The 53,920-nt window shown below is 54.5% G+C and overlaps 1 protein-coding gene across 9 annotated transcripts; it reads left to right on the top strand.

The window, feature by feature from the left end:
* The first annotated feature begins 2,391 nt into the window (after positions 1 to 2,391).
* Positions 2,392 to 53,534, top strand: CELF5 (CUGBP Elav-like family member 5). Of its 9 annotated transcripts, none has more exons than XM_082456986.1 (13): positions 2,392 to 2,658; positions 21,091 to 21,173; positions 34,347 to 34,398; positions 36,266 to 36,394; positions 37,869 to 37,948; positions 39,612 to 39,758; positions 40,514 to 40,655; positions 40,740 to 40,886; positions 42,369 to 42,431; positions 43,084 to 43,167; positions 45,737 to 45,880; positions 48,283 to 48,448; positions 53,103 to 53,534. In XM_082456986.1, exons 1-12 carry the CDS (start codon positions 2,400 to 2,402, stop codon positions 48,408 to 48,410), a joined length of 1,458 nt encoding a protein of 485 aa, XP_082313112.1. In that variant the 5' UTR covers positions 2,392 to 2,399; the 3' UTR covers positions 48,411 to 48,448; positions 53,103 to 53,534. The 9 variants fall into 9 exon arrangements, with proteins under 9 accessions (XP_082313112.1, XP_082313111.1, XP_082313116.1 ...); XM_082456985.1 differs by lacking the exon at positions 53,103 to 53,534 and adding an exon at positions 49,826 to 51,719; XM_082456990.1 differs by lacking the exon at positions 53,103 to 53,534 and having other exon boundaries at positions 34,347 to 34,395; positions 48,283 to 51,719.
* The last annotated feature ends 386 nt before the right edge of the window (positions 53,535 to 53,920 follow it).

Genomic DNA, 53,920 nt, shown 5'->3' with positions numbered 1-53,920 from the left:
ACTATGGAGGAAAAAGGAAGCCTGAGAAAGGAAGTAATGGTAGCTGAACGATTTTCAATCAGGTGGACAGAAAAAGTGATGGGAGATTGAAAGAGTGGGCCATGCATCATTTGGGGGAAGGGAATTTCAGGCACAGCCTGTGCAAAGGCCCTGGGGCAGGACCATGCCTGGTGTGTTGGAGGAACAGCCAGGAAGCCCGTGTGTCTGGAGCAGAGGGAGTGAGGGGGAGAGAGGGAGGAGGGCAGGGCAGGGAAGGGACAGGACAGGTTGTGCATGGCCTTGTGGGCTGCAGGAAGGACTGGGGTTTTAATTTTGGGACATCTTTGGAGAGTTTTTTTTTTTTTTTGAAGTATAGTTGATTTACAGTATTGTGTTAGTTTCAAGTGTACAGTGAAGTGATTTGGTTTTATATATATATGTATTCTTTTTCAGATTCTTTTTTTTAATATCTTTTCTTAAAATTAATTAATTAATTATATTATTTATTTATTTATGGCTGCGTTGGGTATTCGTTGCTGTGCGCAGGTTTTTCTCTAGTTGTGGCGAGCGGGGGCTAATCTTTGTTGTGGTGCACGTGCTTCTCATTTCGGGGGCTTCTCTTGTTGCGGAGCACGGACTCTAGGCACGTGGGCTTCAGTAGTTGTGGCACGTGGGCTTCAGTAGTTGTGGCACGCGGGCTTCAGTAGTTGTGGCTCGAGGCTCTGTTGCTCTGCCGCATGTGGGATCTTCCTGTACCAGGGCTCGAACCCGTGTCCCCTGCATTGGCAGGCGGCTTCTTTACTAGTGCGCCACGAGGGAAGTCCCTTTTTTCAGATTCTTTTGCATTATGGGTTATTACAAGATATTGAATATAGTTTCCTGTGCTCTACAGTGGATCCTTGTTGTTTATCTCTTTTATATATGGTAGTGTGTATCTGTTAATCCGAAACTCCTAATTTATACCACCCCCTTCCCCTTTGGTAACCATAAGTTTGTTTCCTATGTGTGTGAGTCTATTTCTGTTTTGTAAATAAGTTCATTTGTATCATTTATTTTAGATTCCACATGTAAGTGGTATCATACGATATTTGTTTTTCTCTGTCTGACTCACTTCACTTAGTATGATAATCTCTAGGTCCATCCATGTTGCTGCAAATGGCATTATTTCATTCTGTTTTTTATGGCTGAGTAGTGTTCTGTTTTGTGTGTGTATACACACACACACAAACAGAATATATATATACAGGATATATATATATATATATACCACATCTTTATCCATTCAGCTGTTGATGGACATTTAGGTTGCTTCCATGTCCTGGCTATTGTAAATGGTGCTTCTATGAACATTGGGGTGTATGTATCTTTTCGAATTAGAGTTTTCACCGGATATATGCCCAGTAGTGGGATTGCTGGATCATAAGGTAGCTCTATTTTTAGTTTTTTGAGGAGCCTCCATACTGTTCTCCATAGTGGCTGCACCAATTTACATTCCCACCGACAGTGTAGGAGGGTTCCCTTCTCTTCACACCGTCTCCAGCATTTATTGTTTGTAGGCTTTTTGATGATGGCCATTCCGACCTGTGTGAGGTGATACCTCCTTGTGGTTTTGATGGAGAGTTTTAAGCAGGGTTGACATGATGCCCATAGAGCACTCGGCCCAAATGCGTCCATATCCTTCGAAATATTTTGGACAGTATGTGTACATGGCAAGCGTGACAGAAAGTGTTGCTGTTGATATAACACAATGATTGCTATTTCTATTTCATAAGTTACAAACTTGAAACTGCTGAGCGCAGTGCCTAGCACATAGTATTATCAAAGTGTTCTTTCTTGTTGCTGTTATTATTATTATTCATGATTGTATACTTAAACATTCCAAGGACAGCCCTGTAAATGCCAAGTAAGCACCGTATAGAACTGTGCGCTACTTTTAGTGTTTTTCCTGCTGTTATCAGTGGGAGGAGCCCGTGCCACCTGGGGGCCTGGTCTGTCCTGCCTAAAGCTTCGCCGTCACCTACCCAGAAAGCAGGGGCTACGGGCCCGGTGGACTCAGTTTACCGGCCCGGACTGGGCGCCGGGATGCGGGATGTGAGATTCAGGATGTTCCAAGTGCGATGTGGGATGCGCGATTTGGGGTGCGCGATGAGCGCGGAGGCGGGATGCGGGATGCGGGATGGGCGATGCGCGCGGGGGGCGCCGCCTCGGCGAGGCGCGCTCTGGCCGCCAGGGGCCGCTGCGGAGCCGCCCTTTTGTGGTCCTGATGCTGGAGCGAGCGGGCGCGCGGAGGAGGGAGGAGGGCGCGGGGACGGGGCGGGAGAGAGGCGGGAGGCGGCGTCCGTCGCTCCAGCTGCGAGTCCGCCCGCCGCCCGCCGCCGCCGCCGGCTCGGTCCCGCGCCCGCCGCCCGCCTTCGCCCGCCATGGCCCGCCTAACGGAGAGCGAGGCGCGCCGGCAGCAGCAGCAGCTCCTGCAGCCGCGGCCCTCGCCAGTGGGCAGCAGCGGGCCCGAGCCCCCCGGGGGGCAGCCCGACGGCATGAAGGACCTGGACGCCATCAAGCTCTTCGTGGGCCAGATCCCGCGCAACCTGGACGAGAAGGACCTCAAGCCGCTCTTCGAGCAGTTCGGCCGCATCTATGAGCTCACGGTGCTCAAAGACCCCTACACGGGCATGCACAAAGGTGGGCACCCGGCCCCCTCCCTCCCCTCCCCTCTCCTCCCTCGGCCTCCCCACCCCACCTTCCGGCATCTTCTCCCCCCCACCCCACCAACCCTCCTCTCCTCACCTCCTCCCTCTGCTTGCCTCTGCCACGGCATCATTTCTCCCCCCCACCAACCCTGTTCCACCCACCCCCTCCTCCCCCCTCTGGGGGTGCAGCTGACAGATCCGAGCTGGCCCCCTCCCCTCCTCCGCCCCCTCTCCCTCCCTCCCCACCTTCCGGCATTCTCTCTCCCTCTCCCTCTCTCTCTCTCTCTCTCCCTCTCTCTCTTCTCTTTCCTTTTCTCTCCTCTCCCATCTCCCTCTACCTCCCATCCTCCCCCCCCACCAGCATCCTTCTCCTTCTCTCTCTTGCTCTCTCTCTCCCTCCCTCTCCCTCTCATTCCCTCTAGACCCCCACCCCTTCCTCCCTCCCTCACCCACTCTTTCCTGCCCTTTTGCTTGGGGAGCTGCCTGAACACTGCCACCCCTCCCTGCCGCCCCCCTCCCCATTCATTCGGCCTCTCCAGGCCCCGTCGGGGAAGTTTGCACCTCTGGACTCCATTGCTTTGGTCATTTTCACAAAGCCAGGCCGGTGGGGCAGGTCCAGCCGGCCACGGGGGACACGGATGCCCAGGATCCCGGGCTAATCGGTAACTACAAAGAAAGCGGGGTGGGGGGCTGGGGTGCAGGCAGCTAAGCCAGTCAGGGGGAGCACCAGCCTCGGGTGGCTAAAAGGCTGCCGTTTGCCCTCCCCCCTGCCCACCCTGTCCGGAGCAGCAGCCCCCTCCATTTCTCTATGGCCCCCCACCCTGAATGCCGCCTCCACCTTTGGCTCAAGTTAAAACTGGCCAAGCCTGTTAGCAGTGTGTTGAAGGCTGAGGCCAAAGACGATGAGCCTGGACCGTCCATCTGGCAGAGCCCAGATCCTGGGGTGGATGAAGGGGCGTGGGCGACCTGTGAGCCCAGCGGGGGAGGCAGGTGGGGTGTGGAGGCCTGCCCGCCTCCCTGCCACCTGATTCTCTGGTGGCATGCTGGGAGGGGGTGCCAGGGACTGTGGCCCCAGCCCTGGGCTCTGATCATGGCCCAGTATCCGAATGGGGGTGGCCCTGACAGTTCTTCCGGCAGGGGCTGGGGACTGCGGATGGGGATGGTAGAGGCTTTGTGCTGACACCCCAGGTGAGACCCTGGAGGGGTCTTGGGGATGGATCAGGTCCCATGACCTATTTCAGGCCCCATTCATGCCTGTCCTCCCTTCAGTGTGGCAGGCATGGTAAGCATGAATACGTGTTTGTTGAATGAATGGATGAATGAATGAGTGAATGAATCAATGAATGATGGGTCAGGGCAGGCCATAGGGAGGGTCTGGTGGGTTGGAGCCCAGGCCTGCCACTTCAGCTAGACCCTTCAGCCGGTACCCTGGGGGAGGAAAGCAACTCTTCCCATCCCCCACCTCTTTTCAAATCCAACCATCACCAAAAAAAAAAAAAGGGCCTGGAAAATCTAACTTCTCCCTGTGGCCTAGGAGGGCAGAGGGCTTGCACTCATCCACGAGTCAGGCTAAGGGGTCCACGGCTGTACGGAGGGCTCTTTCCACAGCCCTCACCTCCTGGTGTGTCTGAAGGGCCATTTTCTAGAAAGATTCTGGTGGGGTGGGGGAGTGTCCACGTGGCCCCCCACAAATGTTGAATTGAAAGGCTGTCGGTCAGCTCTGGGTCAGGGAGACAGATGGGGTACGGGGAGAAGGAGACACCCGGTGGCCCTCCCCTCGTTTCTCATTTTTAAATCTCCCCTGGAGACCCCTGCCGCCCCCGCAGCGTGGGAAGGTGAGGGAGAAACTGTGGCTGGATTTTCACCTGGTCAGAGCCTCAGTTTACCTTCTGTTAACAGAGCAGGGTCTCATGAATGTGGGTGGGGTTATTTTTTTCTGGCTGGAGAATGTTGGGATGGGGGGCATCTCAGGGTGTTTCCCATTTGCGATCTTTCCTTGGAGGGTGAAAATTAGGAAGCTGGATGTCCATGACACCTGGCTCTCAACCTCCACTTTGCAGGAGACTTGCGTCGGGCTGAGCCCTGGATGCAGGGCCTGGGGGTATGGGGGGTGGGGGTCTTCCCCTTCTATTCCCCCTCCCAGTACCATCAGGACCCAAATGGTTCCCCCTCCTGATCCCACCTATGCTGGGCCTGGCAGGACCTTACCTGTGGATGGGAGCTGGGGGGAGCTGAAGGCCAGCAGCTGGGATCGAGGCCTGTTTGTGGGGCTCAGCTGTGTGACCTCTGGCCAGTGGCTGCCCCTCTCTGGGCCTCAGCCAAAGGGAAGTGGAAGGATGCCTGGGAGGTTGTGGTGTGGGGACGAGCTCCAGGCCCCTCCTGGCAACACGTCTCTAGTTTCGTTTCTGGGGAGCCTACAGGGTGCAGGGTGCCTGCTGGGGGTGCTGGCTGAGAACCATGGGGTGGGAGTGTGGACCCCGGGTTGTGGACAGAAATCCCCTGAGAGCTTTCTGGGCCACCGGAGGCAGGGCACCAGGGGAGCTGAAAGGGCCGGAGTGGGGTGAAGTGAAAACACCCATTGTGGTCCCCATGACCCCAGCACCCAGTGGGAGAAGGACCATCCAGTATCCCATTATTCTTATGATCACCATCGCACCCTTAATTTTCACATTTGGGGGCCTGTTTGATCCTCAGTGAAGGTATCGTCACTCCCATGAGCTTGTGAGCACCTGTGCATTTCATCCAGAAGGGAAACTGAGGCTGGAAGGGCAAACACTGGGTCCCAAGGACCGACCAGAGCTGCCCCCCAGCTGTCACCCACCTGTCTCCCTCCCAGGCCAGAAGAAGCAGAAGTATATCTGTGTGATGAAGGGGCGACAGTGTCCCCCAAGCTGAGGATGAGGACCCCCCCTCACCGCGGTGGTGTTGGGGGGGGAGGGGAGGGGGCGGGGCTGTGACATCTGACAGCCGTGGCCAAGGGTGGGGGGTAGGGGCACCCCATTTCCTATGGGCCGTGCTGGGACCAGGAGAAAGGCAGGGAGTCCAGCTGGGTCCTTGGGCTCTGGGGATGGGGCAGCGTTGCAGGGAGAAGGCAGGGCGGGAAGTGAAGATTCCTCAGGAACAGGGCAGGCCCCTGGGTGCTGGCTTTTTTTGTTTTTAAGAGAGAGAGATGGAGACAGAGGTGGAGAGACACAGCAAGAGCAGAGAAGGAGAGAGATACACAGAGACGGAGGGAGGGAGAGACCCAGGGAGCCGCCCCCAGACCCCCCCCCCCACCCCCCGCACAGGAAGAGGCAGAGAGAGGGCGGGAGTGGGGCAGAGCTGGAGAAGGGGGGGCAGGGAGGCCACGAGACCTTCCCCCCGCCCAGATCGGCGCCCCATCCAGAGAAAGGAGGCCTCCCCCGCCGCTCCCAGCCCAGCTCGGGGCTCAGGCCAGGCACTGGGGGGGGTCTCCCACTGGCCAGTGTCCAGTCATCACTCCCTCCAGTCACCTTCTGGGGGACAGGCCCCCTCTGGGACCCTCCCTCCGAAGGCGCTGGGTGCACGTGGGGTCCCCGGAGGTGCCTGGTGTGGCTCGGGCCGTCCCTCTCCCGATCGGGCTGAATATTAATACCCAACCTGCCCGGGGCAGGCGCCTGCCAGAGGGCTCGTCCGCTGCCGCGCGGCCCCCATTTATGGTAATCACATATATATTTGCATGTTAATGACAATATTTGTCTTAAAGCGGAGGTTGTGAGGGGGGCCTGTGCAGGTGGAGGGGGCGGGTCGGGGGCCTACGGTTTCCATGGGAGCACCAGCTGCTCGGCTGGCGGCAGGGGGGGAGGCTGTAGCACGCCGCGATTGAGGCGTGAGATTCCGAGTGTGACGTGCCAGCCCCAGGGAGACGGCGGGCTGGGCGGCCGGCAGGCGCTGCCTGGCGGGGGGGACAGAGGGAGGGGACAGCGGCGGGGGGCTGGGGAGAGCCACCAGGGCTGGCTGTGCGGCTTCGAGCCAGGCACACCCCTCTCAGTGCCTCAGTTTCCCATGATGATGGGTTTAACAGGCTTTTCTGAGGGTGACTGTGACATCGTTTCTGCCTTCCTTCAGGCTGAGGAAGGCTTGAGCGCCTACTGTGTGCCGGTGTTGGTGCGGGGCTGAGATTCTGAACAAATAGGAATCCCTATGTGGCACGATGGAGTCAACAAGCCGTAAATCCATTTACCCCTATGACCAACATTTATTGAGCACCTGCTGTGTCCCAGGCCCCGTCCTAGACCCGGGATACAGTGTTGGGCAAACAGATAAAAATCCTCTCCCAGACTCGTCCCACCCCCAGATCCCATATGGTGGGGGACACAGTGAGGAACCAGGAGGTTACAAGGCACTGATGTCAGGGCTGCGATGGTGGAAACACATGAGCGGGGACAACCCAGAGCAGGCCCCAGCCTCCTCAGTGCTGTTATCTATAGAGTTGGGAGGCCAGCGGGACCTCCCATCTCGGAGAGGGTTGGGGGATGTAAGGACCGGAATGGTGGTTAAAGCTCTTGACACAGGGCTGGGCACAGAGCCATGCTTATTATGCGAGTAAGCTGAGACCTGCAGGGTGGGAAAGCTCTGTTGACTGGGAAGGGTGTTCCTGGCAGAGTATGTGCAAAGGCCCAGAGCAATGCTGATGCTGACTCTGGGAAAGTTCAAGCAGGGGAAAGACAGAGTTTTTGCCCTGGTGGGAAAACAGCAAAGAGTCCTGGGAGCCCCAGGGTCCCCTTCTGATGTGGGGCATATCTGGCAGGGCTCCTCTGAGAAGTTCTGGCATGGGGGGTGGACCCACGAGCTATCTCTGAAATAGGCCCGTGACTCTCTCTTTCACCCCTGATGTTGGCAGATGAGACCCTCGCCATTAGGAGCACTCAGTAGGACCACACTCACTAATTTAGCCAACACTTCCTGAAAGCCTTTTGGGGCCTTGCCTTGTACTAGGCAAGAGAGATGTGAGACCCCTCTGATCGGTAGACAGAGCTAGACATTGGCGCCTATAGCTGGAATGGTCAGGGTTGTATGAAAGGGAAGGGATGCAGGGTTGAGGGAACTGGATAGGACGTTGAAGGCTCTGCCTGGGGACTCTGGCTGCATGGCAGAGGGGCATTAGAAGTGGGGTTTTGAAGGATGAATAGGAGCTTGCCAGGTGGAGAAAGCGTTTCATGTATTTATTCACAGAGCACTTTTTTTGTTCTGGACCATTTTATGGGTGTGAAAAAAAGCAGTGAGTCAGCTAGGTGGATGTCTCTGTCCTCATGGATGTGGACAGAGGGAACTGGGTTTGCAAAGGCCTGGAGGAGTGAAGGAGCACAGATGGAGTAGAGGAGGAATTAGGTGAGGCATGGGAGGTGAGGCCAGAGAGTTGGCATGGGCTGGACCCTGAAGAGCCTCTTATGCTGGACTGAGCTTGGACTCTTTCCTGAGGACACTGGGGAGCCATGGAAGAATATGGAGCAGGGGAGGATCTCAGACCTGCATGAAAAGGGAGCTTCATGTCCTGTTAACTGTCATGGCCACCATTGGCCTCTTTCCAGCCTCCCAGCCTTGTTCAGCATATGCACATTTCCTACACACCTGGATGGGTACAACAGAAGCTTCCCCTTTGGGGCGAGGCTCACAGTGTGGGACAAGAGGGTCACAAAGAAGCAGACATGTGCTCAGGTCGCAGTGGTTCTTAGAAAACCAGGTTCCCCTCCCCCACATGGATAGGCGAGGAATTGGGGCTCAGAGACGGGCAACACCCAGACTCAAGTCACACAGCAGTGTAGCTAGGTGTCACACCTCCCAACCTGAGACTTGACCCACTTTGGAAGAGAAATAAAGGAGTCAGAGAAAGAGATGTGATTGTGGAGACATAGACTCAGGATGAAAGCCATCCAGGGAGGCTGGCTGTCCTTGTCCAGGGCCAGAGGGAGGGGCTGCTAGGTTTGGAAGACACTGACCTAGCAATAGCCCCGTTGGTCTGGGGTCATGGTCATCATCACTGACACGTAAGCTCTGTGAGGGCAGGGACTGTGTCTTGTTCACCATTTTGAAGTGGATCATGTGGATGAACAAGGGCCTGAGGGAATGAGGATGGGAAGGTGAGGGAGTGGTTGGATGTAGGGGGTGGGGCTGGTCAACAGGTGGATAGATGGATACATGAGTAGACGGCTCTAGGTATGAGTGGACGGATGGGTGACAGTGACTTGGCTGTATGAGTGCACTGCTGGATGAAAGAGTGGGTAGACAGATGAAAGGCTGAATGGATTGATGGATGGATGGATGGGTGGGTGGGTGGGTAAATGGATGGATGAATAGATGGATGGATGGATGGATGGATGAATGGATGGAGGAATACATGGGTAGAGGGGTGGATGGATGGGTGAGTGGACGGATAGAGGGACGGATGGCTGGCTGGCTGGCTGGATGGATGGGCTGGTGGACACTCCTCCATTTACCACCTTCCTCCCCACCTGAATGGGAATGACCATCAGCTTTGCAGCCGGGCAGGCTTGGTTCCTATTCCTGGCTCTGCTTTTTATTTCTGTGTGATCTTGGACAAACCACCTTATCTTTTTTCTGAGCCTTAGCGTCCTCATTTGTAAAAGAGAAAGAATATCCGTAGTTGTCTTACAGAGTAGTTGTAAAAATTAGAATTAATTTATAGAATGTGGTTAATGCAATCACTGTCAGTAGTGTCTTGTGTATACTTGGTGTCAGTAAATGGTTGGGTAGCCAGATAGTCAACAACTGTCTGTCAAGTCTCTGGGATGTGCCAGCGCTAGGCTCTGGGGGACACAAAGCAATCTGAGGGGAGGAGGGATTGACAATAAATGAGCAAACAGTTGAATAAGATTTGGGTAGGAGAGAGTTGCTCTGGAGGAAGTAAAATGAGATGTGTGTTGAAGGGTGACAGCTGACCTTGGGTGACTGAAGATGTCAGGATGTGACATTTGGGATGAGACCTGCAATACAGATGAGAAAGATGTTGTTCTAAAGCCAAGGGAAAGGCATTCCAGGAAGAGGACATGGCATGTGCAAAGGCCCTGAGGTCAGAATTAGTTTGCTGTGTTGGGAGAACAGTGGCCTGTGCGTCTCAGGGCCCAAAAATCTGGAGGTAGAGAGCACAGCATGTGCAAAGGCCCTGGGGCAGGATAGGGCCTGGTGTATCAGAGGAATAGCAGAGATTTCTGCCACCACGGTTGAGCCCAGCTCCTCTGAGGGGCTCCTGAGAGATGGCGGGTTGCCTGCAGATGTCATGTAGGGTAGATTGTGACCTCCCCTAACTGTCCTCCTACTTCTCCCAGCAGCCTTTAAGGGTGGAGTCTTCACTTCTGAGAGGTGGGAAGGGGGCCACTCATTATGTCCTTGTCCCTGACCCTCTGCTAGGAGGAGGGACCCAAGGAAGCATTCCCACCACAACTAGGGGTCTCCCGAGCAACCTTATGGGAAAAGGCAGGCTCAGAGAGGGGAGGGCACCTCCCCAAGGACACACAGCATGTTCATCATAGCAGTGTCTACGTTGGAAGGTTTTGGTGTCATCTAGAGCTACCCCAAGTGGGTGGGCAGAGCTGCAAGGTCATTTCTTCACCTACCTACCCACCCCCTCTCTCAACTGTTTTTTTTTTTTTGTCCCTATTATGTGCCACCTTTGAGTGAACCAGACCTACTGTGCCCACGAGGAGCACAATGTGCTGTGAGAAAGTTGTCAGAACAGCTGAGTGGTCCTAAGGGTGGTGATTTGTGGTGATTTAAAAAGTCAAATCATCATCTCTCAGTGGGGGGAGATGAGGAGGAGGACGGGGTCCAGTGAGGTGGGTCTCACCCAGAGCGATCCTGCCCCCTGGGGGACACTGGGCGTTGTCTGGGGACATCTGCGGTTGTCATGAGTGGGGGGGTCCTGGCTTTGGCTGGGGACCAGGGAAGCTGCTCCACACCCTACAGCACCCAGGATGGCCCCCACAGAGGATGACCCGGCCCCGATGGCAGCAGTGCCGAGGGGGGGACCCCGATCTAGGATCACACCAACACTCTGGCCTGAGCGGTTGGTGGTCAGTGTGGTGTCATGTAGACAAGCCCTCAGGCTGCTCAGGATAGAACCATGGAGTCACCCTCACTCCCCCCCCCACCTCTGCTCCCCATCCCTCCCTCCTGATGGCTCTGCCTGCTAACCTTCTCCACATCCACTCACTTCTCCCCCCAACTCTGTCCACCCCATCATTGCCCACCTGGACCGGCTTCGTCTCCTCCACCCCGGTCCCTCGTCTCCCATACTCACCCCCCACTGTCTGTCCTCCCCACAGCAAGCTGAAGGTGCCTGTGAGCACCTGAGCCAGACCCCACCCCCTCCTCTGCCCACAGCCCTCCAGGGTCCCACCTACCTCCCTTGGGGTAACAGCCCAAGTCCTCCACAAGGCCCTGCACGACCTGCCCCGTCCCCTCCCCTCCTCCCTCTCCCCCCCTCCCTCACTCTGCTCCAGACACACGGGCCTCCTCGCTGTTCCTCCAACACACCAAGTCCGGTCCTTCCCCAGGGTCTTTGCACGGGCTGTGCCCTCTGCCTGGACCACACTTCCCCCAAATAATCACATGCCTCCTCCTTCATCCTCTGTAAACTTCACCTTCTCAGTGAAGCCATCCTGCAGACATGATTTATAATCTCAGCCACTCTCCAGCACTCCAAACGCCTCTTCCCTGCTTTCCCCCTTTTTTTTCTGTGAAAATGAGAACTTCTGATGTACCATAGATTTTACTTTGTATTTTATTGGTTTTTCTCTCCTCCCAATAGACTAGAAACCCTATTAAGATGGGATATTTCTGCCTTTTGTGTTCACTGATAGGTCTCGAGTGCCTAGAAAAGTATCTGAAACACAGCAGGTGGGTGGGTGGATGCACAGATGTATGTATGGATGGATAGATAGCTCGATGTGTGGATGGATGAATGGGTAAATGAATGAATGATGGATGGATGAATAAAGTAATGGATGATAAATGGATAACGGATGGATGGATGGATGGATGGATGGATGGATGGATGGATGGATATGAGGATGGACAGGTGGTTGAGAGGATAAATGAATGGATAATGGATGGATGGATGGATGGATAGGTGGATGGATGGATGGATGGATATGAGGATGGACAGGTGGTTGAGAGGATAAATGAATGGATAACGGATGGATGGATGGGTGGATGGATGGACGGATGGATGGATGGATGGATGGACAGACGGATGGATGGATGGATGGATGGACAGGTGGGTGGATGGATGGATGGATGGATGGACAGGTGGATGGATGGATGGATGGACAGGTGGATGGATGGATGGATGGGTGAGTGCACGGATGGGGGAATCACTGGTGCAGCGATGGTGACTAAATCCGTGGGAGGAGTCAACATGGCCGCAGGCAGGAAGTCGGGGGTCCAGATGAGCCCTGAGAAGCCCCAGTGTGTAAGGTGGGGGCAGAGGAGGAGAGAGCAACAGAGGCTAAGGAGCAGCAGCCCAGAGACGGTGTGCCTGAGGGAGTGTGAGCCCTGGGTCCTAGGTCTTGCCCTCTTGGACAGGAAGCAATGAGTTTATAAGCAGAGGGAGGGGCCCATCCGCCCCACTATTCTCAGCAAAGTGGGGGATGGCTTCAGGATGAGAGGTTGGACGAGGAGGTGGAGAGGGTGACCAGGGACAGGGGGTGGTGGAGAGGTGGCGCCACAGCAGAAGGGAATGTCTCCTATAATCCTTAGTGGACGGTATTATTATTTTATGGATGAGAAAGTGGAGGCTCAGAGAGGTTAAGTGGCTGGCCCTAGGTCACACAGCAGAAGGGCATCGGGCAGGGTTAATTCCCCGTCTTTAGTCCCTAGATGAGTGCTGAATAGAAAGACCTTGAACCTGGGGTGCCAGTCTGCGGTGGGTGGGGATCAGAGGGGTTTGAGACGAGGGCTTTGCACAATCGGTCATGGTGGGAGTCCTGGCTGGGGAGGGGAGATGTTGGTGGTCAGAGAGAAATGAACAAGGCTGTCTCTCCTGCTTTTGTTTCCCCAGCACAGCTGGCACATGACAGGTGCTCAGGAAATATTGACTGACCCGATGCTGGGCATGGGGGGCGGTGGAGGGAGGGAGAACAATGAATCAAATGTAGTCGCCGCCCTCCAGGAGGTGGTCTTGATATTAGCAGGTCAGTTTGGAAACAAAGTCATTCATTCAGTCAGTATTTATTGAGCACCTACTCTGTTCCTGGCACTATTTAAGTTCTGGGGACCCAAAACTGAACAAAATACAAACCTCCCCCCATCCTCTTGGAAGTGGCATTTCAGTGGGGGAGACAGAAAAAAAAAATTATGTGCCATTTGAGATGGTGACAAAGGCACTGGAAAAAATAGAACAGGGTGGGGGGTGGCTGAGGACTGTTTTTGGTTGCACTGGGTCTTCGTTGCTGCGCGCGGGCTTTCTCTAGTTCCGTCCAGCCAGGGCTACTCATTGCGGTGGCTTCTCTTGTTGCAGAGCACGGGCTCTAGGCGCGTGGGCTCAGTAGTTGTGGCTCGCGGGCTCTAGAGCACAGGCTCGGTAGTTGTGGTGTATGGGCTTAGTTGCTCCGCGGCATGTGGGATCTTCCCAGACCAGGGAATGGAACGAATGTCCCCTGCACTGGCAGGCGGATTCTTAACCACTGCCACCAGGGAAGCCCCAGGACTGTCGTTTTAAACAGGGTGCTCCATGGAGGTTTCACTGAGGGGGTGACATTTGAGCCAAGACCTGAAGGAAGTGAGAGGGTGAACCGTGCAGAGATCTGGGGGAACTACATCCCAGAACAGCTTGTGCAAAGGCCCTGGGGCAGGACGGGGCCTGGCGTGTTGGAGGAACAGCCGGGAGGCCCGTGTGTCTGGAGCGGAGTGAGTGAGGCGGAGAGAGGGAGGGGGGAGGGCAGGGAGGGGACGGGGCAGGTCGTGCAGGGCCTTGTGGGCCACGGGGAGGACTTGGGCTTTTACCCCAGCGAGGTGGGAGCCCTGGAGGGTTGTGGGCAGAGGAGGGACGGGGCCTGACTCAGGTGCTCACGGGCGCCCCCTGGTGGCGGCTCTGGGGAGGACAGAATGTGGGCGCCAGGGCATAGCTGGGGACCAGGGCGGAGGGGACTGAGTTGGTCCAGGTGGGGCTGGACCAGGATGGTGACCAGGAACAGTGGCCAAATTCTTACTGAGCACGTGCTGTGTGCTGGGCCCAATGCTGGACACTGGGAACACATCAGTGACTGGGACACTACCTGTCTCCACCCCCCGACCCAGCATCAGTTGGGGATGGGGAGGCTTCCCCGAGGAGCAGTGACTCAGTTGGGACCTTCAGGCTGAGGAGAAATGAGCCAGGCAAAGATGAGGGTGAGGGTGTGTGAACCAAGGAAATGGCAAGTTCAAAGGTAGTCAGCGAGGGACTTCCCTGGCGGTCCAATGGTTAAGACTCCACGCTCCCAATGCAGGGGGACCAGGTTCGATCCCTGGTCAGGGAACTAGATCCCGCATGCCGCAACTAAAAGATCCCACATGCCGCAACTAAGACCCGACACAGCCAAATAAATAAATATTAAAACAAAAACAAAAACAAAGGCAGTCAGTGAGAGGCCAGGCGTGGGGTGCGTCCAGAGTCAGGGTGCAGCCAGGGACACGACCAGTGTCAATTAGGGTCAGTCCCCAGACCTACCAAGCTGCCTGGGAAGTGACAAAAATCCCAGACTTATGCATGAACATAAGGGCTATGAATAGTAAAAAGGAAAAAAATTGTTTTTCTTTTCATTTTTAAAACAGTTTTTTTAGTTCATTAGATCAATGTAACAAGCTCCAGCGACTTAAGTCGTCCCCAACACTCCGGAATTTTCTGGAACTCAGAAGCCCTTTACCCACCCCCAGTTTGGGTTTAGCACCAGGGGTTGTTTCTGACTTGCTGTGTGACCTCAGGAAAGCTGCTCAGCATCTCTGAGCCTGGGTTAACTCATCTGTAACATGGGGATAAAAATAGTGTGAGAATCCAGGGATGGCAGGGAGAGCAGCTGCATGAGGGCTTGGCTCCGTGCACATGGCTGGTACCACTTGGGGGATTTTTAGTCAGTCCTGCGGGGGTCCTTCCTATGAAGACCCCCAAACCCTCAGATCCAGCAGGGCCCAAACCGGGTTCCACCTCTTCCTTCCAAACTGCTCCTCCTCCTGGGTCCCCATCTGTACTAGTTTCCTGGGGTAGCCGTTACAAACGATCACAGATTCTCTCTCAGTCCTGGAGGCCAGAAGTCTGAGATCAAAGCTGTGCTCCCTCTGGAGGCTCCAGGGGAGGGTCCCTCCTGCCTCTTCCAGCTTCTGGGGGCTCCAGGCGTCCCTTGGCTTGTGGCTGCATCCGTCCAGTGTCTGCCTCCATATTCCCCTGTCTTCTGTCTGTGTCTCCTCTTCTGTCTCGTATAAGGACACTTGGCATTGGATTTGGGACCCACGTGGTTGTCCAGGATGATCTCATGTCAAGATCCTTACTTATATCTGCAAAAACCCTTTTTCCAAATAAGGTCCCGTTTCCAGGTTCCTGGAGTGGATGGATCTTTTCTGGGAAGACCACCATTCAGTGCCCAGAGATGCTTCTCATCTTCTGGGCTTCCTTAGCCCTGTGTCCCCACCTCTGCCCCAGGCTGACAACACACAGGGGTGTGTCTGTCTCTGCCTCTACCCAGCCTGGAGGCTTAGCATCACCCATTAGTCAAAGCATTGTCCCCAGAACCCCAGCTGAGCAGAGGCCTGTTGCCATGGAGGGACAATGGCCACCTCCGCCCCCTTCCTCAGAGAGGAGCATCCCCAGGGCTGGAGAGAGGAGCATCCTGTGGGCTGGGGGAAGAGCCCTGTGTCCTGTGTCATGCAGGTATGGGCTTAAGTCCTAGCGCTGTCCTATCTGTGGGTGACCTGGGCCACTGGGAACCTCAGTCTCCTCATCTGTAACGTGGGCACTCTTCTCCCCACCATCGTAGGCTCTGTGGGGTCGGCCTGGGTCTCCATGTTTGGGAGGCCTGTATTAATGGTTCAGTTTATCTGTGCATCAAACAGTTGGTGTCTAGACTAGATTGTAGGTGGCCCACAAGGGTCTTTTCATGGATGCTCTTAAGGCCACCTTTGTCTTAAAATATTAAAGGTGTGGAGTGAGTTCAAGGAAGATGGCAGAATTGGGTGCCTCTGCCACTCCACACCCCAGGGACCAAAGCCCCAAAGGTGCAGGGGATGGGAGTGAAGCCCATGACATCGGATACCCCTGGCTTCAAATTCCAGCTCCACCCCTTACCTGCTGTGCAATCATAGGCAAGTCACTTTGTCTCTCTGAACCTCAATTCCTTCGTACTATGCATAACACCTCCCTCATAGGATTCCTGCAGAGAAGAGAGGGGCGTGGAGCCAAGTACCCAGGACAGCGAACGCCCTAAGTGTTCAGTGAATTGGCTGTTATTGCTACTACTGTTCTCTTATAAGAGGGGAAATATTGTGGTGCAGAAGGGCTGGGACTGGAGTTAGTTAGACTTCCAGGGTTCAGATTCCACCTCTGGGACCCGTCGCTGTGTGACAGCTCAATGTCTGGTGTCTCCATTTTCCCCATCTTAAAATGGGGAGAAAAATAGATACAATAGTGCCATTCTCTTGGGCTAGGCTGAGGGTTTGAAGGGTTCATACGGGTGATGTCTCTATAAGATGCTTGGCACTCAGTGAACTTCAAGTATTACTGTCATTATTACAACTTCAAGTCATGAAATTCCAAAAGCTGTGATCTTGGAGCAGAGAGCAGAGGATCTCGTCTAGAGGAGGGACCCTCTGGATTTCCCAGTAAAGAAGTTTCCTCTCTGGGGATCTGCTTGCTTGCCTCCAGGGACAGGGCACTCCCTCCCTCCAGAGAGAGCCATGATGAGGTAGATCTAGTTGTTAGACAATTTTCATATATTGAGGAAATCTCTTGTTTCCCAAGGATCCCCCCATTGGTCCCTATTCCACCTGGGGTGTCGAGAGGTCAGCTCTTGTCCAGGCTTTGAAAATGGGGGTGGGTGTGAAGGGAACCATAAGGTTGTCAAGTACTGAGCATTCTGGGTTATTGGTTCTTGGAGGTGGGGCTGCCCTCTTGACCTGCCCCGCCTCTACAGAACCCCAGGGCTTGGCCAGCGCGGGGCTTGGAGTGTGTTTTGCTGAACACCTGGTCCCACCCTCTTGTCATTGATGAGGCTGGTGTATAGGGTGAGGGTAGCCAGGGCTGGAATCTGCTGAGAGGCTCACCCATTGTGGGCACTGGCTGGGCTGAGATTTCCCTGGGAGGGTCCCTCTAGGACTAGGATGCAGCAAACCAGACCCCCTTAATTGAAATGGGGTCCATGGCCTCTTCAACATTTGATCCAGCAGCACATTCTCTCAGAAAGGTGGTACTATTTTAAGGTTCTTTACAGGGAAAGTTAAGGCAGGGGCCTGTGACCCTCCACATAGGCCTGGGGGGCCTATTTCCCTCATAGGCCCTGGGGGAAATTTTTAGAAAAGATGCAAACTCCAGGCAGTGTATCCCAGTGGTTAGCACACAGTTTGAGGCACCTGACTGCCTGGGATGTTCCACTGTGTGACCTTGGGCAAGTCACTTCCCCTCTCTGTACCTCAACCCCTCATCTGTAAAACGAGGACAATGCCAACAGCTCCTTTGTGGGGTTGTTGTGAGGATTAAATGAGTCAGTATTGAGTATAAGCTTATTAGCAATAAAAACTAAGGAGCTTTATTAACATCATCACTAAAAGTCTGTGTTTGTTGGGAACTGTATTCGTTTGTTAAGGCTGCTGAAATAATGTGCTGCAAACCAGGTGGCTTAAAAAAACAGAAATGTAATCTCTCCTAGTCCAACAGGCCAGAAGTCTGAGATCAAGGTGTTGGCAGGGCTGGCTTCTTTTTTTTTCTTTTTTTTTTTTTTTGGCCGCACCGTGTGGCATGTGGGATCTTAGTTCCCCGACCAGGGATCAAACCCGTGCCCCCTGCATTGGGAGTGCGGAATCTTAACCACTGGACCGCCAGGGAAGCACCAGGGGCTGGCTCCTTCTGAGACCATTAGGGAGAATCTGATCCAGGTCTTCCAGCTTCTGGTGGTCCTGGCAGTCCTTACTGTTCTTTGGCTTGTCATACATCCCCCAGATTTCTGCCTTCATGTTCACATGGCGTTCTCCCTGTGTGCATGTCTCTGTGTTCAGGTTTTCCCCTTTTATAAGGGTACCAGTCTCATACTGGGTTAGGGTCCACCCTACTCTACTATGACCTCACCTTAGCTAATTACATCTGCAACGACCCTATTTCCAAATAAGTTCACATTCTGAGGTCCTGTTGGTTAGGAGAACAACATATGAGCTTGGGGGAGGAGGGAGACAATTCAACCCTAATAGAACCTGAAATTCGAGGCTCTATTATCCAGAAACTGGTGAACATGACACGTTTTCACCAATTAGAAAAGAGAAGCTAAGAGGCTGAGAAGAGATAGGGCCAAGAAAACAGGGAAACATTTCAGTACCAGGGACAGCGGTTCGCGTGTTTGTTTTGGTTTTTTCTCTCGCTGCAAACCTTCCAGACCCAGAGGCTGATGGAAGGTTATTCAGGGGTCTCACCTACCCTCCTAGGGCCAGCACACTCCATCTTCTGCATATAGGGCTCCAGAGGCAAGAAAGGACCCAAGGAGAAAGGGCTTTGCCCCTATTTGACATCTCCCTGCAGCCCAATTTCTTGCCAATCATGCCTAATTTCTCTCAGTCTTTATGGCTGGTTTTCGTAGTGCTTTTCCTTTCCCTGAAGACCTTGGGAGATTCTATTCAGAAAATAGAAACACCAAAAAAAAAAAAAAAAAAAGTGGAAAGACAAGGCATGTATTGGAAGAAGACATGGGCATCAAATATAATCAAAAAAGGATAAGCACACACAATTTATAAAGAGGCGATATTTGTAATATATCCCAATTACAAGTTTTTATTCTGGTAAAATTACATAACAAAATTTACCAACTTAACCATTTTTAGGTGCACAGCTCAGTGGCATTCAGTACATTCACATTGTTGTGCAACCATCCCCACCACCCATCTCCAGAACTTTCTCATCTTCCTAAACTGAAACTCTGTCCCCATTAAACACTGATTCCCCTCCCCCTCCCCCAGTCCCTGGCCCCCACCATCTACTTCCTGTCTCTGTGGATCTGACTCCTCTGGGTCCTCCTATGAGTGGAATCATACTGTATTTGTCCTTCTGTGTCTGGCTTATTTCACTGAGCATCAGGTCTTCAGGGTTCATCCATGTTGTAGCAGGTGTCAGAATTTCTTTCCTTTGTGGTCCTTTTATAGATGGACCACATTTTGCTTATCCATTTATCTGTTGAGGGATATTTGCGTTGTTTCCGCCTTTTGTCTGTTGTGAATAATGCCGCTATGAACACGGGTGTGCAAATATCTCTTCGAGTCCCTGCTTTCAATTCTTTTGGAATATATACCCAGAAGTGGAATTGCTGGATCATATGGTAATTCTATGTTTAACTTTTTTTAGGAGCTGCCAAAGTGTTCTCCACAGCGGCCGCACCATTTTACATTCCCAACACATTTAAATGTTTTTTAAATGCTAGAAGCTGTCCTCAGCTCTGCCTGGTGCCCCTTCCCCAGGGCTGCAGGGCACCTCTCAGGCTTGGGGTGGGGACCCCTCCCCATCACCAGGCCCAGCTGGTGGGAGCAGCCGCGTAGTGAGCGCAGCCCAGCAGGATGCAGCTTTAATTAGCTCCAGCCTGGGGCGGAAGTGGTGCCCACGGAGCTGTTCCTACGGGCTCTGCACAGGGGGTCCTCTTCGGGGGACGCAGAGAGACCATGGGGAGGGAGCTGGGCATGGAGGACACAGGACTCGACAGCATCAAAGAGCCAACGATGGTCTCATTTCACAGACAGTGAAACTGAGGTCCATAGGGGTTAGAGAGGCAAACCCAGTGCTGGGGCCCAGATCCCTATGTCCATCCCAGGGAACTTGCCTGCATCCTCTAGCCCGCCTCGGGCAAACATCTTTCAAAATATCTTTGATCTCATTGGCTTTCTCTGGGCGCCTCCCTCTGCTCGCTCCTCTTCTGTGTCTGTCTCTCAACCTTTCTTGTCTCTGTGGCTCTCACGCTTCTCACCCCCCCGCCCCCACTCAGGACTTCCTCCAATCACACCCTCTCTCTGGACCACTTTAGGGCCGGCCCCGCCCCTTGCCTCTCCTGATTGGCCCTGCCCTTTGACGCCACACCCCACCCGTGTAGCTCCGCTCCCCGCCCCTTGGTGGGTGCATCCCACCGCACCCTCGGACCATCCTCTCTGATGGGGGAAACTGAGGCCCACACAGGGGCAGCGTCCCATCCGAGGCCACAAAGCTGGTTAGTGGCAGAGTCACTGTGCTCGTCATTCCAGTGTTGAGGCCTCTTCTGACTCCCTGGGGTTGCTTGTGCCCTCCCCACCCTCCTCCCTGGGGCAGCAGCTCTGCCCCCTCTCCCCTCCCCCACCTCGCCGCGCTTTTTAGCATCAGCCACGGATTTAAATAACAGCGGACTCTCCTCTCTGCCTTTCCCTGTCTCACCCTTTGGGAAGTGTTCGTGTGGGAGGGAAGAGCTGAGCTACTCCTACTGCCCCACACCCAAAGGGGGCTCCAGCCTCCTTTTCTCTTTTTGTTTTTTAAATTGTAGTAAAATACACATAACATTAAATTTACCACCTTCATCATTTTTCCTTTTTTTCTTTCCTTAAATTTTTTTTATTGTGGTTAAATACATAACATAAAGTTGACCATTTTAACCATTTTTAAGTGTGCAATTCAGTGGCATTAAGTATACTCCCACTGTTGTGCAACCATCCCCACCATCATCTCTAGAACTTTCTCATCCTCCCAAACTGAAACTCTGTCCCCATGAAACACTGACTCCCCACCCCTCCCCCAGCCCCTGGCCCCCACCATCTACTTCCTGTCTCTGTGGATGTGACTCCTCCAGGGACCTCCTGTGAGTGGGATCAGGCAGTATTTATCCGTCTGTGTCTGGTTCTCTCACTGAGCATCACATCCTCAAGTTCATGTATGTTGTAGCATGGGTCAGAATTTCCTTCCTTTCAATTGATTTATTTGGCTGTGCCGTGCGGCATGTGGGATCCTAATTCCCCAACCAGGGATCGAACCCTCGCCCCTGCAGTGGGATCGCGGAGTTTTAACCACTGGACCGCCAGAGAAGTCCCATTTCCTTCCTTTATAAAGCTGAGTAATATTCCATTGTACAGGTGGACCACGTTTAGTTTATCCATTCATCAGTCAGTGGACGCTTGGGTTGTTTCTGCCTCTTGGCTATTGTGAATAATACTGCTGTGAACATGGGTATACAGCATCCTTTTCTCCTAACACCCCTTTTTGTCTCCCCTCCAGGCTGTGCCTTTCTCACCTACTGTGCCAGGGACTCCGCCATCAAAGCTCAGACTGCCCTGCACGAACAGAAGACCTTGCCCGGGGTGAGTCCTGGGTGCTGTCTGGGAAGGGAGGGGACACATGGAGGAGATGCTTTTGGCCTGGGGAAGGCTAAGGCCCTTCCTGGGATCAGCTGTGAAGCCCAAGTGCCTCTGGACTCAGAAAGAGGCATAAGGAACAGGGAGACAGAAATCATCACCAGAATGAGCATTTCTTGTGTGCCTACTGCATCCCATGCTGTATACTTCACATCAGGGTGGTTGTGTGCCGTGCAGGCTGCATACTGCACAAGGGCACCTGACTTCGCATGTGAGTGTCATTGGACTGAAACCTGAAGGATGAGGAAAGATTGGCAGGGCAGAGGGACAGCCCGTGCAAAGGCCCTGGGGCAGGACCGGGCCTGGCGTGTTGGAAGAACAGCGAGGAGGCCCGTGCGTCTGGAGCAGAGTGAGCGAGGGGGAGAGAGGGAGGAGGGGAGGGCAGGGAGGTGAGAGAGGCAGATGTGCAGGGCCCGTGGGCCTCAGGGAGGAGCCTAGACCCTACCTGTTTCTCACCATAAAAAGGGAAGGGGTTCTCTTTCCCCTTGTCCTTATGGAGCAAATGAAGCTATGGCCCCTTAATGTAATAGTTCCTCCCCAGGGAAGGCTGGCCCAGGCTCTGTCCCTGCTGGTCTCTCTTATCAGCCCTGTCCTCTTTGGGTGGGCAGGAGGTCCCTGCCCCCAGTAAAGGATGGATGGTCCCCCTGAACCAGCCAAGCCAGGTCTCCAGTGAGAACTGTGGCACACCCACCCATGAGTTCGGGGGTGGGGGGTCGCCCCTTCCCTCTGGAAATCTCAGGGACCCTTCAGCCTCAAGGGGATTCAGCGGATGCTTTGGTGGCATCATGCCATCACTGCTGGGAGCATGGGCACAGCACGGCTGACAGTGGACAGTCTGGGGTTCACCTGCCAGGGACATGAAGCTGTGGCATAGGTTTGATTCAACTCTGAACAAGCATCAAAATGTTTGGGAGGGGATGGCCTCAACCTTATCTTGCAGAACAAAGAGCCCCTCTTTGGAAGGTGAAGTGGCAGAGGCAAGAGCATACGCTCTGGCGGCCACATCAGTGGACTCCTCATTTAGCTCCCACCTGTTTTTGCTGTGTGACAGTGAGCCAGTAACTCAACCTCTCTGGTCTTCAGCATCGGAAGAGTATAATGTGGTGAAACTGTAGAGAAGGTCATGGAGCGATTCACAGAGTAGGTGGCATTTGAGAAGAGACTTGAAAGATGAGAAGGCAGGGCATGCCAGCAGAAGGAGCAGGACATGCAAAGGTGACTTAGAGCCTGTGGAATAAACACCATCCGGAATTCACTCTTCTCCCTCCCTTGGACCTTCTGCCAGTACCTCCCCAAACCAACTGGAAACTGGAGGGCAGGTCCGTCCATACAGGTTAGCGTCAAGGGGCACAGTGAAGTTCTGCGAACTGTATTAGTTATCTCCTGATGCATCACAAATTACTGCTCAACTTAGTGGCTTCAAAAAATCAGCATTCGTTATCTCACAGTTGCCAGGGGTCAGGAATTGGGGCGTGAGTTTGCTGCATGGTCCTGGCTTCGGGGTCTCTCCTGAGGTTGCAGTGGAGTCGTCAGCCAGAGCTCGACTGTTGGCTGGAGGCCTCAGCGTCTCTCCCCGTGGGCATGTCCCTCGTGCTTGCTGCTTGAGGGAGGGGCCTCGCAACAGGGCTGCTGGCTTCCCCCAGGGCACGTGATCGGAGCGAGCGTGAGCCAGGAGGAAGCCACGGCGCCTTTTATGGCTTCCTTTCAGAATGACACACTCTCATTTCTGCCATATTCTATCCTGGCAATTTGCCAGGAGCCAGGGGGCCTTGGGGAGGGACACCTTGGAGGGACAAAGTTTGGTAGTGGATTTGTCCAAGTTCTGGCAGCCAGCAAGCAGCAGAGCAGGCATATGACCTTCATGGTCTGACTGTAGACCCCATGCTAGCAACAGCCCCAGTGCTGTTTCCCAATCCTTCCATATCCAGTGGACCTTTTTTTTTTTTTTTTTTTTTTGGTGGCATCAGGTCCTGGCTGGAAGCTCTGACTCTCTGTCCAGAGAAATCAATACCCACATGGAGATTTGCCAACGTTCCTAGCAGTTTCACTCTGCCCCCATCAGCTAAGTCCCTCTTCCCCATTCCCCTGCGCCCATTTTCCTGATGGGATCACTGAGATCCAAAGCCAGTGCCTTTGGCTGCCTGAGGCCTCAGGGGCCTGTTGCCTCTGTGTTGGGGGTTAAAGCTGGGCTCTGGCAGACGGTGGAAGAGCCAGGAGTCAAGGAGCCATCCCTCCCTGTATGCCCCGCCCCTCTTACCAGGCTGGTCTCTGGTCCGAGGCCTCTTCAGGATGTAAAGATGCCAGTTGCCAGGGGTTCCTTCTCTGTGTCAGGCTCAGGGCTCTCTGTCCTCCTCTCTCTGCTCACTCGCCCGTGGATCCAGTTCTTTCATCCATCTATCCAGCCACCAGCAAACTTTCATTGAGCACCTATGCTGCACTTCTCTCGCCATCTCTGTGTGCAGAAATCATCCCCTGGTGACTCTCGAAGGCACCCCAGACCCAGCAGAGCTCAAACTGGCCACAGCATCCCCTTTGAACAGGTTTCTCCTCCTCCCTCCCTCCCCCATGCCCCCCCAGCCCAGCCATGCCCACATCCTGCTCTCCAGAGCCTCTCCTCCATGTGTCACCCCTCCCCCCACTTCTGTGATCCTGTGGGTTCACATCCCAGCTCCACCCCTCCCAACCTGTGTGACCTTGACAGTGTCTTTCCTTCAGAGGCTCAGTCATCCTTGTCTCCAAAATGGGCATCGCCAGGTCCATCTGACCAGCCTGGAGAGAGGGTTGTTAAAAAATGTGGGTACAAAGTAGATTCCATTTTTGGAGATGTTAAGCTTTTATATTTTGGTCTCCGGCAGCCCCTAGTTCCTAGAAATTCCTCACTCCCCAGATACTGAGGGCCTGGAAAGAACACCAACCTCTAGGTCATGCCGAGAACGTGCGGGAAACTGCCTTCCTACCTGGAGAATCTCTACGCTGCTTTCAAGGCGACCCCTGTTATCTCCTCCCTCTGCTCATCCCTGACCCCTCGGGGCCGGGGGTGTCTGCGTCTGCCTATGTCTCCCCCTAGATTGGGGGTCCCTTGAGAGCAGACCCTGACTTTCAGGATGGGAGTAAATCCGGGGGTGTAGACGTCTCCTAGGGCCACTCTTAACAAGGCACCACAAACTGGGTGTCTTAAAGCAACAGAAACTTACAGTCTCCCAGTTCCAGGAGCCAGCGTCCAAGATCCAGTTGTCAGCAGGGCCGCCCTCCCTCTGCAGGCTCTCAGGGAGATTCTATCCCAGGCTGTCTCCCAGCTTCTGGTGGTCGCTGGCAATCCTTGGCTTGTAGACGCATCCCTCCAATCCCTGCCTCTGTCATCACGTGGCCTTCTTCTCTGTGTCTTCAGCTCTCCATCTCCCTCTGCCTTTCTCTCTCTCTCTGTCTCTTTTTTAAAAATATTTATTTATTTATTTATTCATTTGGTTGTGCCGGGTCTTAGTTGCGGCTCGCTGGCTCCTTAGTTGTGGCATGCAAACTCTTAGTTGCGGCATGCAAACTCTTAGTTGCGGCATGCATGTGGGATCTAGTTCCCTGACCAGGGATCGGAGCCGGGCCCCCTGCATTGGGAGCGAGGAGTCTTTTTTATTTTTAATTAATTTATTTTATTTTTATTATTTTTGGCTGCGTTCGGTCTTTGTTGCTGCGTGCGGGCTTTCTCTAGTTGCGGCGAGCAGGGGCTACACTTCGTTGCGGTGCGTGAGCTTCTCATTGTGGTGGCTTCTTTTGTTGCAGAGCATGGGCTCTAGGCATGCGGGCTTCAGTAGTTGTGGCTCACAGGCTCTAGAGCGCAGGCTCAGTAGTTGTGGCACACGGGCTTAGTTGCTCCTTGGCATGTGGGATCTTCCCAGACCAAGGATTGAACCCGTGTCCCCTGAATTGGCAGGCAGATTCTTAACCACTGCGCCATCACAGAAGTCTCTGCCTTTCTCTCTCTCTATTTTTTTTTAATAAATTTATTTATTTTTGGCTGTGTTGAGTCTTCGTTGCTGCGTGTGGGCTTTCTCTAGTTACGGCGAGTGAGGGCTACTCTTTGTTGCGGTGAGTGGGCTTCTCAGTGCAGTGCCTTCTCCTGTTGCAGAGCACGGGCTCTAGGCGCATGGGCTTCAGTAGTTGTGGCACGCAGGCTCGGTAGTTGTGGCTCACGGGCTTAGTTGTTCCGCGGCATGTGGGATCTTCCCGGACCAGGGCTTGAACCCGTGTCCCCTGCATTGGCAGGCGGATTCTTAACCACTGTGCCACCAGGGTAGCCCCTCTGCCTTTCTCTTATGAGGACACCAGTCATTGGATTTAAGGCTCACCTAAATCCAGGATGACCTCGTGTCCAGATCCATCACTTAATTACATCTCTAAAGATGCCTTTTCCAAATAAGTTCCCATTCACAGATTCCAGGGGTTAGGGCTTGGACGTATTTTTAGGGAGGACAGCCATTCAACTCACTACAAGGGGTGACCACAAAATGAAGAGCCAGATATAAGGGCCACCGTGGGCAGCATCTCAAGGGAGAACCAGGTGACCTGCGTTGATGACCTCGTGGAGGGCAAACAGGGTGGCTTCTTGGAGGGGGATGCATTTGAGCTGAGTCGAGCAATGGGGAGGATTGTGGCAGATGGGGGTGGTGTGAGCGCGGGGTGTACCAAGACTTGGAAGCAGGAACATGCCTGGCCTGCTGAGTGCAAGGACATGTGAGAGCCTGACGGACGAGTTTACTGCCCCCAGGGACACTGGGCAATGTCTGGGGACATTTGTGGTTGTCATCACCGGGAGATGCTGCTGGCATCTTGTGGGTAGAGGCCAGGGATGCTGCTCCAAACCCTACAGTGCCCAGGGCGGCCCGCCACGATGGAGAATTATCCAGCCCCAAATCAACAGTGCTGAGGCTGAGAAACCCTGTTTAGGAGAATAAGGAGCTGGTTAATGTTCTAGAACGGTGCTAATAGGAATAGAATGCAAGGCATGTATAGCATTTAGATTTTTCTAGGAGCATCATTTAAAGAGTAAAAAGAAACAGTTGAAATGAATTTTAATGCTATCTTTTATTTTAACCCACTGTCTCCAAAATCCTATCAAGAGGCAGTCAGTAGGGCCCACGTAAAGCTTACTAATGAGATAGTTCACATTCCTTTTTTTCATCCTAAGTGTTCCAGAATCCGGTGTGTTGATTGCGCACTTCTGGTCCATCTCAAGGGGGACACTCAGTGGTTATCAGAGATGCTCGATCTGGATTTGCATTTTATAAAATTGACAGTTGAAAAAGTAGATTCACTTGCCCAAATCGTCCTAAACATACTTAAAGGTTTTCCAAGAATGAAGTCAGCTAGTATCAGTTTTTAGACTTAGGTTTACCTTTATATTAATTTTAAAAGAAATAAGTTCATTTATTTACTTTTGGCTGCGTTGGGTCTTCGTTGCTGCGCGCCAACTTTCTCTAGCTGCGGCGAGCAGGGGCTACTCTTTGTTGCGGTGCGCGGGCTTCTCATTGCAGTGGCTTCTCTTGTTGCGGAGCACGGGCTCTAGGTGTGCGGGCTTCAGTAGTTGTGGCTCGCGGGCTCTAGAGTGCAGGCTCTGTAGTTGTGGCACATGGGCTTAGTTGCTCCGAGGCATGTGGGATCTTCCCGGACCAGGGATGGAACCCGTGTCCCCTGCATTGGCAGGCAGATTCTTAACCACTGTGCCACCAGGGAAGTCCTATATTAATTTTAACTAAACACAATTAAACACAGTTCCGTTTCTCGGTCACCCAAGCCACATTTCAAGTGCTCAGTAGCCACATGTGGCTGTTGGCTGCTGTACTGGATGGCATAGTTCTAAAATGTTCCAGGCCAAGGGTCAGCCAGCTTTTTCTGTAAAGCAGAAATGTATGGCTTTGCCGGCCATACAGCCTCTGTCACATCTACTCAAAGTGTAAAACAGTAACAGATGACAAGTGAACAAATGGGCGTGGCTGTGTGCCAATAAAACTTTATTGACAACAACAGATTGGGGGCCCGAATAGGGCTGTAGTTTGCCAATCCCCATTATAGACCACTGCTGTCCAATAGAACTTGAAGGTGGAAGTGTTCTCTCTGTGCTGTCAAATAGGGTGGCCACTAGCTCCGTGTGGCTATGGAGCCCTTGAAAAGGGGCAAGAGTGACACAGGAACTGAAGTTTTAATGTTATTTAATTTTAATAGATGTAAATTTAAACTTCCAATGTCTACATGTGGCTAAGGGCTACCATACTGGACAGTGCAAATCTAGAATGTTCTAGATCAGGGATCAACTACTGTTTTGGACAGCCCAGACCCAGAATGTTCCAGACCAGGGCTCAGCCACCATATTAGACAGTGCAGACCTAGAATGTTCTAGGCTGGGGGTCAGCTACCATGTTAGACAGTGCAGACCTAGAATGTTCTAGGCTGGGGGTCAGCTACCATGATAGACCGTGCAGACCTAGAATGTTCTAGACTGAGGGTCAGCTACCATGTTAGACTGTGTAGGCTAGATTGTTCTAGAACCAGGAGCATGGTGCAGTGTCATCATACATCTAGGTTAGGGAGTTCTCGGTCTCTCTTTGACACCTGCTCACAGTTGGGGATAGGTGAGGAGTCTCAAGCAATGCCCTTCTCTTCTTGGGCCTCAGTTTCCCCAGGGTTATCACCGTTTCCCAGCACTGCCAGGGCACCTCATCCATCTGCCATGTCAGGGGGGCACCAGGGCTGCTGCTCACCCCATTTGACAGGTGGGGAGACTGTGGTAAGAGAGAGGAAGGGACTTGTTTGAGGTCACCCAACAGAGTGAGGACTGCAGCTCCACCCACCCAGTTCCACAGACCTTGAACCTCTGGCTTCTCTGGCTCAGTTCCTGCAAGCTGGCCCCCTTCCTCCCTGGAGGTGAGGGCTGATGTTTGATAAAGAAGAAGGAGGTGGCTCGGGGCTGGACCCTGGGGACGGAGGGGCCCCTGGGGGCCACCTCCTGACTGGGGCAGCATTCTGTGGGAGTAGAGCCTGGCTTAAAATTTTTTTTTCTTAAAATTTGAAAAATACTGCACACTTAGAGAAAAGTGCATGCAACCCAACTGATTACAAAGCAAGCACCCTGTTACCACTACACAGTTGGCACCCTGGAAACCACCCCGTCCCATGTCCCCAAGCCCAAGCCCCTCTCTTCTGTTGGAGGAGCTGCTGCCCTGACTTTTACGGTAACCAACCCCTGCTTTTCTTCTGGTACCGCGCCCGTGAGATTCAATATCACGCCTCAGTGCTTTGCACTTTGTCATCGCTGTGTGGTATTCCATGGCTGGGACACACCATTTATTCGTCCACTCTCCTGCTGGTGGACATTTGGGTTGTTTCTAGTTTTGCTGTTAAGGCATACAGATCCTTGCCGGTGTTTTGTCTTTGGTGGACACGTGCCACGTTTGGGTCAGGTGCATACCCAGGAGTTCCGATCCCTGAGTACGCGTATCTTCCGATTCTGATGAGCGAAGACGCTGATTTGGGGGGTGAGCCTCCCTGCCTGAGAACACCCGCAGAAATGGAATCAGCCTTTCAGAACAAGCGCTGGAGGCTTGCTTGCTGATCGCACGAGGAGGCATGGGGGCTACTGCGCAGGAGACCCCCTTGCCTGACAGCGGCAGCTGAGCACGGGCTTCCGAGCCCCCTCCCAGGCGTCTCCGCCAGAGGATGGAGCCTCGGCCGGCCGCAAGAGAAAGCCCACCCCGCGGGCTCACGTCTCCGCGCATGCCCGCGCGCACCGCTGGGGAGTCGGGGCGGGGGGGCCGGGGCTGGGTTGCGCTAGAGACAGACGGCCACCATCTCTCCTGTCCCCGTGTGTGTGCGCGTGTGTGTTGGAGGAGACGCATAAAGCGGACACTTCTGTTTTCCTATCTCTTGATGACCCAGGAGGGAAGTGGTCCCCGTTGTTTGCCGGCTCGGTGCATCTCTCCCTGCCCTGGCAGAGCCCAGGCCCCCACCCACCATAATGCCGCTTTCTGCAGCGAGTGACCCACCCACTCCCACTTCCAGTTCCCTCCTCGAGTATGACAGCGGCGTCCGTGGGGGACGCAGTTTAATCGAATCTCAGCACTCTGGAATAGGATCCTACATTGAATAAGAGAATCCCAGAATAGAACCCAGAATGGACCGCAGGACCCTGGAATCCACGCTGGGTGGATGTCTCCGATTCCCGCAGGGGTTTCCTGCTGGCTGTCAAACCCCAGGACGGGGTTCCTGCGGATGGAAGGGATCCCCCCTCCCCTCCTCACACCCCCACCCCTATCGACAACAGGCAACAGGTCCAGCTCCCGCCTCTTGGACGGTGAGGGGCTGGGCCATGTGAGGCAATGCCATCTCTTTCTTTGTGAAGGCCTCGGGGGGTGAGGGATGCCCCAGACCTGGTGGCCGCCCTGCTGCTCATCTGAGCGCCCTGGAAAAGGATGAGTTTGTCCAGCTATGAGTCCCCCCACAGGCCCCTCCTGAAGCCCCTTCTGTGCACACAGGGGTCTCTGAAGTGGTCCCTTTGCACGATCCACCCCCATATCCCATGACTTGGCTCAGAGTCAAGCCAACCCTGAGAATGGGCGGGGGTCCCCAAAGTGCCGAATGTCTCATGATCTGGCTTCCCCAGACCTCAGTCTCCTCGTCTGTAAAGTGGGTTTGCGGAGTGTTTTGAGGGTCCTGTGAGGTGACACAGGCCAGATGCTGAGCACACACTTGGCAAATAGATGCTGAGTGAATGAACGCAGGGTCCCAGGCAAGTCGAGCTGTGGGACTCTGGCCAGTCATGTCTCTTCCCGAGCCTGTTTTCTCCCGTGAAATGGGGACAGTGCAGACATGCCTGGCACGAGCTCTTGGGTTACTTCCCGTGCAGGGCACTGTGCCCAGCACGCCTGCCCCACTCTTGCCAACAGGACAGGAGTCTGGAAACCATAGGTCTTGTCTCGTTTCATCTCAGTTGTCATTGGTGGACCCTATGCTGGGTCTTTCTGGGGAGGAGTTCCCAGAGCCCCTCAGCCCTGACTTCAGGAGTTCATCCCAAAGAGGGACGGTGTGTGTGTTGGGGGATGTGTCACCATCAAGGCAATGCCTGGGCAAAGCAACCAAAGCAGATGGGGATGGAGGGGAAGGCTTCGGGGATAGGTGGCATTCAAGGGGCTTGTGGGGCGAGGATGGGGTGTACAGGGGTGCATTCCAGCCCTGTGTCCTCGGGGTGTGGGAGGAGGAGGGGGCAGGAATGGCTGGGACTGAGCAGTAAAGGTGCCTCGAATGCCAGGATGAGGAGCTGGCACTCTACCCCAAGGGCAATAGGGAGCCAAGGCAGAATCTAGACCAGGAGAGGGGCTTGGTCTGAGAGGTTGGGCTGGGGCTTGGGTGGGAGAGGAAGAGGCTGGAATGGTAGCCCAGGCAGCCCAGATAGGGGTCCACTTGGCTTCCTTAGCCTCCACACCATCCAGAAACCACCCAGTTGGGGCTTTCCCTGGGCCCCCACATCTGAAGGCATAGCTTTGCAAATCCAGGAGAATATTTTGGGCCCCAGCCTGTCTACCGAAGAACCTTCCTGCAGTCCCTCCCCACAGTGGCCTCAGTTTCCCCATCTGTAATATACACAGGTCAGACATACGGGGCCCTGTTTTCCCAGTGGTGTATGGCTTGATTGAAGTCACTCAGCAAAAGCTAGGTGGCAGAGCAAGAACTGGATTCCAGCCACTTAATGTATGCCCACCCAGAGCCCTATCCCGTCTGATCCTTGGCTGGAGGAATGTCTGGGTCCTCAGAGGCCCCTGAGGAAACTGGCAGTAGGTCTGACCCCTGCTTCTGATTTTCTCCTCTCTCTTTCTGATTTGCTACCTGTAAAAGGGGCATGTTCCCATCTCATAAAGTTGTTTGGAGATTAAATGAATCAGTGGACGTAGGTATTGCTCCAACATGCTCCCCCTGCCCCACCACCAACTCCTATTTATACTTCAAAACCCACTGCAGATTTTCCATCTTCAGTGCACCCCCAGGATGATAGCCTTTGGCTCTTCATTGTTCTCGGCTCTAGGCTCTCCCAGCACTTGATCCTCCCCTCTGCCCCAACCCTGACCCCATGAGTCTGGAAGTGTCTGCATATGCCTCTGTTTCCCCCTCTGCCAGACTAGTAGGTTGCTCCCTGAGGCTGCAGAATTACTCAGCATGAGGCACACGGGAATGTTGTTGAATAAGTGAAAAGAGGAAGGGAGGGGGCAGGGAAAGGGTGCGGTGATGGGGAGCCAGAGAAGGTGGAGGAGGGAGGAAGGGCACTCAGCAGAGACCTCGGTGGGACAGATGGAGAGAGGGAGCCGGAAGGAGGTGGGCAGAGCCAGATGGGCGGGTTGGGGTGGGGGGGAGACCCAGCTCTCCCCTGGCACGCCTCCTCCCGGCTTGGGCGGGCAGCGCGCGCAGGGCCCGGCCTCTGGCGGGCGGATCGCCTGGGCGTTGGGCGCGGAGAACGAGGCGCGGAGCCCGGAGCCCGAGTGTGCGTGCGGCGTATGCGCGCCCGTGCGCCCAGGGCCAGCCGGGCGGGAGGCGGCACATGGATGCCAGCCTGGCGCGCGTCTGCAGGCCGGTGGGTAAGGCGAGGCGCGGGTCCGCGGGGTGTGGATGGCCGGGCCTCGCAGCCTCGGCTTTCGAGTGGGCGACTAGAGAGGAAGGGGCTGCCCACCTGGCTTCTCAGAGCCAGACCAGGACCACCCCCCCACCCCCCCGCCGACCTGACCCAGGAGGGGGAAGGGGCCTCCCAGTCGGAGGCGGAAGGTCCCAGGCTCTGCAGCGGGTGGGGGAGATGGGAAGCAGGTAGCCAGGCCGCGAGAATGGGGTGGGGGTGGAGGATGCCGTGATGGGTGCAGGTTCCCTCCCTGTGGTCCCCCTCCCTCGCTCCCTCCCTCGGCTCATCCATCTCCAGAAGATTATATTTAAATATCTCTTTTGTGCAAGGCAGGAGCTGGGCTCGCCCCTAAGAGGCGGTTTCCATGGCAACAACAATTGCCAGCTTCCGTGTGGTGAATCAGCGTTGCCATGGCAACCCCATCCTCATCTGTCCAAGGTGCTGGGGGTGGCGGGGAGGAGGTGAGGGCCAGCGGAGGCGGGTGAGAGGGGTGGGAGAACGGGAGGCTGGAGCCCAGGTGCCCCCTCCCCCCCACCTCCCTTCACCACCTCAGTCTGCCCTCAGCCCAGAAACTGGCCCCATCGGTTGAAATAATCTCCCCTCCTGCCTCCAGCTAGAGGGGTGTGGCACCCAGGTGAAGAGGGCCCAGGGTGTGTGTGTGTGTGTGTGTGTGTGTGTGTGTGTGTGTGTGTGTGTGTCTGGTGGGGGAAGGGGGATGTGGTTCGGCCTTTCCCAGGTGGTCAAGGTTCCTCTGAGGGTGTGGCTGGGTGGCAGGAAGATTAGGCTGGGGGAAGTGGGGGCCAAGAGGGGAAAACAGAAGCCTCTCTGGTCTGGGGCTCCCAAGGCTGTGTTCACATTGAGGAGGCCCATATGTGCCCCAGACACACACTCAGAAAGAGGGAGCGTATCAGAGCGGGAGGGGCTCACCGAGGGGAGGGGAAGCAGAAAAATAACCTTTCCAGGCCTTGATTTTGACATCTGTAAAACAGTGTAAAAATTGTGCATCTTTCTGAAAGCTTGCTGGGCAGCTGCACTGTGATTTAAAAACATGTTTATCAAGCACCTCTGAATGGCTGTGGGGATCTACTCCGAGACTGTCTGACCTGGGAGGGGGGGGCTGGGACCAGCACTCGTTCCAACCCCAGGCCTGGTGCAGAGGGACCAGGTGCCTTTCTATGCTGGTGGGTGTTGGCCACTTCCTTCTGGTCAGTTCTGTTCAGCAAACTCCTCTGATTCTCTCCTGTACCCTGCCCTGAGGGGCGGGGTTGTGATGTTATGGTCTCAGTCTGGAGGGAAACAGAGCAACACATAGACACTTCCTGCCCTGAGGCAGAGGGAGGAAGGGACCCAAAAAGGTGGAAGGATTGCCTGCATGGAGGCTTTTGAGCTGGGTTTTGAAGGATGAGTAGGAGTTCACCAGAGACACCGGGTTGGGAGGAAGATTCTGTCCTAGAATCAATAGAGAAGCAAATGCCACCCAACCCCACATCCCTCAAATCTGTTCTGAAATATTCACATTAGCTCATACCCCTGGCTGGGTAAGTTGCAGGAGTGGGGGTTAGAGGAGGATTTCTTCCACTGAACAGTTCACTGGTTTCTTCCATTTTCAGTGCTGGGAGTGGGGGACAGTGTCCAGAAAAATAAGTCCAGATTGCAGGCCAGTCCACTGAAGTATGACAGTTCCCCCCACTCGAGGCTCAGGGAGCTGGCCAAAAGTAGCTGCCTTGGTGTATCAGTCAGCTACTGCTGAGTAATAAACTGCCCCAACCATTTTATTTGTTCATGATTCTGTTGGTTAACAAGCTCAGGCTGGACTTAGCTGGGCAGTTCTACTGGTTTGTCCTGAGTCATTCATGCAGTTTCAGTCAACTGGGGCTCGACTGAGGCTAGCTGAGCCAGGACTCCCATGCGTTGTGTGTCAGCAGGGCATCTCTGTGCATGAGATCTCCTGTCTTCCAGTAACTCGCCTGGATTTGTCCACCTGGCAACCTCCGTGGTTCCAAAAAGGCAAGTTCTCTTGAGGGCAAGGCTTGGAACTCTCACAACTTCATTTCCACCACATTCTCTTGGTCAGAGCAAGTCGCATGGCCAAGTCCAAAAGGAAAAGGTGGGGAAATAGACTCCAGTCCTTGATGAGAGGAACCACAAAGTCACATCACATACAGGGACTGCAGGAGTTGGGCCATCTTTGCAAACAATCTATCACACTTGGGGAGGCAAGAAGACTTCCTGGATGAAAGGTTATTGTTACTGGGCTTTGAAGGCAAAGTGGGAGTTTTCCAGGCAGCAAGAGCAGAGCCCTGTAGGTGGGACCATGTGTCATTTGGTGTGACTGGGGTGCTGGTTGCTGCCAGAGGTTGGTGGGATGCTGAGGCTGGGGAGGTGGACAGGAGAGCCCAGCAGAGCTCAGGTGAAGCTCCCACCCATGCTACCCCCACTGCCCACCTTGACCTCCCTCCCCCCTCTCTCCACAGATGGCACGGCCAATCCAGGTGAAGCCTGCGGACAGCGAAAGCCGAGGAGGTAGTTGTCATCTCTCCGTGGCCACCAGGCTGCGGGTTGGCAGAGGAATGGGAGGAGGGAAATCCTTGCACAAAGGTGGTGGGAGAGGCAGAGGCCCAAGCTGGGGTTGGGTGGGAGAGTAGGGAGGCTGTGTCCCCTCCTCCTAACCACAGGGCCACAGGCCCAGCATTGGGAGGTGTGGCCAGGTCCTGCTGCTTTCCCCTAGAACTTGAAATACCCCATTTGTCTCAGGGTGCAATAACGGGGATCTTCAGATGCAGAGGGGATGGGGTCCCTGAAGGACTATGGATTGGTTTCTGGGCTCTGCGTGTGTGTGCATGTTTGCATGTCTGAGCAAGTGCAGGTGTGTGTATATGAGCATGCATTCCTGGGCACAGCTGTGCGCAGATGTATGCATGTGTGTGCACAAGTGCGTGTGTGTTTCTGGCAGGTGCAGTGGGGGCGCCTGCCTGTCTGTGTGCACATCTGCGTGCCTGGGCTGTGCGTGGGTGTATATGTTCAAGCGTGTGTGCTTGACTGGTCCCGGCTGGGCGCGTGGGTGTGCAGGCTGGGCCCTGTGTCTGCATTAGGCTGGACCTCTGGGTGGCTGTGTGCCTATGGGGAGATGCTTGGCTGTCCCCAGTGGGATCCAAGGCTAGTCATTCTTGGATATTTTTGACCCCCCTCCCCATCTCAGGTGGATTGGGGGCTGAGGGAGAGCAGCCAGCCTTGGAGGTGCTGTAGGGGGTAGGGCTGTTAGGACCTCTGTGTATGTGTAGGATCCTGGTAAAGCCCATCGGGACTGGGAGCTTGTTTTCACACTCTCCAACCTGGCTTCCACTGTGGGTCAGGGACTAGAGAGGGGGAATCTGCACGTTTTCATCTCTATCTCTCTGTCTCTCTCTCTCTCATTCTCTCTCTCCTTTGCTCCCTCTCCCTCCATCTCTGTTTCTCTCTCCTAATCTTTTTCTCTCCTCCTATCTCTCTGGTTCTCTTTGTGCTTCTCTGTGTATCTCTCTTTGCCTCTTACTGTCTCTCTCTTTGCCTGTCTCTGTCTCTCAGTCTCTCCCTGTCCCTCTCTCTCTCCCTCATATGTCTCTCTCTCCCTACTTCTGTGTCTCTCCCTCCCTCCCACCCCTATGAGTGACAGCTGCCAGAGAATGGGTTTCCATAGTAACCAAGCTCACCCTTCCTGGAAGAGGAAGCTTCCGTGTTCCTGATTACAGGGGAGCAGTGCAATTCCCCCGGGGGGAGGGGGGACAGAGCTCTGGTACCTCACATGGGAGAGGCTGGTCCAGACTGGCCCCTGGCCTTAGAGTTGGGCAGGTCCCAGCCAGGCCTGCAGCCAGGCCCCAAGCCAACCCCAGGCTCCCCAGGCACCTGGTCTTGTGCACACACACTGTTCATTCATTTAACAGACGTTGATTGCTTGGCCCTTCCTGAGCCCTGGCAAGGTTGGGCGGGGAGCTCTGCTGGGCACTGTGAGGATGCAGGGGCCCTCAGCGCTCACCCCTGCCTGGAAAATCTAGATGGCAGACAGACAGACAGACATGGACCCAGGCCAGGCAAGGCAGTTCCTAACCCTGGTACTATGTGTGGACTCTGAGTGCATAGGAGGGAGTGGCCGTTTTGCCCAGAGAGTGGAAGCAGTTGGACAGAGAGGCATTCCAGGCAGGGGGCACTGCATGAGGTGGGACCTCGCAGGCACGTGGAAAGGTGGAGAGACCCAGGCAGGGAAAGCGCGTGGCTGTGTCCTCCCTCACACGCGCAGAAAATGGCCCAGGGGGGTCCAGGCGCCCTGCTCCACGCCCTGCTACCTCCACTCTCTGCTGGAGGGACGGAGAAATTCCCAGAGGTTAGGACTCGGCTGAGGTGGTGTCTCCGCCCACAGGGGACCGGAAGCTGTTTGTGGGGATGCTGAACAAGCAGCAGTCAGAGGAGGACGTGCTGCGGCTGTTCCAGCCCTTCGGGGTCATAGACGAGTGCACCGTGCTCCGGGGGCCCGACGGCAGCAGCAAAGGTGATGGGCCGGGGGCGGGGCTGGCTGCCGGGGGCGGGGCTGTGGGAGGGCGGGGCTGGAGGGATGGGGCGGAGCGGGTACAGGAGAGCGCGGCGGGATCCAGGGGGCGGGGCCGGACTCGTGGGGCGGGGCTGGCCCACAGTGGGCGGGGCCTAGCACGTGGAGAGCGGGCTGGAGGGATGGGGCCCCGCTAGGTACACAAGAGGGTGGGGCTCGCTCAGGAGGCGGAAGCGGCACATGGGAGGGCGGGGCCGGCTCCGGGGGGCGGGGCGAGCAGAGACTGTCCAGTCCCACGTGGTCCTACCCGTGTGCCCGTGTCCGTCTGGGGCTGCCTGTCTCCACCTGACTCTGTCCATGGGGCTGTTGCCGTCTGGATTTGCCTATGTCCTGTGCCTGATCCTACTTCCTCCACCGTTCCTGTATGGTTGTACCATGCAGGAATGATTGTTTAATGATCTCCAGAAACTTGTTTTCCGGTCTGCTCACGTGACTGCATGTACCTAGGGTTGAATATCACTCCGCCTGTGTCTCTTAGTCTCTGACCCTCTTTCTGAGTGTCCAAATGGCTATTTCTGTTTGGGTATCCATGTGCCTGGTGGTCTCCGTCTACCTGATTCTACGTGTTCAGGTTCATCTGTCTGGGACTGACTCTCAGTTTGCCTGTCTCTGCCCTGGCGACTTTATCTTACTGGGACTGAATGTATCTGATGGTCCCTGACTGTTTATTTGCCTGGCTCTTTTCTTGTAATTGAGATGTGATCACATACTGTAAAATTCACCCTTTTAAAGTGTACAGTGAAGTGCTTCACAAAATTCACAAAACTGTGCAACTGTCACCACTATCTAGTTCTGGAACATTTTCACTCCCCTTCCCCCAAATCTGCCTGGCTCTTCCATAGCCCTCTCTCTGTCTGGAACTGTAGCCTATGACCGTCTGTCTGGATTTGCCTGTGTCAGGTGGTCTCTGGTTGTCTGTCCACCTGATTCTGCCCTTGCCTGGTGACTTTTCATCCCCATCTATCCAACTCTGGCCACATGGGCATATCTGTCTGGGTCTGAGTGTACCTCTGCCTGAGTGTGCCCACAGGACTGCATCTCTCTGTGTCTATGTCTGATGGTTTGTCACTCTAATTCTGCGTATCTGATTACAACTCTGGATCTCGTGGCATCGGTGGCTGGTGGGCGTTCTCTAAGCCCGTCCCCTTCACTTGTTCTAACGGGCAGGGCCTGCCTCTCCACCTGTGCACCTCCTCACACCCTCTGATGAGGTCTTGGACACACCGCTATCTGGCTGGCTGGCTGTGTGCTTGTCTTACTGTCTGATCCTTCCTTGTCCAGCTGTCTGTCTGAACAAATGGCTGGCTGTCTCTCGGACGTCCGACTTTCGGGCTGCCTGTGTCCACGCTGACCGGCCGTGCAGGGCTGTCAGCCCCTCTCCTGTGGCCCCTCACCCGTTCCCCTTCTCTCGGAGCAGGCTGTGCCTTCGTGAAGTTCTCCTCCCACACGGAGGCTCAGGCGGCCATCCACGCCCTGCATGGCAGCCAGACCATGCCGGTGAGTCGGAGTTGCCCTGGGCGATGGGGATAGGGGTGGGAAAGGAGCAAGGGGGCCTGGCCTTACCATCCCAGCCATCCGGTAGCCCCTGCCCCTTCTTCAGAGAGGTCATGGTGGGGAGAAGAGGCGCAGTCTCTGATGGTGGTATGGGTGAGTGTATGTGTGTGATTGTGTGTGTGAGCCTGCAAGTAAGTGTGGAGTGTGTATGGATGTCCTGCCAGCACGTGGCTGCCCGTACGCGAGTACGCGCAGGCCAGTGTGTGTGTTGGTGTGTGCACGTGTGCGTGTCTGTGAGCGTGTGGTTGTGAGTAGGTGGGTGTCAGTGTGCACATGAGGTGTGTGTAATGGGTATGGATACATGTGCACGTGTGCGCTGGTGCATACACACGTGTACACGTGTGACTGCATACACACAAGTGTGTTAAGTGGGTGTGTTCGTGGGAGCACACGTGTGCAAGTATGTAGCTGAGTGCACATGTATATTTATGTGCGAGTGTGTGTCTGGGTGACGTGGGGGGAGCGAGTGCATGTGTGTCCATCTGTAGGAGTGTGTGAAGGCAAATGTCTATGTGTGGAGGGGTGAGCATGCATGTGAATGTAGGCAGTCACGTGTGTACATGTGTGACTGTGTGCACGTGAGTGTGTGAGTATATGTGCACGTATTTGGGAGTGTATGCATGTGTGTCTGTGAGTGTCAATGGTGAGTGTGAGTCTGTGTGGGCGGAATGCATGTGTAAGTGTGTGCAAATGTGTGTGAGCCCCAGAGGAGCAGGAAGAGATGGGGCTGGAGGGGCCTGCAGTTCAAGGCTGAGAAGCATGGGGTTCCTCCTAGGGTGATGGGGAGCCCCAGAGGGAAGGGACCAGGTCATTTGGAAATGTCCCCGTAGGGCCAGAGTGGGGAATGGGCAAGTCTGGAGCCGGGAGCCTGTGGGCCTGCAGCAGTGAGAGGCTGGAGGGGACCACACAGGTGTTGGGGGTGGTCCTGCCTCCCAGGAAAGTGGCCCTGGGAGCCACCATCACTGTACATAAATGTCCAGATCTGCCACGGGGAAGACAGGCCTTGGGGACCCACTCTCTGTTGTTCTGGAAAATGGGTGTGGAGAGCAGGGCAGTCTCAGCTCCTTCCTTCTATTGCTCTCTGGGTCCTCAGGCATCAGCTTTAGTCCCTAGAGGGGCAGGAGTCAGCTCATCGAAGGTCAGGCTTTCTCCTGCTCCGAGCTGTCCAGTGATGGAGCTGGTGGGCGGCGCAGGGAGTGAGCTCTCCATCAGAGGAGGTACTCAGCCTCTCTGATGGTTGGAGCCTTACCTGCTCTCAGGTGTGGGTGGCAGCTGTAGGGTCCTCCGCGCGGGCCCCCACTGTTCCTCTCCGGCAGTTGGATTCTCCACCCATTTTGAGAGTGTGGTTGACAGTCAGGGTCCTCACTATGCCCCAGATGCAGCCCCCCCGCGCCCGGACGCCCCACTTGTGCGCACGAGGGGGCTGCAGGGTCAAGTGCGAGACCTGGGGTGCTGATCTCCGGACTGTCCTCACTGTGGCACCTGGGACCTCGAGGGTGGGGCTGACAGCTGCTGCTATCCACACCCCTACACCCCTTGTAAGGGACCCCAGAGTCCCGGCTACGTCCCCCCTTCTTTCCCTCCCTGCTTGCGGCTGCCCCTGCAGGGTGCCTCCTCCAGCCTGGTGGTCAAGTTTGCTGACACGGACAAGGAGCGGACACTGCGGCGCATGCAGCAGATGGTGGGCCAGCTGGGCGTCCTGACGCCGTCCCTCACCCTGCCCTTCAGCCCCTACAGTGCCTACGCCCAGGCTGTGAGTGACCCCGGCAGACACACTTCTGTCTCCAGCGGGGCTTCTGAGACTTCTCTGGGGATCTGGCTCAGTCTGTCTCGCTCTCTTTCTCCATCTATTCTCGGTCTAGGGCTTCTGCCTCTTTGCCCATCTTTCTGTTTCTCTGGCCCAATCTTTCTGACTCAGGGCCTTATTCTGACTGTGGCTGAGTCCCCAAATCCAGGCCGCTTCCTGACCCCAACCCCAGCTGAGCCCCCAACCATGGAGTATGCTCCGAGCCCAAGCGGAGCCCCACCTCTGGACGGACAGGACACCAGACTCAACCCCTACATCCAGCCTGAGCCCTCACCCTGCGTGAACATCAAATGAAGATCCAACCTTGAGTTGACCCCCAGATCCTAGCTGTTCCCCAAATCTAGATTAGCCCGAATTCTAGCTAAACCTCCTGGCTAACTCCAAGCTGAGACCCAACCCTGAGTGAGTTCAACACTGGCTGAGCCCTGGTCCCAGACCGAGTCCTGATCTTAGACTGAGCCCTAATTCCTGGCTGAGCTCTCATTCCTAGATGAGCCTGGAACCTAGTCTAGGCCCTGATCCTACACTGAGACTTGATCCAGGCTGAGCCCCAATTCCTAACTGATCCCTGACCGCGACCTGAGCCAAGACACCCGGCCTGACCCCCTGGTTCCTGGAGGACCCGCCCCCCACCTCATGAGCCGTGATCTCAGGCCAGATGCCACTTTGACTGTGCACGTTGACTCCCTCTCCACCCCCAGCTCATGCAACAGCAGACAACGGTCCTGTCCACCTCAGGCAGCTACCTGAGCCCCGGCGTGGCCTTCTCACCCTGCCACATCCAGCAGATCGGCGCCGTCAGCCTTAACGGGCTGCCCGCCACACCCATCGCCCCTGCCTCTGGTGAGAGTCCGCCAGGGACCCACGGATGGGTGGGCAGGGCCGGGGCCAGTATCAGGCTCCCCATGACGCTCTTCCGCTCCCCAGGACTGCACTCGCCCCCGCTGCTCGGCACCACCGCCGTGCCCGGCCTCGTGGCTCCGATCACCAATGGCTTTGCAGGTGTTGTGCCCTTCCCCGGTGGGCACCCCGCCCTAGAAACCGTATATGCCAATGGCCTTGTGCCCTACCCAGGTAACTCGGGTGGTCCCCGGGGGCCGAGGAGAGTGGCAGGAGGCAGGGAGGGTGTCCCCCGGACAAGCATGAGTCCCTATGCCTTGGTGTCCAGGGAACAAAGGGGCAGGACAAAGGGAGTCTCAGGCGAACAGATACTAGCTGTGGGCACAAAGAGGTTAAACATAGAAACTTTGCATCCAGACCTTTCTGGGTTCGAATTCCAGTTCGGTGGCCCTGGGGGGTTTCTTTAAGTCTCTGAGCCTCAGTTTGCTCATCTGGGAAATGGGGCGGATAACATCAGTCATCTCATGAGATTGCACGGACGAGGCAATCAGTCTGTAAAATGCTAACGCGTCACCTGGTACCAAGAATGGCACCATCAATCTTCATTAGTAATCGTTACCATTTGGGAAAATATCAGTGCCCATATTCATTCATTCACTCATTAATTCATTCATTCAATATTGGCCATGCACTGATTTGTTGGGCTGGGCTCTGCCCTCCTGAAGCAGAGGTCTCACTTTTCTCTACCCTATACCATAATGTCAAGGCAAACGTCTTCCCACACCTTGCTTAGGTGAAGTACGTCATCTGCGTTTCCACCGCTGAGAATTTGTTTATTCTTATCTTGCAATGATTGGCGCTCACGGGGAGTTTCAAAAATAATACAGAGAGGTCCTGGTACCCCTCACCCAGCGTCCCTGGATGCTAACGTCTTACATAACCACAGTACGTTGTCAAAACCAGGAAACTGACATTGGTACAGTACAATGAACTCAACGGGAGTTGGAGAGCCTATTCAGACTTCACTATTTGCAGGCACTTGTGTGTGTGTGTGTGTGTGCGTGGTTCTATGTCATTTTATCACAGGTATAGTTTCATGTAACCACCACCACAATCTACATACAGAACTGTTCCATCACTATAAAGTAATTCGTTCATGCGACCGCTTTACTGTCTTACCTCTCCCCCATCACCACTGCATCTTCTAGCAACCTCTCTCCATTCAAGATTTTTTTGCTCAATTTTCCCCAGACTCTCCAGCTCTGGTTGCCTAGACAAGCTCTCCCCTACCCCTGTGTCCTCCCCTAGGGACCGTCGGAAGGTCACAGCCACGTAGGGGATCCATAGGGTGTCTGATGATCAAGGTGTGGGGAGGGATAAAGGGAAGGGATGGGGATGGGTGGTGATCAAAAGCAGAGACCTGGAGTCCTGGAGAATCCAGAGAATAAAAGAGAGGAGCAAGGGGGGTCAGGATGGGGACAGAGAGTTGAAGTTGATTGTTAAAACTCTCTGGAGTCTGAGAAACCTGGATTCGAGTTTGGCTTCTGTCATTTCCTACCTGAGCGGCCCTGTGCCAGCTGCTGTTTCACCACCTCTAAAATGAGGGTCATACCTGTAAAACATTTATGCAGAAGTGAAGCTGGGGGTGGGTGTTGCGGGGTGGATGGAAGACTTCTGCTGCCCCCGCCCCACTCAGCCCCTCCGTCTGCCCCGCAGCTCAGAGCCCGACGGTGGCCGAGACCCTTCATCCTGCCTTCTCCGGAGTCCAGCAGTACACAGGTAGGGAGAAAGCGCGGCCCCGCCCCGCGCGTGACCCCGCCCCTCGGTCCCCGGCGTCCTACCTGGGCTAGCCACGCCACGCCCCTAGCCACACCTAGATATGGTCCCTGCCCTCAGAGCCGCCCTCTCATCCTACCTTCCCTCTTCTGCCTGTGCCTCCTACTTTGGGCCCAATCCCAGTTCTTGGCCTTCCCCCCGCCCCGCCTTTCTTCAACATTTGGCCCTGCCCCTCATAACCTGCCTTTGGTACCGCCCCTCATGTCCTGCCCAGACTGACCCCGCCTCTGCCAGGGCCTCGCTCGGATCTCTGGCTTGTCTTCATAAAGGCTGCCTTGGCCCCGCCCTCAGCCGGGGCCACGCCCACTCTGCTCTTCCCTGTTGCCTTGGCCCCTCCCTCCAATGTGACCACGCCCTCCCAGGACCGTCCTCGAATATGACCACGCCCCCTCCTTCTTCCCAAGACGGGTCCTTGGCCTTGCCCTCAGACCGTCTCTCCCATGTGACCACACCCCTCCGCCTTCCCTAGACCCGGTCTTGGCCCCACCCTCAGCTGTGACCCCGCCCCTCACGTCTTAGCCCCGCCCCCACGCTCACCGGCTGCCCACCGGCCTCACGCCCGCTCCGCCCTGTGTCTCGCTCCCGGTCTCTGCAGCCATGTACCCCACCGCGGCCATCACGCCCATCGCGCACAGCGTCCCCCAGCCGCCGCCCCTCCTGCAGCAGCAGCAGCGAGAAGGTGAGGGGGCCGCGACCTCCCCTGGGCGCCAGCCCCGCCCTTTGACCGCCCCCCTCCACCTCCAGGACCCCCGGCTCGGCCTGGCCTCGGGGAACCGCTCGGCCTGGGGTCGGGACAGACCTGGGTTCAAGCCCCGGCGTAGCCCATGGGTGCTTGGGGGGGCGACTGACTCTTCCTCTCTGAGCCTCAGTCTCCTCCTCCGGAAAGTGGGAATGGGGCTAGTCCCGACCTGGTAGGGATAGCAGTGACCCAGAACGGGATGATTCTCTGAAATTTTTTTGAGAGAATTTAGGGGGTGGGATGGTGAGGTATCTCGGGGCAAATAAGGCTTCCTCTGTAAAGTCAAGGGGGCGAGGAGTTAGATTCTGGAGTCGGAGAACCAGGATTCAAATCCACCCAGTTCTGACTTGTGAGCGTCATAAGGAAGGCACCTCACTGCTCCGGGCCTCAGTTTCCTCATCTGCCACACAGGCGACCACCTTACTCCCCTTGCTGGGGAGTAAGCAGCGGCGGTTCCTGACACATGGTGGGCACTCAGCCAGGGAGGCCCTTGCTCTCCTTAATCCATCTAGTGGGGGTGGGGGCGGGGGGCTGGGGAGAGGCGACAAACCAGAAAAGCCCCAAATCGCCCCACGACCTGGGAAGCTTGCGGGTGGCCTGGCCCGCAGACTGATTTCTGTGAGGCTCTGTTCAATTTCTCCCTTGCCCTGGGCCTGCAGGAAGGGGAACACTGGCAGGGTGCAGTGGATAAAAGCTGGTCCCGATGCAGTCCGTGCTGCTGTAACAGGATGTATGCTTTCTGGAAAGTCACCTGAGTTTGCAGAACCTCACAATACCAACTACAAGGCTCGTGGGGGAAATGGGGTCGTGGTACACCATTCAGAAACGTTGGCTGTGAGGTGCCAAAAAAGAAAAAAGATAAGATCCTAATGAAAACAGTAGCAGTTTTATGCGTGTTAGATGGTTTAGAGATACCCGAATAGTACAATAAATTTGGTACTTTATCTTAGAAAAGACCGCAAGTTTGCAGGGGGAAGTGGCATCGGAAGGGTTGCAGCATGTGAGTTACCCTGAAGTGGTGGAAAGGCTTGTCTGAAATCAGACGGAGAGTCGGAACCCCAGACGGGGATGGGTCCTGCTCATAAGATACTTGGAGAACTGAGAGAGTTGATGGATGTTGAAGCTGTGTATGTGTGTGTGTGTGTGTGTATGTGTGTGTGTGTGTGCATTTTGCTTTCTTATGAGGTTCGGTGCAGCTGCATGTGGTTTTCTGCATTCACCTAGTGTTTCTTGGAAATGAGATAGCACACAGACAAACACAAAATTCGTGTTTGCTCAAAATTGTTCCGTAACATATCAGTTGTATGGGAACGCACTTGCATTTTAAAAACAAGCATGTTAGGGAATTCCCTGGAGGTCCAGTGGTTAGGATTCGGCGCTTTCACCGCCATGGCCCTAGGTTCAATCCCTGGTCGAGGAACTAAGATCCCACAAATCTCGGGGCATGGCCAAACAAACAAACAAAAACAAACAACAACAACAACAAGCATGTTAGCAGAACTGTGGTCCTCATCAGGAAGATAAGGGTGGATGTGGATGTGAATGTGTAATCTTGGATTTTGTATTTTCTGTGGTGGGGAATATTCATTGTGAGGGTGGGGGGATTCTCGGTGGTTTGAGGGCTACCTTTTTGGCGGGGCGGGACCTGGGAGAAGGTTGTCTGTAGGTTTGGGATTAGAGGCAGGTTTGAGGACTGTTGATGACTTTGGATAATCAAGGTTTTAAAATGCTATTATTATTTATGGTTCTTATATGAACCATGACTGGGGATTACTGGGGGAGGGGATGATTCTTGAGGGTTAGCTGTGCTTTAAAAAATTATTTGTGGTTGGTATAGCATATCATTTAAAAATTATCGGTGGTTTCAGGATATCTGGGGTTCGGGACTAGAGAATAATCTTTTTATTTTACTTGATTTTGTTTTTGCATCATTTTTGAAATTATCCAAGGTTTTGAAAAATATCTGGATATTAGGGGTTTAGGACCAGGCAATTACTAGTCTTATTTTATTCTGTGATCATCAGACTGTCAAAAAGGCATGTTTCATTTTAAAACCAGTTTTAGACTTATGGAGTTATTGCAAAGACAGTACAGAGTGTCCGTATACCCTACGCCCAGTTCATCTGATTTCTATAAATGACCAGGAGTTTGAGGCTTAGGGATTTTCCGGGGTTTGGGGTTGTATGGGATTTTTGGATTATCTGGGGTCTGGGATGGAAGAATTTATCTCAGTTGTGGAGGGTAGGGATCATACGAATTTTATAAGTTCCCTGGGGCCTGAGGATCATTAGAGGTTTGGAGTGTCTGAGTGTGGGATTTTATAGGCAAGGGATTAGGGCTCCCGGCCTGCCCTTCCTGCCACTTCCATGCCCTTTCTTTCTGAGTGTCACGGGGCACCCCTCTCCCAACAGCTGGAGATGCCAGATGTGGGCTCCGGACCCGTGCCCCTCCCCGGGGGGTCCGCCTCCTCTCCTTGGGGGCTTTATGTCTTTCTCTCCCCCACCTGCAGGTCCCGAAGGCTGTAACCTGTTTATCTACCACCTCCCCCAGGAGTTTGGAGACACGGAGCTGACGCAGATGTTCCTGCCCTTCGGCAATATCATCTCCTCCAAGGTGTTTATGGATCGGGCCACCAACCAGAGCAAATGTTTTGGTGAGTCCCTGCTGCGGGTGTCCCCTCCTGCTTGCCAGCCCCGTCCCACGCGCCCCTCGCCCTGGAATGGGGGTTGGGAGGGTGTGGTCAGCCATGAGACAGACAGGTCTGGTCCAAAAGAATCCCTGGAGGTCCAGTGGTTAGGACTCCGTACTCTCACTGCCAAGGGCCCGGATTCAATCTCTGGTGGGGGAACTAAGATCCCATAGGCCGAGCGGTGTGGCCAAAAAAAAAAAAAAGAAAAGAAAAAAAAAAGAATCACATTTATAATCAAAGTAAACACTTATTAAGCACCTACTGTGTGCCAAGCACTCACCATGCAGCATTTCTAAGACTCTCTTGTTCATTTATTCATCAACAAATAGACATATGGTATACCTACTGTGTGCCAGCACTCAGCATTGTGCCTGGCACACAGCAGTGAAAGAAGCCAACAAAAATCCCTGCCCTCTGAAAGCTCACAGTCTTGCCGCTCTGCCTGTAGAACTTTCTCCGATGATAGAAATGTTCTACATCTGTGCTGTCTGAGCCGACCACCCCATGTGGCTGCTGAGCACTTGAAATGTGGCCAGTGTGACCAAAGGACTGAATTTTTTATTTTACTTAATTTTAATGAATTTCAGTTGAAATAACCACCCGTGGCCAGTGGCTGTCGACCGAATTGGAAAGCACAGGTCCAGGGGGAGGAGATGGAAATAAACAAATATAGGATATAGGCCAGGGAGTTATAAATGGTATAGACAAAAATAAAACTGGTAAGAAAATACAGACTGATAAGGAGGAGGCAACATTTCAGCTGAGACCTGAATGATGAGGAGCCAGCCATGGGGTGTCTTGGAGAAGAGTGTTCTAGGCAGAGGGAACCACATGTGCAAAGGCCCTGGGGCAGGACAGTGCCTGGCATGTTGGAGCAACAGCGAGGAGGCCCGTGTGGCTGGAGCAGAGTGAGCGAGGGGGAGAGAGGGAGGAGGGGAGGGCAGGGAGGGGACAGGGCAGGTCGTGGAGGGCCTTGTGGGCTGTGGGGAGAACTTCCTTGTCCCCAGAAACAGAGGACATTAAGGCTCAGAGAGGCACGTAACTTGTCCAAAGTCACACGGCAGCAAAGAGGCAGAACCTAGGTTAGAACCAGTCTGTTTGACTCCAAAATCTGGGCTCTGACCCCACCCTGTCCTCTTGGAAGGGTCAACTTTTGACTATTTATTAAGCACCTCCTGTATATACTCATTATCCAACCATAAAAGGGAAGAATTATCCCAATTTACATGGGGAGGAAAGAGAGGCACAGAATGGTCAAGCGACATGCTTGAGGTCACACAGCAAGTTAGGGACACCACCCCCTCCAGTGCCCAGGCTCCCTTCTCTACATCCTGCTTCCAGGAAGAAGAAGGAAATTTCTGGAGGAAAACCTACTCTGTCGCATTCAGCAGTCAGGGGGTCACATGCCTTCTCTGAGCCTCGGTTTCCTCCTCTATGTAATGGGAGGTGTGGGTGATGTGAAGACATCCACCCACCCCAGCTCCAGATTCCCCTATGGCTCCCCATGGGCCTCAGCCAGACCCCTCAGCCCTGACCCCACCATCTCTCTGCCTGACCTCCCACCCAGCCTCTCCCGTGGAGCTCAGGTATCCTGCCCCCAAATGCCCGCACATGCAGTCCTCTCCCCCTGGAGGACCTCCCCAGCCCCTGTGGTCTCTGCACAGTCCCCCAGGAAGTCTGTGAGGACCAACAGGTGAGGGGCAGGAGTAGGGCCAGGTGGAGGGTATTATGCTGGTGGAAGCTTAAGAGGGGGGGGGATGCTGGAGTGTTTCTGATGGCCCAGGGTGAGGGGGAGTCTGGGACTGGAAAGACTGATGGTGACAAAGAGAGAGACAGAGACCAAAAGAGAAGAGACAGAAAGGGAGGGACAGAAGAAGCACAAAGACACACACACACACACAAAGACAGAAAAAGAGAAACAGAGAGACAAGGACAGACAGACAGAGACAGTCACATGGGCAGACAAGACCCCAGATGGATAGAGATCTCAGAGGAGGCGAAGGGTGGGCATCCAGAGCCTAGAAGGAGGCAGGCATGGGGTCTGGGGAGGGAGAACATGGCCCTCCCGGGGCCCCCAGAGACCCAGCCTGTCCCCCACGTCAGTTGGGAAGTCTCAGCAGAGCAGACACCAGGTAAGGAGTGAGCGCCCTGTCCCCCAGGCACGCAAGCCCAGCGCGTGTCAGAACCAGGCCAGGGCTGCTGTGTGTGCTCTGGGAAGCCCTCCCACCTCCCTGGGCCGTCTGCCCCTGCGAGCGCACACCCCCGCCCCCAGGACCCCGCGAGCCGGGCAGCCAGGGCTGCAGCACTGGAGCAAGCAGAGGACGCCCGCGTTGCCCTCCATCGTGGGTCCACCCCGGTCTCCGCAGGCTTCGTGAGCTTTGACAACCCGGCCAGCGCGCAGACCGCCATCCAGGCCATGAACGGCTTTCAGATCGGCATGAAGAGGCTCAAAGTGCAGCTGAAGCGGCCCAAAGATCCGGGACACCCCTACTGACCGGCCCACAGCGCCCCGAGGCTGCGGGCTTGGCCCAGGTGAGCCGCCAGGCGGCCCCGCCCCCGCTCCCGCCCCTACCCCGGTCTTGTCCGCACCCCCTTCTCATTCTCCAAACCCTCCCGAGGCTGGGGGGGATGCTGCAAGAGGCTACAAGGAGCCCCCAGGTTTGGTTGACGGGGACAGAGCTGGATGAAGACACCCTCAATCCCCACCTAACCCCCCACCCCCACCCCACGCCCCGCCAACCCCGTGGTCAGGGCTGGAACTGGAGCAGTAGGATGGGGTTGGGGAGGGTAGTTAAGGAATCCTTCCTGGAGAAGGCTTTGAAGGATGAAAAAAAGTTCACCTGAGAGGCGGGGCTTGGTCTGGGGTGGGGGCGGGCTGTGGGGAGGTGCTTCTGTCCTGTCCTAAGAATCTGTTCTCCCAGCTGGGCCCCTCTGGGAGCTCTTCATTTGGCATAATTCATACCCAGTGGGTTGATGGGAGAGTGGAATATTTGCCCCACCCGACAGCATGCGGCGGGGGGGAGGGGGGTGTCGGAAATCCCCTCGAACAAATGAACAAATCCCCAAGAGTGTTTGTGCCATCAGAGTGAACACCTCTGTCAACTCATCGCTTCTTTGGGGAATGAGCCGTGAGCCTCAGGGGCCAATGGGGAAACTTATAAGTGAGGCCAAGCCTTGACAAGCCTCATCTGTGAAATGGGCCCGTGCCTGTGACCTCCTGCAGGGGTCGTGGGGCGGATTCACAGGGCACTCGGTGTTTTCCCGACTGAGCCCAGGACCAGCCACCTGGAAAGCTCTGGATAAGTCGTTTTGATTTTTTCCTCTTAACCACCGTCGCCATCGTCATCACAGAGGCTCCTCTGGGGTCTGGTGCGAAGCAGGTGCTCAGTGAGGGGCTGCTCCCAGACCCTGCCGGGGCAGCACCCACAGATTCGAGGGTGTTCAGTCACCGGGTCGTGGGTCGTCGGGGGCGCGCGCGCGGAAATCCGCCACCAGAAGCCAACAACAGGATATCGGCGTGCTTTGAACATGCTGACAGCAAATCCTCACTAAGCACCTACTGTGCGCCAGGCACTGTTTCCAGCATCACGAATGAACAGAAATGGGGGCGGGGAACTGCTTCGTGGAGCTTCAGGGGCAGGGAGCTGGGAAGAGGAGGCAGAAAGAAACAGAAATGTTTGTCCCCAGTGGCCGGATGAGGACACGGGCTTGGCGACCCTCGGTCCTTTCCAAGCCGGGTGTGTCAGCCTCCAAACCCCGAAATGGACTCTTTCTGCAAAGGTGGGGGCCCTTGGGTTCCCAGACCCCAGCCTGGCCAGGGCAGGGGGGTGGGTGGGAGGTGATGTCGTCGGCCGACGTGACCCTCCCGCCCCCAGCGCCGCGCCCTAACGCCCCTCCCTTCTCCGCCAGGTGAGGGGCCTTCCCACTTCCAACCGATCCAGGACTTTTACGTAAATTACAACTGAGTTTGGACACCAGCCCCCCCTTCTCCCCTGACCCCCTCTCCATAATGTGAAACGCTGCCCAAGGCCACATGGAATGGGGAGGGGGCTTCATGGTCTGCGGGGGACTCCTGAGTTGGGGGCCAAGGGGTTCACTGCCCCCTCCTGGGAGATTTCCTCGCTCCCACCTTCCTCCCACACACACAACCTTTGTGGCTTCCCCAAATGAAATCGCAACTTTTCCTATATATATATATGCATATATATATAGAGCTATAGACAGTATATATATTTTTTGAGTATAGATCAAGGGACCAAACTTTTCCGACTTCCTTCCATCCAAGAGAAGGTGACCCTGGGCCGGTCACTCAGCAGGGACGCTCAGAAGGGCTGAGGCTGGTGGGGCAGCCCAGTGTCCCCCACCTCCCGCTGTCATGTCAGACCAGGGCGCCGGCCAAGCACTGGGAATCATCAGCCAACGCGATATACCTCCAGGACTTTTGACCCCCCGCCATCGACGATTCTCGCGAGCCTGTGGGCTCAGCCGGCTTCAGTGTCCCTGGTCCTAGCTGCAGCTTCCGGAACCCCCATCCCCTTCATTCCAGGGCCCTGCCTTCCCCGGTTGTAGGCACAAAACAGACCCCTTGGCCTCTCCCACCCTCTACCCTCCCCAGTCATAGCCTTACTCATGTGACCAATAGCCCTTAGCTTTCCGTCGGGGACAGACAGGGTCGGGGGAGCCCCCCACCCCTGGAGCCCCCTCCCAAGGGTAGGCGGCCACCCTCCCTGCCTTTGGATCACCAGCCTGGAATTCACAATCTCATGACCAAGATCGCCACGTGCACTGGACAAGCCCAGCTTGCACGGGCCCAGCATCCCTTCACCGGAGATACCTCTACAAAGTTTTTTTTTTTTTTTTTTTTTTTAATCTTTCTGAGCAGGTACAAAGAAGAAAAGAAATGGGGGGGAAAAATCAAAGGACAGTGGATTTTTGTTTCCTAGTTGGGGTGGGGAGGGAAATCCTGTGGGGTGCCTCTGTATAGCTACCCAAACCGTGAAAACCCCCCTTGAAGCACAGAGTCAAGTTCGGTTTTTTTTTGTTTTTGTTTTTTGTTTTTTGGACGTCCGGTGGGGCCTCGTGCCAGACGAGGCACCAGAGAACTTCATAAGCTCAAGAAAAAAATTTTTTTTGAAAAGAAAAACAAAGCATTCCCTTTTGTTTCTACCAAAATGTGTTGACCGACCCAGAAAAAAAAAAAAAGAAAAAGAAAAAAGAAATAGCAAAAAAAAAAAAAAAAGAAAAAAAAAAAGAAAAAATATCTTCTGACCAACCTGTTTCGATATTCCAGAGTTTGATAATTGTTCCGAGACCCTGTCTAGTGCGCCTGTGTCCTGTGCGTCTGCGTGTGCGTGCGCGTGTGGTCAGGGGTGGCGGGGCCTCGCCGTGTCCGTCCCGCCCAGCCCCCGCCAGGCCTGCTTGGGAGTGCGTGCTGGCGTGCAGTGGCGTGTGTCCTCTGGTCCATGTTTACTGGCTGTAAATACCATTTTTATACTCCACATCAAAGACCTACGTGATTTGTACGATGTACTTTATTTCTGCTACAAGTAATTTCATGAAGTTTCAACTTGCAAACCGACTTTTGGAGACAAACCGCGCCACACACACACGCACACAGAGAGAGAAAGAAAGAGGAGAAAAAGACTTGGAGGGAACTTTGGGTTGACTTGGTTTGAATCTCGAGGTCCCTGTCACTGTGGCGTGTTTCAGGTGAGAAGCTGCAGACTTCATCTTCATGTCCAAAACGCCTCTCTTTGGTCTGGAGAAACTGAAAGTTTATTTAATAAAAGTTTTACTTGCTAAAGGACTGGGTCCTCCCTCATTTGCCCTCTCGTCGAAAAAGACGAAGTAGATCTGACTGGGTTGGGTGCCTGGGCTAGAGATAAATCGGATTTAGAGTGAAGGGGTGCGGGAGGAAAAGGGTCTGACATTCCCATGGCCAGGATTTGGACGGATTCATCCAGACATTGAAGAAATGGAGTGTTCTTTCTGAAGAAGAGCCGGTGCCTGTGTTTGTTGATTCACACGTTCATTCATTCATTCAACAAACGTTTATTGAACGGCTACTGAGTGCCTGACCCTGTGCTGGCCACCAGGGACGCAGCAGTGACCAGATGGTTCTGGGCTCTGCCCTCAAGGAAGCAGCCAGGGGGCGCGCGGGGGAGACACTCACTATTCGATACACATTTTTGCAATTGCGGTAAAATTCACACAACATAAATTTCACCAGTCTTACCATTTTGAAGTGTACAATTCAGTGTATTAAGTACATTCACAAGGTTGTGCAACCATCACCCCTATCTAGTTCCAGAAGGTTTTCATCACCTCAGAAAGAAGCCCCGTCCCCATGAGCAGTCACCCCCGCCCCGTTCCCCTCCCCCAGCTCCTGACAACCATGAATCCACTGTCTCTGCAGATTGGCCTGTTCTGGACGTTTCCTATCAATGGAATCACACACTGTGTGTCCTTCTGTATCTGGCTTCTCTCACTGAGCATCGTGTTCTCAGGGTCCATCCACGTTGTAGCGAGTGTCAGGGCTTCTCTCCTTTTCATGGCTGAGTGATGTTCCAGTGTGTGGGCCCTTGGTTCCACCTTTTGGCCATTGTGAATCATGCTGCTGTAATTATTCGTGTGTATGTTTCTGTCTGAACATCTGTTTCAGTTCTCTCAGGTACATACCTAGGAGTGGAATTGCTGGGTCCTGGTAACTCTGTGTTCCCACCAGCAACACATGAGAGTTCCTGTTTCTCCGCATCCTCACCAATGCTTGTTACACAATAGATTTGAGTTGGAATGTTGAGGGAGAAATCCCCCCATTGGACCTGACACAGTCAAGGACCCAGAAATGTACCGAAGAGGTGAGACCTGGAGGAGATAAGATCTAAGAGATGATGTGGCTTTGGCTGAAAAAACAAAGCAGTGTGAGGCCCCTGCCCCACCCCAGTGAAAGCCTCAAAGGTCCTAAAGAAAAAAAATCCTGAGACCTGGGATGGGGGACAGTGGGCTCCAGGGTAAAATCCTGGAGTAGGAGTGTGAGTAGAGGGGGATGGCCACACCCAAGCTGAGTCTTTCCAAGTTCATGGGAGGGGTACTAACCACTCGATTTAATGAGCTACTTAATATCCTGCCAGGGGCTTTGCAGAAACGATGTCTTTTAATCTTACCAAGGACTCATCCCATTTTACAGTTGAGGAGACTGAGGCTCAGAGACAGCAAGTGCTTTGCTCCAGCTCCAGCAGAGAGAACGAGGCCCATCTGGAGTGGGAGCTGGAAAGGTGAGTCTGAGTCCACCTGGAAGGATTTTCCAGGTGGAAGGAACAGCCTGGGCCAAGGCTCAGAGGCTTGGGATGTTGTGGTCATTGGATCATTGGCTAAGACCACAGCACTGGGTGAAAAGATGGATGCAGAGATGACAGGGGCTGGGTTACAGAGGTTCCTTTGCGACTGAGCACCTTCCGTGTGCCGGACCTTGTCCCTGCCCACCCAAGGTTTCAATCAAGGAGAAAGTACTTTTGGACAAAAAATCAAAAGTACCCCATCCCCACAAGAAAAAGTAATTCTCAAGTATGCTAAAAGTTGTAATCACAATGAGACCAGCAAATCTGGGAGATTTTTAATTTTATTTGGCCGTGCCATGTGGCATGCGGGATCTTAGTTCCCTGACCAGGGATTGAACCCGTGCCCCCTGCAGTGGAAGCATGGAGTCCTAACCACTGGACCGCCAGGGAATTCCCTGGGACATTATCTTGATGTCAGTTGGGACCTACAGAGGATTTTGAGCAAGGGAGGGGTGTGATCTGGTTGGGGTGTTAGGAGGATACCTGGGTGACCTCTATGCTGCTGGCGGGGTGTAAATTGGCACTCTGGAGAACAATTGGGTAGAATAATATTCCTACCAAGCATTTATTAAGCACTTACTATTTGCCAAGCATTGTTTCAAGCCTGTGTCATCCAATATAGTAGCCGCTAGCCACCTGTGGCTATTTACATTTCAATCCATTTATC

The sequence above is a fragment of the Balaenoptera physalus genome (assembly GCF_965194825.1).
Source record: "Balaenoptera physalus genome assembly, chromosome: 3".
Lineage (NCBI taxonomy): Eukaryota > Metazoa > Chordata > Mammalia > Artiodactyla > Balaenopteridae > Balaenoptera > Balaenoptera physalus.
The sequence above is the reverse complement of the archived record's forward strand: the minus strand, read 5'-3'. Positions and strand labels throughout refer to the sequence as shown.

Coding starts and splice junctions, on each gene's coding strand:
- CELF5 (XM_082456982.1), top strand. CDS start 2,400: ATGGCCCGCCTAACGGAGAGCGAGGCGCGCCGGCAGCAGCAGCAGCTC. Junction 39,759..40,513: donor ACAGTGCCTACGCCCAGGCT/GTGAGTGACCCC, acceptor CTCCACCCCCAG/CTCATGCAACAGCAGACAAC. Junction 43,168..45,736: donor GCAGCAGCAGCAGCGAGAAG/GTGAGGGGGCCG, acceptor CCCCACCTGCAG/GTCCCGAAGGCTGTAACCTG.